General features: G+C 44.4%; 5 protein-coding genes across 6 annotated transcripts in view; 3 read left to right on the forward strand and 2 right to left on the reverse strand.

Annotated features, from left to right (window-relative positions):
* Positions 1-1,580: 1,580 nt before the first annotated feature.
* kif20a (kinesin family member 20A) lies at positions 1,581-16,446 on the reverse strand. Its single transcript, XM_060056775.1, has 19 exons — positions 16,247-16,446; positions 15,357-15,525; positions 15,001-15,120; positions 14,429-14,548; positions 13,882-14,020; positions 11,308-11,483; positions 10,898-10,991; positions 10,242-10,454; positions 9,691-9,802; positions 9,498-9,572; positions 9,259-9,402; positions 8,314-8,482; positions 7,786-7,950; positions 7,541-7,680; positions 7,095-7,197; positions 6,475-6,751; positions 4,927-5,018; positions 3,353-3,490; positions 1,581-2,180 (listed from the first exon to the last, which is right to left on the reverse strand). The coding sequence occupies exons 2-19, from the start codon at positions 15,522-15,524 to the stop codon at positions 1,833-1,835; spliced, it is 2,793 nt and encodes a 930-aa protein (XP_059912758.1). The 5' UTR covers position 15,525; positions 16,247-16,446; the 3' UTR covers positions 1,581-1,832.
* A 435-nt stretch (positions 16,447-16,881) lies between these two features.
* Positions 16,882-24,290, reverse strand: zgc:175280 (cationic amino acid transporter 2 family protein). Its single transcript, XM_060056776.1, has 12 exons — positions 24,131-24,290; positions 22,112-22,482; positions 21,851-22,006; positions 21,366-21,528; positions 20,877-21,007; positions 20,183-20,405; positions 19,586-19,722; positions 19,217-19,319; positions 18,670-18,803; positions 18,092-18,258; positions 17,523-17,631; positions 16,882-17,440 (listed from the first exon to the last, which is right to left on the reverse strand). The coding sequence occupies exons 2-12, from the start codon at positions 22,479-22,481 to the stop codon at positions 17,331-17,333; spliced, it is 1,803 nt and encodes a 600-aa protein (XP_059912759.1). The 5' UTR covers position 22,482; positions 24,131-24,290; the 3' UTR covers positions 16,882-17,330.
* Positions 24,244-33,524, forward strand: casr (calcium-sensing receptor). 2 transcript variants are annotated; one of them, XM_060056773.1, is made up of 7 exons: positions 24,244-25,609; positions 26,768-27,078; positions 27,429-27,735; positions 29,561-30,400; positions 30,887-31,117; positions 31,661-31,784; positions 32,043-33,524. In XM_060056773.1, exons 2-7 carry the CDS (start codon positions 26,891-26,893, stop codon positions 33,185-33,187), a joined length of 2,835 nt encoding a protein of 944 aa, XP_059912756.1. In that variant the 5' UTR covers positions 24,244-25,609; positions 26,768-26,890; the 3' UTR covers positions 33,188-33,524. The 2 variants fall into 2 exon arrangements, with proteins under 2 accessions (XP_059912756.1, XP_059912757.1); XM_060056774.1 differs by having other exon boundaries at positions 24,244-27,078.
* Positions 33,525-35,086: 1,562 nt separating this feature from the next.
* b4galt4 (UDP-Gal:betaGlcNAc beta 1,4- galactosyltransferase, polypeptide 4) lies at positions 35,087-56,524 on the forward strand. Its single transcript, XM_060056777.1, has 7 exons — positions 35,087-35,238; positions 40,618-41,105; positions 47,483-47,715; positions 48,910-49,097; positions 50,076-50,198; positions 51,076-51,180; positions 53,860-56,524. The coding sequence occupies exons 2-7, from the start codon at positions 40,844-40,846 to the stop codon at positions 53,996-53,998; spliced, it is 1,050 nt and encodes a 349-aa protein (XP_059912760.1). The 5' UTR covers positions 35,087-35,238; positions 40,618-40,843; the 3' UTR covers positions 53,999-56,524.
* A 3,790-nt stretch (positions 56,525-60,314) lies between these two features.
* arhgap31 (Rho GTPase activating protein 31) overlaps positions 60,315-70,557 on the forward strand; it is a 15,718-nt gene continuing 5,475 nt past the window's right edge. Inside the window, exons 1-10 of the mRNA XM_060056778.1 lie at positions 60,315-60,915; positions 64,172-64,274; positions 65,157-65,301; positions 66,279-66,361; positions 66,606-66,713; positions 67,150-67,292; positions 67,670-67,883; positions 68,316-68,437; positions 69,203-69,259; positions 69,488-70,147. Coding sequence (XP_059912761.1) covers positions 60,816-60,915; positions 64,172-64,274; positions 65,157-65,301; positions 66,279-66,361; positions 66,606-66,713; positions 67,150-67,292; positions 67,670-67,883; positions 68,316-68,437; positions 69,203-69,259; positions 69,488-70,147 — 1,735 coding nt within the window. The 5' untranslated portion in view covers positions 60,315-60,815. The remainder of the gene's footprint in view (positions 60,916-64,171; positions 64,275-65,156; positions 65,302-66,278; positions 66,362-66,605; positions 66,714-67,149; positions 67,293-67,669; positions 67,884-68,315; positions 68,438-69,202; positions 69,260-69,487; positions 70,148-70,557) is intronic.

Consider the following 70,557-nt stretch of genomic DNA (forward strand, 5'->3'; position numbering starts at 1 on the left):
AGGGCGTTTAGTACGGTCCGTCACCGTTGCTTTTTTACCCATAAAAAGCTACAGTCAGTGATAAATTACCCATCCAACCATTTTGCACGTAGAAACAAAAGACAGTCAAAGAGAGCAACCAGCTAGGATGCAACTCAGACGCATCCATGTCCAGTGCCTTGATTTCCCTGAATGCTGGTAGCCACACTGGGGCCGGTATAAGAGAGAGTGCACTCTCAATATTCCCAGTAAAGGTGAAATTGGACAAGGGAATAAAAACTGTGCAAACATGCCTTTTTGGATGGAGGAACCACTGCAACATATTGCAGAGTTGATGCAACAGCTAAATGCTAATGGAAGGAAGCAGGACATTTTGCTCAGGACAATGGGTCAAGAGAAGCCAGTGTCTAGCTACAAAATCTCTGGATTGGAAGTTGCTGCTTTGAAGGGAAATGGATACCTTAAACTGCCTGATGTCTACACACAAATCCATCCGTCACCCAAGAAAATATCCCAAAATGATATTAGAAAATGGCCTTACCTGGATGAAGTTGACTTGACACCCATTGATGCCAGCATTGGGCTGCTTATAGGTGTCAATGCCCCAAAGGCCATGGAGAGTAATTAATAGTGAGGGTATTGGGCCCTACGCTGTGAAGTAGGGATCGACCGATATATCGGTCGGCCGATATTATCGGCCGATATTCGCGGTTTTTACGTGTATCGGTATCGGCCGATACGCGGCTGATTTTTGCAGATTTTTATTTATTTTTTTACTTGTTCTACCTCACCCGTTTTTAATATTTGTTCAATATTGTTCATCTACTTGTTCTTACTTGTTCTACTTCACCTGTTTTTACTATTTGTTAAATATTGTTTTTTATATTGAAGTTCAATAAAAAGAAAATCGGTATCGGCGTATCGGCTAAGGCTGATGAAAAAATATCGGTATCGTATCGGCCCTAAAAAATCGGTATCGGTCGATCCCTACTGTGAAGACTCGACTTGGTTGGGTTGTCAATGGCCCACTCAACATGACTGGTGATGGAAGTGCAGCTGCAGGTACCGGTACAGTGCAGGTTAATCGCATATCTGTTGAAGATCTGTTGGTCCAGCAATATAATCAAGACTTTGTTGAGCCGCACTTGAGGGCAAGAAAGTGATGTCTGTGGAAGACCAACAGTTTATGGACAAAGTGTCAAGCTCAGCTGTGCTGGAAAATGGCCATTACAGCTTAAAGCTCCCCTTTCGTAAGGATAATGTGAATCTTCCCAACAACAAAGCTGCAGTCCAGCAAAGAGCACAGCATCTGTTAAAGTGCTGTGCTCTTTTACAGGTTCTGTGGAGACGGTTCTTCCTGGTCAGGGGTCACTCATGAAACATACAGCATCAGCGCATCACAACCTGTCTGCAGTCGAGAACTCTCACAAACACACACACAATGGGGAACAATCAACCTTTATGCAGGTGGGAATCTAACCTTCATCTCTAGAGCTCTGGAGCTCTTCTCAGTGGGACTGTGCTTCCCTCAAAAACAAAAAGGCCATTCATTCTGGTTTAACATTAAAAAAAAAAAATGGAGATAAATAAGAAGCACTCAATTTTAACATTAAAACAAGCAATTTTATTGGATCCCAAGCCATTATAAAAGTCGCATGGGCGACTTCATACACTCGTGGTACAACGCAAAATATAAAAGGATATTTCTAATCTGCAGAGAAGATTTACTACTGACCAAGACGGCATATGCATGCATGAGGGTACGCATTTATATACTGTGTAGCAAAAACAACAACAAACGTGTACATCAATTGTAAAGCCCTGATAACCGCAGTGGGGGTGAAAGTTAAACTTCAGTATTTCCCCCTAAAGGAGCGCGGTGTGGGGGCGGGGCTCGGGGGCGGGGACTGCTGCCGCGACCGCAGGATGCGGGCGGACGGCGTGTTGGGCTGGGCGGCAGCGCCGTATTTGGGCATTGCCATGCGCGCGGGGAACAGTGAGTTGAAGAAGGTGCGCTTCTCCGGCGGATGGTTCTCCGTGTTGCCGCAGCCCCTCTTCTTGCAGGAAGTGGGCGTGGTCATGTAGGCGGAGCCTGAGGGAGGGGGTCGGGAGGCCTGGAGCGCAGCCAGGCTCTCGTCCTTTCTCCTCAGGTCGGCCTTGATCAGCCGCAGGCCGTTCTGGAGCTCCGATAGGATCTGGTCCTGGGGACGACGCAGCCAATAGGGTTAGGAGAAGTGCGGGGGGGCGGGGTTTAAGAGTGAGAGCCAGGTGAGAGGTATAGCAGGGGGAAGCAGTGATCGATAAGGCAGCCGGTGACGCTTGAGTCTTAAATCGTAACGTTAGTTTAGGTTAAGTTTAGGAAACGGCAGAGGGAGAGAAGGAGTAGGAGTTGGTTACATCGGGAAATATACACAACATACAATAAACGCACTCCATTCTTTATAAGATACTATACAACAGGCCTATTCAACTAGCGGCCCGCGGGCCGAATACGGCCCTTCTTATTTATTTTATGGCCCGCAAGAGGTTGCCTGCAGACCAAAAAAAATTACAAATTAAAAATAAATAAATAATAATAATTGGAAAATTGTTGCCTGCAAATCAGGTTTGCGTGTAATATAATATATATGACCAGCCAATAAACGCAAAGTATGCTACGGCAACAGGATTACACCCGCTCTGTCTACACCTGCCATTGCCTCAATCAAGCTCACTTTGCATTTTATGCTTGCGGACCACGGAGAAACTCACTTTAGCAAGGCTAACAAAAGCTCCAAGATGTCTCTTTCCAAGCCAAAAAACGTAAGGTTGATGTTGAAAAACGCCAATTCAAAACGATTTGGACTGAAAAATATTTATTTACTTTGCCATCCGCCACAAGTAGTAAACCGGTGTGTTTAGTGTGCAACAAAGCCATTTCCATGATGAAGGAATACAAGGTGAAGAGGCACTACAACTCAAATCACGGCTTGTTTGCTGCCAGTTTTCTCATATGAAAAAACAAGGGTACGTTGCTCCATGACCAGTGAGAAGCTGCATGAGTGTCTCAGGATTGGCCTTACAACGTATGAACTAGGGATGGGCGTGAGGTATCGATTACTTGATCGATTAATTTACATTATAAGTTTTGTATGTGTGGCCCATGAACCACCAGCGGTTTTCCTTTTTGGCCCACTTGTTAAGGAGGTTGAATAGCCCTGCTATACAAGCATAACCTGGGAACCAGACAAATCTGCAAGCCCAGGTTCTATTTTCTCTGGCAGAGCGATTTTCTCAGGCAAACAGCTCTGTAACACACAGAAGTCCTCACGCACCTTTTATGCAAAGAAAAATAAGAGCCCTCTACAAGTGCTATGATGTGGACTTTATGTACCTGTCTGACCAGCGTCTCGTCGGCGCTGGACAGGCCCTGGCGCAGGCGCTCCCCGTCCGTGTTGCGGCAGCAGGCGCGCTCCCCGGACTGCAGGTTCCCCACCAGCCTCTGTAGACTCAGCCTCAGCTGCCGCAGGTTCTGATGGGACGAGCAGAACCAGGGAGGTCAGGAGGGCCGCATCAGCAGGGCCGGCGGCACGTCGGCACCGCCGGCAGCAAGGGACTCGACGGACGGCTTCAGAGGGCCAGCTCCCTCGACCCAGTGAGAGAACGATGGCGTGAAGAGACCCCCCACCGGATACCGCCGGTCGACCCTTCCTGCTGCGGTCACGCTTCACCACCGACCCCTCTTCCAGTAGACCACGACCACTAACACCGACGTATTCACTCGTATGCCATTTCTATTCATACCCACCAATATCACTATTCCCTGTAGTACATTTTTTTTTATTATTCAATCTATGACAAGAGTCAGTATTTATTGTATCTAACTTTATTATTTTAACTGCATTAATATTATATATTGCTTATTGTTTTACTGATGCCTTGTGGCATCTTGTGTTTCAGCGAGCTCCTGCTCCATGGTTTTACACATCAGGACAAAGCTGAGAGAACCGGTTCTCAACACAGGTGTTTATTGCAGTGTGTCATCAGTACAGTACAGTAGTACAGTACAGTACAATACTGTTCTCTCCCAGGTCAAACACAATATATGATATAAATCAGTACGGTATATATAGATAGTAGAACAATAGGTACAAATCCGTTGCGATTGATAAGCATTTGGGGTGGGGGGAGGTTATGGGAGTTCAGAAGGCACTTCATGGTGGCTTAAGATTTTATGTTATTCAACTATTTTCTATAATAATTTAGATCAAACAAATAATTTTGCCCGCAGAAGCCATTTCTATAAAAATTAACCTCCTTTATAGCACACTTGAGTTACTGATGCTTACAATGCATCAGTATTTCTATTGCGGTTTGCTTCACTACGTTCGATAGCAACGAAATGAAGAAAGCTTTCAACACCAGAAGACCTGGCTGCTGAAGACTTCATACAGGAAGTTGTATAACTTTATAGAGGTAGTCGTTAACGTATCACATGCACGTAGCTAGTAGTGCCTGGCTTTTATTCCTATTAAAGCAATAAAGTGTGTACTTTTGTTAAATAAACAATATAATAATGATTTGTCAATAAATAGCGATGCAGTCCTTTATGTGTAGCTTTTCCCACTAGGTTATATTTAATTCATTGTAGACCTTACTTTAGGGTTAGGAGTGGCCTGTGAAGCCTGTTGAGTCTTAACGTTATGATCTTGGCTATAATACATATGCCATAAATCCACACGAATATACCTTGCATATCCCGATACATAAAATCATAAAACTTGATTATACAGCCAACTGTGCAACACAATATAAAATAGCATTTGTTCTCTTGATTAGGCAGCATAAGCAATGGCCCACTCCCTTTTCCCCCAGTGCAAATCGGAAAAACACATCAATGAGCTGCAGGCAGAGCTCTTAAAAGCAGGCAGTGAACTCTTTAAGCTGTAGGTCAAGATAGCGTCTAACCCTCTGGCCTTCCTCCAGCTTGCGGTCTGCGGACCCCGTCAGCGCCCTGGTGGGTCCTGGTACGGCCATCTGCACCTCAGCACGCCTCAGCTCTGGGGGGGGAGACGGGCAAGAGGTCAGTGCTACTGGTGACCACTCACAGGCACTCTGTGTCCTTGGCTTGACGATGGACATGCTTAGTGTCAACTGTAGGCATCCTTTAGCGCCTCGTATAGCCTAGTGAAGACGAGCATGTTATGCCAAATATATATATTTTTTAAAGGATTCAGTTAGTTTCACACTTTGGAAAGTGTAAAATAGTGTAGTTAATGGCAGTTCGAGGATGGCAATTATGATGATTGGTTGTGCAATCTTTAATACACCCATGTTTTGGGGACGTTAGTTCTGGATGTGGTTTCCCTGTTTAATAGCTTAAAGTAGGCGATCACGCATCTTGGAGAAATTGGTGTCCAAAAGTGTCACCATACAACTGCCTGCCGTAATTATCAGAAGCAACACGTAGTCACGTTCCGCAGTGCAACATTGACACTGTACAAACATGTACAGTGTCCATGGCGACTGTGACAAAGATACCCAATTGGGATTTTTGTACTGATTTCCATCACAGGCTTAAGCTGCCAAAAACGTATGTTGCCTTTTTTCAAAAACGCAAATCGATGCTTCAGTTGGTTGCAGATTGCAACCAACTGACCAACGGATTTGCGTAGAAGCCTCACTGCCAGAGGTTACTACATTCTACACACTGGACCTTTAAGAACTACACACAGTGGATTTTGAAGGTTATGAATCTCACTCTCTAAACAACGAACACTGTCACCGAGTGAAGTTAGGGACCAAGCCTTGGAAGGCTGCCCAACGCTCCGGCAGCACAACACCCTACAGAGTAGGGCCCGACCGATATTGATTTTTGAGTGCCGATGCCGACTATTTTCAGAGAAAAATTACGATTACATCAGCCGATTAAAAACAGAACCAAAAAAAAGCATATAAAACGTATTTTTTGATACCTTAAATATACTTTAAACACTTTTGACGAATATGTGAATTGAATGCAGAACCTTCGAGTGTTTTAGAATACATTTACAGTCAAAAATTAGTGTAATGTAAAATAAATAACTAACTCCCAATGTGCTGCGCTCGTGAGCAGTGACTAACACGTGCGCGCTGAGCAGTATGGTCTCACCGTTAGAGTCTAGAGTATAACAAATTAACATGGCCGGGGACCTAAAGAAAAACAGGCACAACATGCTCAAACAACGCGTCTTGTGTACATTGGCGAGGTGAGCGCGCAGCTGCCTGAGCGAGCGTGCTTTCATGTTGTACGGTAAAATTCAATCTCCTCTTTTTTACTCCAGCTAAAGTTGTTAGTTAGCAAGGCGAGTAGGAGCGCACTCTGCAGGATACTAAGCGCAATAACATTTCTAAAAAAAATAAATAAATAAAAATAATCGGTTGTAATCGGCGTCTTTTTGGCCGATGAATCGGTCGGGCCCGACTACAGAGTGATGGTTCTGCCCCCTTCTGGTCAGCCGGTCTCAGCAGGCCTACCTTGTGTTCTGGAGGCCAGCTCGGCGCGGCATTGGTCCAGCTCGGCGCGGCATTGGTCCAGCTCGGCGCGGCTGTGGTCCAGCTCGGCGCGGCTGTGGTCCAGCTGGGCGGCGCCCCCGGCGGCCTGGCGTGCTGAGCGGCGCGGGCCGGCCACGGGGGTGCGGGGCAGCGGGGGCTCGGAGGACGAGGGCAGGGGGAGGGTGGAGGGCGCCGGCTGGGCCGCGTCCTCCTTCCGCTCCAGGGCCGCGGTCAGAGCGGCGATCTCCTGGTCGCGCTCCTGGAGACACGCGGGTCACGAGGATTGATTGACGCCATTTGATTCAATGGTCGTACAAAAAACTAAAATATCAACATAAGACACTTTTATTTACAGAACGTTCTTCTAAGAACACCACGGTTACCAATAATGTAATTAAGAATGAATAAATAAAATAAATCTCCAGTGTGTCTTTTCAGAAGGCATTGCTGCAGAATCGCCTTTTTAAAATCAGCGGAATTTTTTATTATTTCTAAAGCGCTTAAATTCTTTAACTAATGTGGCACGCAATATAGGCTCAATGTGATCATTCACTAGGCTTCGTGCATTCATTAGTCCGATTGGTGAATGTGAAGGGACTTACGTCCAGCTCCTGACTGTAATATCGCTTCAGGTTCTTCTGCAGGTTGGCTATATTGGTTTCATACTTCTCCTCCATCAGATTCCTCTGCGCCTCCATAGAAGCGCTGTGTGGAGAAAGAGAAGGAGTGAATATCTCCTGCGCAGTGTGAACCCACAACACCTCCGCTACCTACTATGGGTGGGTGGCGGTTACAACTGCATTCCTCTCATTTCAAACGGAATGGATCAATATCGTCCTTCGTGTTTTATTTGAACGATAAAAATGTATTCAAGTATCAAATAGTAAACACAGCAAGGTTAGCGTGGGATAATGAATGAGCTTTCAAACTCCCGTAAGAACACCAATATATGGTGATGTACAGTGTGGATGTCCGTCATCTCCATGCCACAGACTGGTAGTGCCCTTCCCCCGGCCCACCGACAGCCGCCCCACCAGGGCCACCCCACCTGAAGTCGTTCTGCATGCTGGTGAAGACCTCCATCGTCTCGGACACCACCTGCTCCCGGACCTCCGCCTCCAGCGTCTCCTTCTCCTGGCGCAGGCGGAACACGCCCCGCTTCAGCACCTCGATGGCCCTCAGCAGGGACTGGGGGGGGGGGGGGGGGGGGGAGAGACGGTGAGCATCGAGGGACCCCACTGGACGGGCTGGGCCGTGACACACAGCGGGTGGGAGGGAGTCAGGGAGTGGTACCTCGGTGTTCAACATGGTCATGTCTCCCTCCTCCTCGTCGCTCTCCTCTTCGTCCTCGTCCTCGTCCTCGTAGGTGCTGTCGAGGGCGGCGGCGGCGGCGGCGGGCTCGTTCAGCAGGGACAGGATGTACGCCACCCGGGACTTGGTGGACGGCCCGTGGAGCAACTGGGGAAAGACACACGATCAACGATAGTACTAACACAACATTTGTGCTCATTATAAATTAGCTCCTTAATCATTGGAAATTGTGGGTCTTGAGAACCACTATTTAAATTAATTTATGAGCATTAGTGCGTGTCCGGCTGTGAACCCTTATTCCGACCGCTGGCTGAGCAACTGTCGTGAGCGTCGGGTTAGCGCACGCGACGCCGGAGGTCGGAGTGTTGCGCGGCTGCTACGAGACCACGAAGCGCAGGCCTCTAGAACAGTCGCCTCTCTTCCATCTCCCATCTCTCGACACAATGTACAGTGCGTGTCAAGACCTCGCGTTGATACACACAACACACGGGGGGGGGGCGTGTCTCTCACCTGGGTGGCGATGGCCGAGAACTTGAGGGCCTGCAGGGTCTCGTCGTAGACGCCGGCGCAGGGGTTGATGTTGACCACCATGCTGGAGCTGCCGCGGCCGCTGAAGTAGCCCTGCAGCACGCGGGTCAGCTTGCTCTCCCTGAAGGGCACCACCTGGGGGGGCCGCGACCTGCGGGAGGGGAGGGGGTGGAGGCCGTTAGCCACGCTAGCAACTTAGGCCCCGTTCACACGAAGCCGAAAAGAGCGAAACCGTTACGGTTTCGATCTATCCGGTTTCGAAGTATCTCCGTAAAGACGAAGCCAAGCGAAACCGGGTAGATCTGTAGAAACGCTGTAGTACAGATTCCAGGCCCATAAGGGGCGCTGCTTCTGGTACAGAAATCCAGAAGAAATGAAATAACAAGAGGCGAGCATGCGCAGAAAGGCTGCCCTTATGCGCATGCTCGCATGTGATTTCTGAGACTCCGCGGGCTTAAGAGCCATTGGCTAGGAGGTCGAGGGGTGGGGCGATGACGTCATGGTTTGCGGTTTCAGGCGTACACACGAATCCAAAACGAAACCGGGTAGATTTGAAACCACCTCCGAGGGTGGTTTCAGAAGTTTGCGGTTTCGGTCAGCGGATTCGCCGGCTTCGTGTGTACGGAAGGCCGAACCGTACAAGACCTTTGCGGTTTCGCCATGAAATCGGCTTCGTGTGAACGGGGCCTTAGGCGAGACCTGACCTGCCAAAAGGTAAACTGAACATTTGTTTGGGTTCAGCCACAGGGTGTGAGAGTGGATGAATCCAAACCTATGGAAGAACTACTGAGGGAACCAATATCTAGTAGTACATGACCAGTATGAGCAAACCACTGGTTCTGGGGGTCCCAGTGGACCAGTACCTGTTGTTCTGGTGGTCCCAGTGGACCAGTACCACTTGTTCTGGTGGTCCCAGAGGACCAGTACCTGTTGTTCTGGTTGTGTCTCAGAGCAGCGATGCAGCGTCCCAGCGTGTGAAGGGAGGTGTTGATGTTGTTGGCCTCCTTCATCCTCTCCCCGTTCCTCTGGTCCTTGCAACGCTCCGAGCCGGCCAGGTCACACACCGTCAGCCTGCAAGGACACACACATCATTAGCACACATGTATAATGGCACACACACACACACACGCACGCACACACACGCATCTCCAAGCCGTGGTACGTACTCGCTGATGTGCGCTGCCTTGCTGGCCTCAGCCCCCTGGTGGATGTGCAGCAGGCGCATGGAGAAGATGCTGTGGCTGGAGGGTGGAGCACAGATTTACAGATCAGACACAAACAGACCCATGGCTGACAAGCAGAGCACAGATTAACCCAAAGAGAGGAACACACAAAGGGAGACCGGGTGGGGGGGGTCACCTGCGGCTGGAGTTCTCGTTGAGGTGGGTGCTGGCAAAGCTCTGGTTGCGATGGCCGGCCCGCAGCACGCGCCACGCCTCCTCCGCACTGCGCACCTGGATCCAGGTGAGGTCTGCGGGGAAACAGAGCCCAGAGTCAGGTGACTGTAGGGAGATGGTGGACCAGGAGGCAGGAAGTGCAGTACAGATGGGCGTGTTTATACGGGGGTATCTGCCCTGGCGTTTAAACAAGACTGGACTCCTTTACTCCACATTAAACCCTGCTACACTTTACCGTTTTATTATTACCATTTGATAGTAGTATTCATTAATTGCATTATCTTGGCATCATTAAATGGTATTGCACTGTGCAGCACTTTGACCTGCCAATTCTGTATGAAGTTAGGTTACCATCATTACCAAAATACATCATCCACACGTGCACGTCATGTGATGAAACTTAACAATACAGACTTGGGTATGTAACACAAAGCTGTCAAGCGTGCGTTAGCGAGAGAGGCAGAGAGCTGAATGACACAAGGACTATCCTTTGCATGCGTCAGCAGCCCTTACCTTTGACGTAGGGGTTGCCCTGCCTGTCGTCGCTGAGCTTCAGGTTGGACCTCTTCTTGAGCATGCTGGTGGGCGCGGCCTCCAGCAGATCGTACAGGAACTCATTATAGATCTCGTAGTAGGACACCCACACAGAGTACTGCACGCCCTCCCCCAGACCCTCCCCCCCGCTTTGGGACAGGCTGTCTGGATCCAGGCACACGTTGTCCGAGTCTGGGTGGGGAGAAGGGAGGCGCCCGACCAGAGTTAATTGGCAGTACGACCTGGTTTGAAACGGCATCAGGATATTGTAGTGGATAGGGTGCTGGATCTTAATGGAGGAGAATGGTGCTTGAATAGGTTATATGATATTCATTTGTAATGTATAGCGTGTCATTATCAAGGTCCACTTTGGAAACAAGCACTTGACCCTTTCAAGTGCCAACTCAGACGAAGTTTTATGTACCGTAACCCCAAAAAAGCTTCCTCCGCCAAAGGTTACTGGGTTCGATCCCCATGTTGACAGTCTACCCATAACTGAATCATTCCTATCTGGCCCTAAATGAAAATTCCAATTGTAATTTATTCCAATTGACTCTATGCATAGCTTTGGCTAATGACATGCTGCTGACGGTGTATTGGAGCAACAGGCCGGTGGCGGGGGAGAGGGCTGGTACCTTCCAGCTGGGTGTTGATGCTGGTGGAGAGCCCTGCGATGCCGCTGTCCCACGTCGTGCTAGTCCCGCCTCTACGGGAACTCATGCTCTGGTCCTATTGGAAGACATGGATGTTAGCGTTGAGAAGCATCACCACTTAATGTGGTGAAATGAGTCTGTGTCTGATACAGTAGAGACCAATGCCAGGGGGGGCAACAAAGGCACGCTTTGAAAGTATAACCATAGATCAAACATAGCGGTGATGGTGAAACAAACTTTCAATAACAAGCTAACAATTGTCCCATCCCGTCTCTTCCTCACATCCCCCCCCCCCCCTTCCCTGGAATGAATACATCCATATGAATCTTCTTTGACTTCTTAATTTTGCAGTAATTTTAGCACCAACAAGCGGCATGGCGTCGCGGTCTCACCTCCTGCAGCAGGGAGTCTCGGAGCTGCTCCTCGGCCCGCACCTCCCTGGGGTCCAGCTGCCGGACGTCCTGGTACATGGCCGGCTTCAGGTCCATGCCCGCGTACAGACGTCCCTGCAGCTTCCTGAAGGTGGAGGCCAAGGCCCTGGGCAGCAGGCCCGGCTCCCGTCCCACCCCTGGGGCAACAACACATGATGAGGGTTTTATATGTGAGGGAAAGAGGATACATACACACTAGGTTTATACCCTAAAAATAGGAAGTGGTCAAATGAGTCAGATCTTCGTTCAGAGAGCACCCAATCGACCCGATAGTGGGTAACTAGTAGTACGTCCGCGGTGGTTCTAGTGCCGCTAGATTAAAAGTGAATAGCCAAGTCTATTTTGTTAATACAGGGGGGGGAAAGGGGTGAAGTCCTGTCAGCCTCCAACAGTTAAAATCCACCTTTGTGACTTGGCCTCAGTGACCCTCAGACCCTCAGTGACTTGGACCGAATGGTCCAAGTCACTGAGGACCGAATGGTCCAAGTCACTGAGGACCGAATGGTCCAAGTCACTGAGGACCGAATGGTCCAAGTCACTGAGGACCGAATGGTCCAAGTCAGTGGATTTGAATGGCGTGTTAAGGTGGACATTTTTAAATTTCTATTTATGCATTTGAAACCACAAATTGTCAAATAATCGATTAACCGGATTACACATTTCCCCCCCCCCCCCCCCCCCCCCAGATGATTTACCATCGACCAAAAAAGTTGAATATGCTTCCCTTCAAGGATCTGGTTTGTACTCCAACAGCTATTGATGCGCTATCCCAGGGCTGGGTGATTTAATCGAATTTTGAACACGACTTCGATTTTAGCTTTAAACGATCTCAAAATTAGCATAAGAGTTTTTCGTTGTTGTTTTTTTACATGTTTTATAGAAAGGGCAGGACAGCTGGATACATATCTGTATATTATTTTAGATTGGAACATATTCTTGGACTTAAAATACCAAAAATTTGAGTGTACATACGATGTTCCCTACATGTTACTCCCGTATACCACAATGCAATGCAGTCGTGTTTTTCCGGAGGGGAAGAAATAGCTGAATAACCGCGAAAACGAATACATTTAAAGGTCCCATGACATGCTATTTTATGGATGCAACACTTGCGTTACAGTCCTGGAGCTCTATATCTAAATAATATCATATAATCTATATCATATAATACTTATTATCACGGCCAAAAGCTGTGTGCGCCTCCAGACGATATTATGAATCACAAACGACTTCGTCGGGTTCTCCGACGTCTCTGGTTCTTCGACTTCCACATCAATCTGAAGTAGACTGAACCGCGTGCTGCCTGCTGCCCGCTGCCGGGTGGTGGTGCTTCGCGGCGGTGGTGCCTCGGGGCAACCGGCGGCATGTCGCAGTTCATGTACTTCAGGGAGTCAAAGCCAAAGTTCCTTTCCCGCAAGGGTTAGGCAGCTAAATTGCACAGCCATCCAACTAACAGTGGATGGCCACTGTTAGTTGCTAATGTGTGGAGGGGGAGGGTCCTAGAGATTATCGAGGGAGCGTAAACGTCTGTGAGAAGGAGAAAGATTTCACAACAACCTGCTACATGCGTTTGAACAATGAGCAAGCGAACTATTGACTCGTTCTTCCGACCTGGACTCTGGACCGGCACTGGCACACTAGTGTGTGCCAGTGCCAGTCAGAGTCCTGCCCAGGTCTTATTTTGCAAGACCCGCACCCGCAATACTTAAAAGCGTGTTGCGACAGTAGCGCGAATTACATTCCGCACCCGACCAGACCCGCTATAAATTGGTATTGACGCCCGACCCACACCCGATGGAAAATTAGACATATTAGATGGAAAGCCGGGGAATGACACTATCTGGTGTTTGGCATGGTTGTTTGGATTGCTGTGCAAAAGAAACACATCATCCACTGTTGACGGTTGCAGGACTCTGCTTCAGGTGCCATTAAGGGCTTTTCACACGGGAGGCGTTTGGCGTGCCTGCTTATGCATTCTCAATGGAGAGGCGAGAGGGCAGAGAGGAGGCGTTTCCCCATAATGTCTTTCAAATTACTTATAACAGAGGTGAGCTCGCAAAGAGGATAGGCAGCAAGCCAGTCGGGTACCCAGTTTGTTTCAGCGCACAGGCGAGGTTCTTTCGAACAAACACCCCGTGACATCATTGATATCACTCAGGTCCTACTCACAACATAAAAATAAATCCAGTAATTTTAGGATAGGCCTGCACGCAAGTTACACAAATTGAAAAACTCATAGGCCTAGTTGGATGGGAGCACGAAAATGTAATACCTCGTCAGATGACGTTTAATACTTTTTAATGGCCTTAATTTGGGCTAATTTCATTTACTACCTTTTAATACCTTTAACAACCCAGCGGAAACCCTGGACATTGTGAAAGCTTCGGTGTTGCGGTCGTATGAATTAATTGCAGAGGCTTATCCTCAGCGCTTTAGGAATATGCGGAAACTGGTAACTGATTCCAACCCTACATCTCCAAGCTCAGATACAGGCCCTGTTAGTAAGCTCTTCGACCAAGCTGGCCAGATCCTTACCCTGAATGGTGTAGGTCTTCCCAGAGTTGGTCACTCCATACGTGTAGAGGAGTCGGTTCTCTCCGAGGAGAACGTCCTTCACCATGTGCTTCATGGTGTCCTCAAACAACTCCTGCTGTTTGGTCTCTGGACCAAAGATCTAGAAAGACCCAGGGCAATATTTAAATCATGAAACGCCTTGGGAGGGAGGAAATATGTAATATAATACTGATCACTGATATTTTTTACATTAATATTGAGGTATGGGAATGAACAGTCAGTTAATGCTTTATCAAAAGTATCTCATACAAATGGAGTTTATATTTTGTCTTTCATATTTTAGGGTACGATCTTACTTGGATCCACTTATTCAAAAGTGTAATATACAAGTTACACCTGTCCAACTCTTCTTAAAACTCTGCTAGACATTCGCAACACATTGATGTGGTATGATGTTCTTTAAAGGATCTGGTTTGTCTGCGACCCAATTCTTTGTCACGGTCAAGTTGATCCAACACTCATCTGTGAACTATGTAAAAAAAGCCAAACTCCAGGGCAACCGGCTGACCTTTGAAAATGAGAACTTGTGAATGCTCTGTGTTATGCCTCTCTCTGCACTCTTCATGGCCTGAGAATCCTTCGGTGCTTTGAGCAGGAGGGTGTCTTCATTCTGGATGGTCACACAACCCTTTGGAGAGCAGAGGGAGAAAACACCTATAATACAGTGCTGATTAGAGCACGACCGCTGATGTTATCCGCTAATCACAGATATATCAGTATCTCGTTTCTCTTTACATATATGTACACTTTCATTTATAATTCTTTATAAATCCTCTCCAGTCGTGGTTGAACCTCTAAATGCTTTAAGTGGGCACATCCATGCGAACCATCCATGTTGTACATCATGTTCTTGAAGGTGACGGTTCGTAGCTCCTTCCCATACAGATAATTGGTTCCTTTATCTCATGAATACTAAAATGCCAAGGTGCTATCCCTAAAATCCAGTATCTGTCAGGCTCAAGTGCTCATCTCTTTTGTGCTGTTCAGACAAGTAGAGACTCCACAGGACACATTAAAGCAATTACTCCCAGAGACTGCTTAGCTGTAGGGAGTTAAGTGGCGACTGGTGAACGGTCTTACCTGTTCCTCTGCCCGCTCTTTTTCTTCCTTGCTGAGTGGCCGAACGCGAACATAAACCTTGACTTTCTCTGGTATAGCATCATCCCTGCTGCCTTGTCTTTCAACTGCTGGTGCGGTTTTCTATTTGAATTAAAAAAGGTTAACACATTTCTATTGTTGCATGTTGAGCATTGAAACCACTGAACATAAAAACAACAACATGGGGTTTTAGTCTTCAGAAATCTGTTGATTCTGCTTGAAACAACCATCAGTCAACATTGGCATCATGTTGTCAACATCGCTTGACACCTTTATTAAAGGCGGGATTGTACAATGATCTAACATTATAAGGAATCAAAAGCGGGAATTGTAGTTACCGGTGCTGATATGGATGCTTTGGTCTCCAGCCCAGGGGAGATGATTGAGAGCTCTGGCAAACGAGGTCTGGTCACATTTCCCAGCTCGGCTGCTGTGGACTCAAACACGGGGGTTTCGCCCTCCTCATCTGAGACCAGTCCACAAGGTGAGGCCAAATACAACGCCATTCTAGTTATGAGAAATGGGAAGTTGCAATTCAAAAAGTTTAGTTTGGAAAGTGGGAACGCCTTTTCCTTGGAGCTTTTGGCATGTATCCAATGCCTGTAACGGCAGCTAGTCTCCTACGTTATGTAACTTACAAAAGGTGCATGCTCCATTCAACCACTGACAATTAAAACAACATTACCCTCTCGACTGGTAACGTTACAAAATATCGAGGGTTCAGCTACCCCAAGGAATAATACATGCTAAAACACTGACATTGTTATAACACGTCTTAACTCGATTTCCTATACATTCCAGGATATTTTTTTTAGGAGGCGTTTACTTGTCATTTGTCAGTAAACAAGAGTTTATCCACGACAAAGTGAAACACTACACTAAACTAAGTAATAAGACCTGGGTTGTACATAACCATGGACCCTATGTTAACGTGTTGGAGGCCGTAGTGCATCTGTAGTCCCAACACTTATACTGATTCAAACTGTAACAGCTACCCTCACGTCCTCCAGAGGAACACACACGAGAGCTGATCTGCTTGCAACGAAATACAACACATGTAGGTTGTAACAGTGTTGTACGCAAATAGTATTAACATGACTTGTTAATTAAATACACGTTAAATATAACCACAACCTGTGAGCACATGATTATATATCAGGTACATGATAGCCAGTGCCACGCTATCGATCTCAAAGGGTAAACGGATCCCCAGCATTTCATGACCTACCTGAAATATGAACCGCTGTTAGCTCTCCCAAAAACGAAACTAGCTACCTAAACTATTAATACAACTAATCTAGTTTTAGCTCATTTGACGACTCGTCGTCTAACAACAGCCGGGGTTAATCCAACACTGATCGACTTCACAATTTACTGCCTGCACCGATTTTTGAACCTCGCGCTCCTCGTACCTGGCCAATCACAGAAAACGTCGGTTAGCCAGGCTGTTTTCTCATTGGTCGAATCGTAATGTTTACACGGTAGTGAGTGCTACGTTAACAGATGAAAACAAAAGCTGCTTTATAAGTTCCTACCTCACATACTAGGTAGTCTGGGGCTGCGCGACATAGATTTTTTATATTTGTATATTAAATTACTGTGTTGAAGTATCCAATTGGTTTATTTCAAAATCAGACCTCTGTAATTTGTCATGTAAAAAAAAGTATTTAGCATTTTATAAAACAGCTGTTTCAAAACACTGATCATTCAAATGAACATTCCAACTGAAATCCAACATGTCAAGCTCATTCCATCCACTATGTCGTAGATAAAATAGGAATTATTCATTTGTGGATTCATATAATACAAAATGTTAATAGTTGTTACTCAATACATTTTAAATAGCAAATTAAAAGGAATCTATTTAACTTGATAAATATTGACTTCCAATTTATTTTAAAATCTAAACATATATCTTAATCAAATACATCTTTATCATAAACTCATAACTCAGAATTCTAAATGAAATGTTTTCCCTTTCTTTTGTATATTATCCCAAAACATTTTAATGCATTTAATACACTTCAAAAAACATGCAATTAGTTAAATGAATACAATTCCCAAACAATTCAATATTATTTTCTCTGAGAAATACTATTGTTAGCTAAAAAAAATATTACATAAAAAATGTAGGCTACTTCAAAAATATAAAAAGTTTGGGCCATGATAGTTAAAAATGGAGGAAGAATTCAACGATGTTGGTCCTGAAAAACATGCTGCCTCCACTTGCAAGTCAGTTGATACAACAAATAAAAAGCACACATGACGTCTCACATCTGCAATCCACTGAAGCCTGCTCAGACTGTAAATCATTACTCAAAGTTTCTAGGGAGGTTCTGAATATTGACTTCATTTTGTGTGCTTTCAAGCCTTCTTTTCTGCACACTGTGCTGCACACCGTAGCAGAAGTAGATCAGTAGACCTGTGGAAAAATAAACAACTCCCATCATTTTTCACACTAACACAGCCACTGTTGTGAGTTGTTAACGGTTCACTTCCCATACCGACTGCCATCCACACGGCGTAGCGGGCCCACGTGTCGGATCCCAACTGGATCATGAGGTAGACGTTGACGAAAATGCTGAGGACGGGAAGCACGGGCAGGAAGGGAACCTGGAGGGGTCGCAGAGGAGGTCACATGGAGCGTTATTCATTTATCACAACCAGCAGAACAGCTAGAGGCCGGGTTTTGTTTTAAGAGATATCCGAACATGCAGCAGTCCTCAACGAATAAAGAGAGTGTTCTAACAAAAGCCCTCTTAACACAGGTTATTAGACTCGAATAGAATACAGCAATGTAATGATGAATAGAGTTGAGTAATTAAGAGTAGCCTATTAAAGAAGTCAATTAGAGTAGAACTGTTGAGTAGATTATCCAATAGATTATACTAGAGTAGACTCAATTAGTTTATATCATAGTAAAACAGAGTAGATTCGGGTCAATTAGAGCAGAGTTAAACAGAGTACAATAAAACACAACAGAACCCAATAGATTATAGGAGAGCAGAGATGAACAGAAGAGAGTATAATAAAAACAACGTGCAGTACGGTGCAGTACAGGTTCGCCTCGCACCATGAAGGTAGCAGTGGTGGAGTTCTGCGGCTGTCTCCAGATGGCAGCGACCAGCAGCACCACGAGCACCAGGATCCCGGTCAGGGCCAGGAGGCTCCACCACTCCTGGCTCCGTAGGGAGTCCCCTCCCTTACTAACCAGCAGGCTCATACCGATGGCTATGAAGACTGGAGGAACAGAGATTCATGGATTTTGTGGATCCACAACGAAATGCAGCGGTTCCAGTACACACCACTTGATTCACATTATAAAAGAGAACCAATGATGCAACATAGTGTGAAATATATAAGAAACAGGGTAAAAGACATGTAGGGATTAGAGGTAAAATTAGAGGGAGGGTAAGGGGTAAAAATTTGAGCTATTATACATTTTAAATGCTAAACAATATCTTAACACTTTTGTAAGGTTAGTCTTCGGGAGTTTAACATCATCAATATTCCAATACGCATAATACCACCACGACTTATAAGAATAATTAAAGTGATGAGGATAATATGGAATAAAATATATGATTCATAATATGTAGTTAGAATAACAGATCAAAAATCCCAATACAAGGTGATGAGGAGGCAGATTACTGATGGAGACGGTGAACATTGACACAGTGCTGGAGGTGCGAGGGGTGGCATGTGAGGGCGGAGACAGCGTGCTCATCAGAGAGAAGGATTCTGGATGGATGGAACCCGAGCCCTCAGTGAGATCCGCCTGGTACCTGGGTGGATATCACACGCTTTATTCCGTCTGTGACGTCCAAATGCACCATGCTACCAAACTAGAACTTCTAACATAACTTCATGCTTCAGGCTGTTATAGGGCCATTTCTGTGTCGATGAAGTAGGGATCAATCTCACTTCTCATATAGATCAGACTTGAATAATGAATTACTTTAAATGCGGACAATGTACCGTACATATGTCACATGTGTCTATTTTTGCATGTATCTTCCAAATGTCATACATTCCATGTCCAAAAACATTAATCTAACAAATGATCTACTTCATGATAGGTTATAATGAAGCAAATAGTAGGTTATCATCGCTGATTTACCATTGACACAATTCAATATTCACATTCTTTTGAAGTGTTGATATTTCAGCTAGTGGAAGAGGTTTGGTTTGACAGTACCTTAGTATGAGGATACACACGGCTACAAGAGTGTAGGCAAAGAGAGTTCCAATGGACATCAAGTCCACCAAGGCCTTCAGGTCGAACACCAGGGCCATGAACGCTGCACAGACACACACACACACATGCTTGTAAGCACACACACGTACACACACACACACACACACACACACACACACACACATCAGCGCACAAGCACACAGATACACACGTGTGCATAAGCACACACAAATACACAATTCATGTTGCGGCGTTTCAATGTTATACCCAATGTTACAACAGACTTAACCACATCACATACATGCACAGATACTTACACATACACATGCACACACATGGACACACACACACACACACTATAAAGTGTACCTGCAACAGCACCGGATACCAGCGTAGCAATGACTGGGCTCTGCCTGTCGCTCAACTTGCTGAGCACCTTGAAGAGCAGGCCGTCCCGGGACATGGCGTACAGAACCCGGGGCATGGGGAACATGGACCCCAGGAGGCTGGGGACAACACAACAACAACACATTGAAACCTCTTCCACCAAACATGCTCATGAATACATTGCAGTATTATGATTGTGATGAACTGGCTGTTGGTGGCGACACTGGTTGTAGCCCTGGGGAAAATGGCCGCTTATGGCCAAAGGTGTGGTCAAACCTAAAGAAAATAGAAGGCTTCGAGATCGCCATTCTACTGAAAGCTTTGGATAAAATGCTTAATGATCATAAAATGTAATAAATATGATTGAATCAAATTAATATTGTTAAATAATAATGTCATACAATTAAATAAATAATGGAATGTATTTATAAATGCAATTATATATTTAATAAAATAAATAAATAAATAGGAAACATATCCATTTATAATGTATTTTCTCCACATAAACAACCCAAGGCTTATGTGTGTGTGTGTGTGTGTGTGTGTGTGTGTGTGTGTTCATCTCCCATCAGCCAGCACCTGGTGGACAGGGCGCACAGCGAGCCCACGGCCACGGCGTACTTGGCCGGCGCCCAGCCGATGTAGTCGAAGGCCACAGGGAGCGGGCTCTGGACGCTGATCAGGTAGTAGGGCATCAGCAGGGTCAACGCCGCCGACACGCCGAAGTACGCCAGGAAGCAGATGAGGAGCGACGCCACGATGCCCAGCGGGATGGACCTCTGGGGGTTCTGGACCTCCTCTCCTGGGGGGGTCAAGGGATTGGTTTGATTGTTGTTATGTTTGTGTTGTGGCTCATTAATATTATACCGCCTATCTCGTTTTATTCATGCACTATTTGGACTCCTTGTCAAATGCCGCACTGCACTTTGATGACTAGTACCTCCTTGTGCAATGACAATGAAGTTGAATCTAATCTTATTTACTCTTTGGTTATTTAGCAAACTCTTTTAACCAAGGAGCCTCTCAGTGAAGGAAAGATAGGATTTGATTTGAAATTAGGGTACACATAATCATTTTAAATATTAGATTCAGATGGAGTATGAAGGGGTCAGGGTAAATTTCTCAAGGATGTGTACAGAGTAATTGAAACTTTGGGGTTCATCCAAGAACCCCTGGGATTCTAACACATTAACCACTAGACTATCTGGCCCATCCTTTTTGCATTACCTATCCTGTTATTTTATTGTAGTACTTGACTTCTTAATGAACCGACCTGTTGTGGCAATGCAGTCGAATCCCACGAAGGCATAGAAGCAGGTCGCTGCCCCTGATATGGTTCCATTCAGGCCGAAGGGGAAGAACCCTCCTTTACCATAGCTACTGGTTTCATTCAACGCCAGGGTACTGAGGGGAACACAGAGGGAGGGAGGTCATTATTGGTTCATTGATGGATAGATTCCTGGATGCTTTCATTCAATCATCCATTGAGTTCAGCTTTCCTAACCAATAAATGAATTACCTTAACGACTACGTAAATCATTAATTGATTTATTATTTAGGTTCCAATAGTATTACAGAAATACTTGCATACTATTTTATACTATTGTACAATGTTATACAAAATACAGTGTATATTTGAATATATTATATTATAATGTGACCACAATTGCCTGCAATTGTAATTATATCATTGTATATTCTATAATATATATTGATAAATATTTCCACGTGTTTCATTCAGTAAAAAGGTTAAGTTCCAAACCCATATAGTGTTTCGTTGAGAATGGACTCCTCACTGGTGTACCAGTTATCAATGTCCCCCTTTATGAAGCCGCTGATAATCACAAACAGCAACACCAGGATGTTCAGCGCTGTGAAGATCTTATTGACAATAGCAGACTCTTTGGCTCCAAACGCAAGAATCCCTGAGAAGAAAGTTGGCAGAAAATGACCTTTGAATTGAATTATGGGAAAACAATTCCTAGATACACAGCACGTTGATTTTAACAGAAAACATATGTTTATTACATGTATATGCAGCATTTGATTTATTGAAAACATGTTCATAATTCCAAAAGATATATATGAAATCTGTTGAAAAGCCTGATTAGGATATACAGTATATTAGGTTATATATTCATTCATTCTCTCACCTTGATTACAAAAATGCATTTCTAAAGATGTAGTTCATCCTTAAATATATATGTTGTGATACTTATGTTTACAGCAGACTATGTATACAAATACCTGCTAGTAACATTATGAGGCCGGCCGCAAAGAAGTCTGGGTAAGGCGCCAGACCGGGAAGATCGATGGCGGCCATGTTTCTTAGCGATCCGGCGATAGCGTTCCCGATGAGGTCATCGAAGGTTCCACTCCAGGCCCGGGCCACGCTGGACGTTCCTGAGCAGCAGGTGAGTGCAGAGACACGGTGCTCACATTGCTTACGGGAATTCAGATATTAAAAGTAGGATTCAGATTCATAATCTATGTTAGATAGGTCTATACCGATGACGTAGGACAGCAGCAGGTTCCAGCCCGTCACGAAGGCCCATATCTCCCCGACCGTCACGTAGCTGTACAGGTAGGCCGAGCCCGTCTTGGGGACCCGCGCCCCGAACTCAGCGTAACACAGCCCCGCAAAGACAGACGCGACGGCGGCCACCAGGAAGGAGACGATGATGCTGGGCCCGGACACGGTCCTCGCCACCTCCCCCGACAGCACGTACACACCGGCCCCCAGGGTGCTGCCCACGCCCAGAGCCACCAGGTCCAGCGTGGTCAGGTTACGCCGGAAGTTGGACTCCTCACCCTCAGGCTCCAGGGGTTTGGTCCTGGACAGGCTCCTCAGGAACCGCAGTACCTGGGCCCCAGACATGCTGGCAGAAAACCATCTGTATTTAGCGTTCACGTTCATCTAAAGCAGCTCAAGTGGAATTCAGGTAGTTCTCGTTGAGATGCAGATAGGGCGTTAGGGCGTCTTGGTTGAGGGGGTATGTAGGTAGACTGCCGTTTAGACCGGGAGCCGAAAGGGGAAATAGCAAAATATATTTAAAAAATGTCATTAAAATAAATTAAACAACAAGAGAACCTAGCTTTTTGCCGTTCACATTGCCAGGGTATCCATTCTAATCAACAGTGAGGACACAGCTAACCCCCTGCAGAGTAGGACGTGGAACTCATGGCTCTGAACATAAGCCACGGTTCAGTCTGCTGCCTGGCCCCAAACATCCATCCAGTTGACACGTACTCGCAAGCAATGTAGAGATTGATCTCCAGAACACCCCAGTTATCATCCCAGTAGAACAGCCGACCACCAGACACTCTGATCAACTCATAAAAAGTCAGGTCAGCTGTCTCTTAATCAGCCTCCCGGATGCACAGTGTAAAACACGGTCAATATCTTCCTAGGAGTGGTACCATACACCCTGAAAGGAGGGATCCATAGTATTTCTCCCTAAGGTTTCTTCCTTGCTGGTATTTGAGTGGTACCTCTAAGGGTTAAGGCGCCAGTGAAGCCCTTTCAGTCTGTGATGACGTCTCAGGATATAAACCGGACAGATTGATGGACGGTTCAAACAAACCTGACCTCGGAGAAGAAACATTCCCAAGCGGACCAGGTAAATAATACATTTCTAAGGGTTTATGTTCACAACTCTTGTAAGTACACACATGCGTTACATAGTTCATATTCATTCAGATTTTACAGTAAGGGCAATAACTTGAGTAGTAACACAGAAGGAGAGAGGGAAGGGTAAAACGTTATAAAATGTATAATCCAGATTATTTGAATTAAACCTAGCACATTGTATGCAAGTAAATATATACAGGCAAAAATATAAACACATAAAAGTTACTTGGGCACTGCAGATACATATTGTCCAAGTTAGCATTGCCAAAATAAAAACATCACCCTAAATCTCAACCTTAAGGCTATTCATAAGGATATACGTGAATCTTAGTGCTCAACACTGTAACTAGGGTTTAAGGCTCATTACTTTCAAAGTTTTGTAGGTAAAGACAGAGTAGATTCACTGCATTTAAAGAGCTAAAAAAATATAGGCTAACTAAAATCGAACAGAAGTATGCAGTATGCATAACAAGATGGTATCTCAAGTAATATTGAGACAAGGACAAATATGCTTAAATCCCATTTGGGCACATGATAATATTGATTATATCAAATTATTATAAAATATAATATGAATGAAAATTTAATTAATGTGGAAAGACTTGTTAAATGTGAAAGTCCAAATCACCAAAGCATTATAACATCAAAAACTAAACAAAACATCATCATTAGAAACTGATTTCAATGTTTTAGTTTAATCTGAATTAAGTGCCCCGAAACCTCTTTCCCCAATGTTTCCCCAATTTCTTTCATTACCGCTGAAAAGAGCTTTCTCCTCTCTGAGTCTGATCTTTTTAAACAATGAAAGAAAAATATTATTTGATGATAAAGTATCACAATTCAAATGGGAGGTTTTTGAATTAAAGAATTGTTCCATCGAAGCAGTTTACACTTACCTTTGAGCTGTTGGATGATGCTGTAAGTCGCCAAGTTTCTAAACTAGACTATTTTAGAGTAAATCTCTTCCATTTATCTGCCTTCTTCGAAAATCCCACATCTTGAGGTACCCACATTTTTGACACATTATGTTACATTTCAGGTGTACATGCCATTTCTGGAAAAAGACAGATTGGATTCATTTGACAGGTTGTTTATGAACTTGGTTTAAACAAAATCCTATGTAAGTAATTTTCTACTTTTTGCCACTTTTGATTCACCATTCACTCAGTGATTAATTTACAGTATGTAGATGTGTTTTACTTTTTTTAAACAATATCCCACAGGCCTTGTCATAATTTCCACATTACATCAAATTAAAGTGTTTACATTTCCTGCAATAAGGTGATCTCTTACTAACCAGATACTGGAAGTCCACATCATGATTGGATTTTATTAGGATGGGGACATCTGCTTAGCAACAAATTGATGACTTGCTCATTAGAGTGTGAGAAGAACGCTAAGAGCAATCCATTTGTCCCTGGAAATGTGCCGGTACCATGAATTAATGCTAGCAGCAGGAGAGTGTCCAGCAGTGATTGTAGACCAACACACAGGCAGAGAGTGCAGTGAGAGTGAGAGTGAGTATGAGAGTGAAAAAGAAAAACATTAATAGCTAAATGATAAAAGGATAGATAGATTGATAGAGAGATGGACAGACAGACAGGCAGACAGACAGGCAGGCAGGCAGACAGACAGACAGACAGACAGACAGACAGACAGACAGACAGACAGACAGACAGACAGACAGACAGGCAGACAGACAGACAGACAGACAGACAGACAGACAGACAGACACACACACAGACACACAGACACACAGACACACAGACACACAGACACACAGACACACAGACACACAGACACACAGTTAGGTAGATAGATATGGAGGCAAGTGGGTATGGTAGATTGGTGGCAATAGTTATGCAACTCCCAGCTGTGAAAAGTTTCTGAGTTCGAGTCCTAATCTCGGCACACTACCTTTACGCACCCTAGAGCAAGAAGTGTATGCTTATTAATGACATATCCAAAAACGATAATCACTGCTAGCTGCTGTTTGATAACTTTCCTCCTGCTATGGCTGTCTCGTTGTGTTAGTTGTTGCCCTATAGGCTGCTGTAGCCTGAGCTTTTAGCTTGCTTACTTTAAACCTAGTAAATTGCTAAATAAAAGACGTTAAATAAACATGTGACCCAATTTGTAAATAGCCTGCCCCTCTTTGGTGCCATGTCGCTCATGGAGTCAGGAGCTGGGATTGGTTAATGACTTCATTAGCTGAAGGGAATGTACTGGCGCTCTCCCAGTTAATGATTCATCTAACGGAACAGGTCCAGTCTTCCCTTTGTCTGAGAAACTCACACAGGACACATCAGACACGGGCCTCCTGAGATGTGCTGAACTTCATACAGCTGTATTTAAATTAACATTCAAGAATTCTGGTAAGGAAACTATTTTATTTAAAACTAAAGCAAGTGGAATTTGGGGACTTTTGGTGACTTTGGCGATTGTACTATTCTGGTTACGCATACAATTATATTCTGTCTAGTATTAATGAAGTAATTGCTGTTGATTGTTGGACCTTGAAAATAATAGCAATGTTATGATAGAGATTCAAAAGCTCTTTATAATATTCATAATCATACGATTTCATTTTGTTGGGAAAATACAATTGGCTTTTGATGATGCTAGAATTGGGCTTTTAGGTGTTTTTTCTATTTGTCCATGTGGGCCTACAGGAAAGTTGGAGTGCCTACATCACATTGATGGATATCTCTCGATTATGAAATCCACCACACAAATTGGACACTATTATATCTGGAGAGGCTTACCAACAGAAAACCAATGTGCATCATCATCTCCATAACGGTTCTACTTTGTTCAGCATACCATTATAGAAAGTGGTTGTGTAAAATGGAATCCTTCCACAAAAACATCTCTCTGTAATGTTTATGTTTGTAGTAAGTGGCCCTCCAGATATTCTCTTAATGGCCGCTGCCATCGTACGGCGGCACAGCGTTTTTTTTTTTCTTCCAGGATTAGAAGCCAGATGGAGGGCCCGGCCATCACACTTTTCCATGGTGACCGCTTTTTACAAGCCAGCGCGTTCTAGACCCCATCGCTCGCAGGAAGCCTGCTCACTCAAGCGTGACTCTCTCCCTCTCTCGACGTGCGAGCTGAGGCACTTCAAGCAGCGTCCGTATAATCTGCTGCCCTGGGTGACGACGGGAATATAAACACCGGCTAATGCTCATACTTCCAGGGGGAGACATAACTATAAAATGATGCAGAAAAGGACAGGAACCGATAAGATATTTTGAAAACAATTCGTACAATACTTTGGTGGTAACCACTGGGTTGGAGGAAGCTCTGTATGCCATTCACTGGGCATTCCTACAGGTTCCCTTAGGAATTGTACATATTCATACAACACAATAGTGTTAATTTTATATTAATATTTCCATTATTGCATATGCATAGTAATGGTATAAAGTCATTGATGCTAAATTGAATTGTTGTTTCAGCGAAGTGTAAAGAAAAGTGCATTTTCCCATGTTAGACACTTAATGGAAACGTGTAATGTTTTCTTGTTCCTGCAGGCGTTTTTTAAACCGTACAACCATGAGCGGGACCAAACCAGATCGCAGGCAGACCTATGGACCACAATGAGGCCATCAGGGAGCTTCTGAAGGAATACAATCTTTGTTTGACCAAAGGAAGGGATGGCGTTTTTACTGGGCTATTATCTGCTGCTCCTGGGGTCCGTCCAGCTGACCTCAACCTACGGGCCCTATCAGAGAGCACAGAAGACCGGGGATATTCTCCTTGGGGGTCTCTTCCCCATACACTTTGGAGTCGCTTCTAAAGACCAGGACCTGGCGGCCAGGCCAGAGTCCACTCAGTGTGTGAGGTAACGTGTCCCTCGTTGGTTTAAAATCCATCTGTGGATCAATCTATCAATCAGCAATTGAATTGATATGGTTTCATGTGGATGTCAAATAAAATAATCCACACTTTTGACCATGCTTTTGGGGACAGGATAGTGTTGTCAGGGGGTGAGGGTGTTAAACTCCCAGCAAAAATGTACTTTGATGGCCGTGGCCCTCAAAGTACCCTGTGGTGGGCGCCCTCGAGCAAGATGCCCTGCCTAATACCTGACCTGCTGCTATCTGAATTCACAGGGAGTCGCTCGGAATGAAAGCATCTGAAAAAAAAACAACACAAACTAGTAACCAGTGGCCCCAAATGTCCCTCTGGCAGGTACAACTTCAGGGGCTTCCGCTGGCTGCAGGCCATGATCTTCGCCATCGATGAGATCAACAACAGCAGCTCCCTCCTGCCCAACATCACCCTGGGCTACAGGATCTACGACACCTGCAACACCGTGTCCAAGGCGCTCGAGGCCACGCTGAGCTTCGTGGCACAGAACAAGATGGACTCCATCAACCTGGACGAGTTCTGCAACTGCACCGACCACATCCCCTCCACCATCGCCGTGGTGGGGGCGTCAGGCTCCGCCGTCTCCACCGCCGTGGCCAACCTCCTGAGTCTGTTTTACATCCCTCAGGTGAGCCCTGCCCGGTCACTCCCCCTGGATGCTGTCAGCCTCTCTATAGGGGCTGACTCCCTCCGATTTGGTAACCAAATCTGAGCATTGGGAAACGGCTCATACTGACAGACACGCCCCCGCTTGATGACCGGGACGTCTAGATAAGGGGAAAACATCTCTTCTGCTGCTGTGTGCTTGTGAACATGATTGAATAAATAAATTCCATCTGCAAGATCATGTTTTGGCCCTAAAATATTGGCCAAAATTTATATAACTAGACAATATACACAGATAAATTACACACACATATGCATATATATGCATACATACATACATGCATACATACATACATACATACATACATACATACATACATACATACATACATACATACATACATACATACATACATACATACATACATACATACATACACACATACATACACACATACATACATGCATACATACATACATACATACATACATACATACATACATACATACATACATACATACATATGTATGTATGTATGTATGTATGTATTCTATGTATGTATCGTAAATACATACATACATAGAATTAATGTTTTTTCCTATAATAATAATCTTCATATCAACATGTTATGGTTGAGTGCTGTGGCACGACAGAGGTAGAAACAGAGGATCTGTGTGTTAATATTGGACAGAACAACCACAAACGTCACCCACACAAAGATGTCACAGACCCATTGTGAATGTTATGGACACACACACTCCCTGTGTTTACTGTTACTTACCAAGGCTTTCCCTTTGGCAGCTCCTAGTTTTGTCATGATGACCCCTTTTAAGTCAGATGACCCTCGCCAGAATGACAGCAGTGGGCCAGGCAATCAACGTCAAATTCTAGTAGTTCCATATTATCTTGTTATCACAAGCACACTTCTGCGTGTGCCAATTATCTATAGTACACCCATTTGACCTTCATAATCCCTCTGTAGAACATAAACAATTGATGACCCATCTCTTCAGAAACCTTCAATTTACTACAACTTCTCTGTTGTGTTCAGGACATCTCCTACGTTGAGCACCAGCTCCTTTTACACACTTGACCACAGTCTTGTGACACCTTTGTGTTCTTGAGTCATAGAGCTGCTCTACACTGTGTCCAGTTGGTTTGTTTAGAAATGTTCTTACACTTTCACACTTGCTTCAACATTGTTGGTCTGCCTTGATTGTTCGCAAAGTCATTTTAGATAGAGTTGTCTGCTGAACGATTATGTTATGTGATGTAAATATGATGTCATTGTAAACGTGAATGTATGTGAATGTGATGCAATATGAATGTGTGTGAACGTGCAACCCAGTCTGAAAATTCTTGAATAGTTTTTTTGGACTATTAGGTCTGGGAAGAACTTCAGTTGAAGCATATGCTAAGGCTTTATGAGTCACTTCTTTTAGGGTTGGAGCCCCTAGATTGATAATTGTTCTTGTCCATTAGACCCACTTTGATATAAAAGAGAATCCAGGACAGTCGGGTACATCATACATAAATAGGAAGCACATTTCAAAATTGTTATTTTAATGTCTAATCTATATCCAAATATTGCTTTTTACACCTTCAGCCATCTTGTTTGTTGTCAAAGACAGAAACTCACATCTCGTGACGTGGAAGCAGACTTATAGAAAAGGAAGGAATTTCACATTATTTTGAGGCATTATTGTGAAATTACTATGTTTTCCGCTTTGGACCAACATAACTATACTACATTGTGGTGTGAGACTGGGATGAAATGTGATGTAATGTGAATGTTTGCGATTGTGAATGTGATGTAAATGTAGCTTAATCTGAATGCATTCTATAGATCAGTTATGCTTCCTCCAGCCGGTTGCTGAGCAACAAGAACCAGTACAAGTCCTTCATGAGAACCATCCCCACTGACGAGTACCAGGCCACTGCCATGGCCGACATCATCGCCTACTTCCAGTGGAACTGGGTCATCGCCGTGGCCTCGGACGACGAGTACGGACGCCCGGGCATCGAGAAGTTTGAGAAGGAGATGGAGGAGCGGGACATCTGCATTCACCTAAACGAATTCATCTCACAGTACTTTGAAGACCACGAGATCCAAGCCTTGGTGGACCGCATTGAGAACTCCACGGCCAAAGTGATCGTGGTTTTCGCCAGTGGTCCCGACGTGGAGCCCTTGATCAAGGAGATGGCCAGGAGAAACATCACCGACCGCCTCTGGCTGGCCAGCGAGGCGTGGGCCAGCTCCTCGCTGATCGCCAAACCAGAGTACCTTGACGTCATGGCCGGCACTATCGGCTTCGCCCTGAGGCCTGGCCATATTCCGGGGTTCAAGGAGTTCCTCCAGCAGGTGCAGCCCAAGAAGGTCAGCCACAACGAGTTCATCCGGGAGTTCTGGGAGGAAACCTTCAACTGCTACCTGGAGGACAGCTTGAGGCTGCAGGAGAGCGAGAACGGCACAGAGAGCTCGCGGCCGCTGTGCTCGGGCGATGAGGACATCACCAGCGCTGAGACGCCGTATCTGGACTACACGCACCTCCGTATCTCCTACAACGTGTACGTGGCCGTCTACTCCATCGCCCAGGCCCTGCAGGACATACTCACCTGCACCCCTGGCAGAGGGCTTTTCGCTAACAGCTCCTGCGCAGATACGAAAGATATGGAGGCGTGGCAGGTAAGGAGACGCAGTGATGAGAGAGCAAGTGGATAGACTGATGGGTCATCAAGGAACATTTAGGATTAGAGAGTATATGTATTTGACAGGGGGTTACAAAAGGGTTACAGATTGAATACAGAGACAGGTTATGAAGGAGCAGGAATGGGTTAAACAATGAATGCAGACATGGACATATCATCACAGAGCAAGAAGGTGTTAGAATGTACATTTATGGAGCTGGTAAGAGTTGGGCTCTTGCTCAATTATGCACAATTATTCAGGTAAACTGAGGCAATCTAATCCATTACGTTTCAGATGGCAGTCGAACTCAACATACTCACTGCCTGCCACCACACTATCCTGCACCCTATCAAAATCTATCAACCATTTTAATGTTCAGTGCACTTACTTAGTTGTAATCTTAAAACAGGCGACGCAGCTAAATATGTGAGGGCTTCATCATTTGAAGTTTCCATCCATTGCACACTGCTCTCTGCTCCACAGGTCCTGAAGCAGCTGAGACATTTGGATTACATCGACAGCATTGGGGAGAAGGTACACTTTGATGAGAACGCTGAGATGTGGGGGAACTACACCATCATCAACTGGCATAGGTCAACAGAAGATGCGTCCGTGGTGTTTGAGGAGATCGGCTTCTACAACATGCACATCAAAAAGGGATCCAAGCTCTACATCGACAATGCCAAGATACTGTGGAATGGATACAGCACAGAGGTTATTCACCTACTTAGGGAAATATTTTCCATTACACTCTCTCTCCCTCTCTCTCTCTCTCTCTCTCTCTCTCTCTCTCTCTCTCTCTCTCTCTCTCTCTCTCTCTCTCTCTCTCTCTCTCTCTCTCTATCTATCTCTCTCTCTCTCTCTCTCTCTCTCTCTCTCTCTCTCTCTCTCTCTCTCTCTCTCTCTCTCTCTCTCTCATCCATAATGTGATGTAAGTCAACAATTAAACACATTTTTTCCATTACACTCTCTCTCCCTCTTCCTCTCTCCCTCTTCCTCTCTCTCTCTCTCTCTCTCTCTCTCTCTCTCTCTCTCTCTCTCTCTCTCTCTCTCTCTCTCTCTCTCTCTCTCTCTCTCTCTCTCTCTCTCTCTCTCTCTCATCCAGAATGTGATGTAAGTCAACAATTAAACAAATTAATAACTATAATTTTTTACAATAATGATCCTCTAAGGAAGATTTTCAGTGTTTGATAGTGTTGTGACTGCAGGTATACTAATTTCTATACTCACATGCTCTTCTGCTATCATACACTCCAGCTGCCGTTTTCAAACTGCAGTGAGGACTGCGACCCAGGCACCAGAAAGGGCATCATAGACAGCGAGCCCACTTGCTGTTTTGAATGCAAAGAGTGCTCTGATGGAGAATACAGTAACCATAAAGGTATGAATTCATGAAATACCTAAACTCCCATTGTTTCACACTCACTTGTAGTTGAAGAGAATACACCGTTGCTGCTGCATTTAAGTGCCTTTATAACTAGATATTCATTGTTTGTTTTGTTGTTTGCACATTTCTGTCTGCTGGTTTATTTTATTTGATTTATTACAACCAGTCAAAGTTTTGAATCTTGGATAACAACTTGTTACTGTGGCAGTGTGAAGGCGGGCATGTGATTTTGTTTGTTTATCCATCATGCAGATGCCAGTGTTTGCACCAAATGTCCAAACAACTCGTGGTCCAACGGGAATCACACGTTCTGCTTTCTGAAAGAGATCGAGTTCCTCGCATGGACGGAGCCCTTCGGCATAGCCCTGACAATATTCGCAGTGCTGGGAGTCTTGCTGACGGCCTTCGTCCTAGGGGTGTTTGCCCGATTCCGCAACACTCCCATCGTGAAGGCCACCAACCGGGAGCTGTCCTACCTCCTCCTCTTCTCCCTGGTCTGCTGCTTCTCCAGCTCTCTTATGTTCATCGGCGAACCCCAGGACTGGACGTGCCGCCTGCGCCAGCCGGCCTTCGGGATCAGCTTCGTCCTCTGCATCTCCTGCATCCTGGTCAAGACCAACCGCGTGCTGCTCGTCTTCGAGGCCAAGATCCCCACCAGTCTCCACCGCAAGTGGTGGGGCCTGAACCTGCAGTTCTTGCTGGTGTTCCTGTGCACCTTCGTCCAGGTGATGATTTGCGTGGTCTGGCTCTACAACGCCCCGCCGGCCAGCTCCAAGAACCACGACATCGATGAGATCATCTTCATCACCTGCAACGAGGGCTCCATGATGGCCCTGGGCTTTCTGATCGGCTACACCTGTCTCCTTGCCGCCATTTGCTTCTTCTTCGCGTTCAAATCGCGCAAACTCCCGGAGAACTTCACAGAGGCGAAGTTCATCACGTTCAGCATGCTGATATTCTTCATCGTTTGGATCTCATTCATCCCGGCGTACTTCAGCACCTACGGCAAGTTTGTGTCGGCGGTGGAGGTGATCGCTATACTGGCGTCCAGCTTCGGCCTTTTGGCTTGCCTCTTCTTCCACAAGGTGTACATCATCCTCTTCAAGCCCTCCAGGAACACCATTGAGGAAGTCCGCTGCAGCACCGCGGCGCACGCCTTCAAAGTGGCTGCCAAAGCCACCCTCAAGCACAACACGGCGTCCAGGAAGAGATCAGGCAGCAACGGCGGGTCTTCAGGCTCATCCCCCTCCTCGTCCATAAGCCTCAAGACCAACGGTAACGACTGTGAGCCCAGCGCAGGCCAGCCCAGGATCCACAGGCCCAGGGTGAGCTTCGGGAGTGGAACAGTCACTCTGTCCCTGAGCTTCGACGAGTCGAGAAGGAGTTCAGTCATGTGATGTAACCTCACGCTTGGGAACATTGCAAGCCCATTGCGAATCCATTGGCCATTCCCTTATTTGAAGTCCATAACCATTAAAATGTCTGTCTGATATGATGACAAAGATGGCATACTGTAGATGTTGAAACTTGGTGATTCAGAATTGTAAATAATTTTCACATCAACATCAACTTGGAATATTTATTGAAATGATTTGGACTGTACAGTAAATCTTTACATTTCATTTGACTATGTAATAGATGCAATTTGTTTCAATTAGTCAACTTATTCAATATTCCGTACATTGTATTCTCGTTTTCTCAATAATTATAACAACATGGTAAATAATTAATTATTACAATAAAAGTAAAGCAGTTCAATTCAAATCAAAGAATGAGTATTTGTATTTATTCATTGCTTAATTTTATACTTGTTCATCAAGTGGATTGCAGAGATTAGTAAACAATTTAATTTGATTGACTGTATAAAACCTCTATAAAAGTATATGTCATAGGCCTACTAGAGTATCTACTTTAATACTACTTTTGGATATAATATTGGATAATAAGTTAAAAGTTTCTTAAGTAAATTTCTCACGTTGTTGATTTACATGGCATGTTTGGATAGGTTTTCAGACTGACATTTTTAGTCTAGGTGCTGGGAAAGTTTTGTATGCGCTTCATTTAGCGGAGAATATCTCAACTGTTAGACTAATATAACCCCAGTGAACAACATGGGATGTGTGACAAAATCTCTATCCGGGACGAAAGTCCTGAAAATGACCACAACAGGTGACACTAGTATCACACTACGTGGTGAATGGGACTTTTTTTTTCCTTTATAGATATTCTCATACTTTTTTACAAGATGAATCTTCATATTAAGAGAAATACTTTTTGTATTACACTTTGTCTAAAAAATGTAAAAAAATATGCAAATGAGGCAATATCTCATTCAATATGCGTAGCCTACATAAATCCTAGAGGTCCTGGATACGATTTGTATGCACTTCATTTAGCGAAGATTATCTCAACTGTTATAGACTAATATGACCCCAGTGAACAACGTGGGATGTGTGAAAAAATCTCTATCCGGGGCGAAAGGCCTGATATTGACCACAATAGGTGACACTAGTATCACACAAGGGAATGGGACTTTTTTTTCCTTTAAAAATAAAATATGCAAATGAGGCACTACTCATTAGGTATGCGCAGCCAAATACTAGCAATTTACAGGAATTGCCAATTGAATTGCTAGTTGTACTGTAATAGGTTGACTATTTTTTAGCCATTTACTTTGTATCAAATCAGTATGCTTAAACCCTTCTCTGACCTTATACATTGTCAATGTAAACATTGTGATCATCCCAGAAAATCTGTAGCTTCAAGGGTTTATTTATGGCTGCATACCTAATGAGATATTGCCTCATTTATTTATTTTTTTGACAAAGTTAATGCAAAAATTATTTCTGTTAGTATGAAGATTAATCTGGTAGAAATGTATGAAGATAGCTATAAAGGAAAAAAAAGTCCCATTCCCTTGTGTGATACTAGTGTCACCTATTGTGGTCAATATCGGGCCTTTCGTCCCGGATAGAGATTTTGTCACACATCCCATGTTGTTCACTGGGGTCATATATTAGTCTATAACAGTTGAGATATTCTCCGCTAAATGAAGCGCATACAAAACTTTCTCAGCACCTAGACTAAACGTCCACAACCACCGATCACACACTTTTTGACACTTGGCTTTCATCGGCGAACATCACACAGCGGGCACAGGAGGGCAAACAAACAGAAGCAATGTTTATGAAAAGGAAAGACTATGAATATTGTTAATGGCCAAGTAGTGGGTCTGGCAAAGTACGAAGAAGTCCAACGGTAATTAACGGATTGCAAACGTTAATTACGTGTGTTTATAGGCTTTATTGCGTCTATGGGCTTTTATTGTGAAACAGACACCCCGGAAGTCATTTTCTGTTTTGGTTTTCCTCCACTGTCAATTCTTGAACTGAATCCATGTCGTGGCGCTGTGGTGTCACTCACTACTGCAGCAGCTTGAAGAAATTAGGTAAAGTAACTTTACTACACTCATCAACGTAGATCGACTAAGAAAGCACCGTAACTGTAGCCATTCTAGCCTAGTCTATGCAACTTTGTCAACATATATTTAAATAGCAATCGTCCATCAACGATGTCAATGACTGTGTTAGGTCTGTAGCTAATGGTACGTCTTAATTAACCCTAGTGGTTATTGGTTATTTACATATTTCCGAAGGCTTAGATAAGGCTATGAGATGTTAAATGACAGCACACCTTTGGACGCACCATGGACCATCACCAGACGTTTGCACCTCCCAGGGATTGGCGGTGTGTGAGGGGTGGGTTACCTTGAAACAAACGTGTTGTTAAATCGGTTCCTTATGTGTTTCTAAGGTTATTAATTTGGTCGATTGCAACATTCTCCATGTGGATTCCTTGGTTATCGTTTTTTTTCACCTTTTAATGTTAATTGGTAAGTAAGATTGTCATGAATGTAGGTTCAGACCCTCCCCCCGAGACGATGTTTGGTCAGCTGAGCTGTAACTTCATGTCTGAAGAGCCCAGGGTGGGGTACAGGCGAACTGGGTATTAACCTAGAGATGTAGAGTTAAAGAGCAATGCCTGGTTTTGTAACTGGACATGGTGAATGCGAGGAGAGAGGTATCTTAGACTCGAGCTTTGCTCAAGATGCTTCTCTATAGAACAAAACCTTGTTAGCTGTAGCTGTTGTTGAAGGGGGAGATGGGCTAGTGAAGATCAGTTCATTTTATTGCATATTCTCGAAGAAAGTTGTCCAATCCCGGGTTGCTTTAAACTCACTTCATTTATTATAAAGTCGTCGGCATGTTTCGGCATGGTAAGTGAAGCTATACGGAGGGAATTGTAGCTAAAGAGTGGAACACGTGTGAGAGATAATAACTCTGGCTACTATGGGCCACGGGCAAAGGCCCGTGACCCTTCGCGGGTGTCGCTGAAAATCTCTCTGGTCTCTTCACACTGGGTGCACAGGTAAGAGACCGTTAAGTGGGCGTGGCCTAGTGGGCGTGGCCGGGGTGCCGTACTGGCTTCGGCTTCTTCGTATATATAAAAGCGCTGCTATCTGTGGCTGGAGCAGCCTCCAATAAGGTCTTGCTCCCCTTGTGGCTATGTATGGTATTTACGGCTAATATGTTTGGTCCTGCATCATTGGGTCTATGTGTGGGTAGCTTAGATTCTTAAAATACGTAACAATCCCTCCTTGGTCATCTTAGATGACCATACAATAATATTTTAAATCATAAACACCATTTACCACACCGAAAACATAGTCAAATTAGGATCAATCATCAACACCATCAACTGTGTGGAAAACTCTTGAATAGAGGAAAAAACCACAATGCGCTCATAATACTGAGACGTCATTCACCTTGTGGGTCTCATTGGGAATACAGGTCATTATTTAACAATACAACAATGAACATAAATCTTGTTATCATACAATCGCATGGCCAAACAGCACACAAACAAAACCATCCATAGAAATCCTGAGCTAATACTTTTGGTCATGTGCTACAAGGTCATACAATTTTCATCATGTGCAAAAGTAAAGTAAAAATTGGTAGTCATAATACAATTAAAAAAATTCAAGATTATTGATAGCCTAGCATGGATTCGGGTGGTTCATGTGATCTTCGTGCATTGGTTCGCTGTTGCATGTGGGTGGTTTTGGGCGTTGTTATTATCGTAGCCATTGTTTCTTCTGACGTCGTCGGGCCTGTAATTCATGAACCCAAGACTCGTCCCTCCTTGTCAAGGGCTCAACTCAGAGAGGTTACTCCTACATCATGGGAGCCTCCAAACAGGTTCTCCGTCGTCGTCGTGTCAGTAACAGGTGGCCTGTAAAACAACCGTCTCAAGGAAGATCAACAGTACCATTATCAATGCAGCGATTCAGAAATAACGGGTTGCACTGGCAACCAAGCAACACTACACAATAACAAACATAGTCTGGTATGGTTGTTTTAAAATGTGTTATTCAAGTAAATCCGGGATATTGATTATCTTAAATACAGTTGATTCTACTAGAATAGTATAGGTGTGACTATTCTAGATATTACAGCTGGATAGGGTCGGGCCCCTCAGGTAATGTAAGCCTGATCTGAGGGATTGTAATTGTTCTACAGTATCTACTTTGATTTAATTTCACACTACATCCCTCCTTGCGCATTGCTTCAGCCATGCGCATTGAAAGATGTAAAAGGGAAATAACAATGTTAAAATTTGCATGTGCAACATCACTTCTGTGTTAACCGTATCTCATACTAACAGTTACCTTCATCATACTACCCGATTGTCCTACACTAACTATGTATATTGGATGACCTAATCTTCATTTATTCTACCTATTGCTCGCATTTGATGTTGTCCACACTTTGATTCACTCCTATGTACATCGCATACCACATCAAACGTGAATACGCCTTATTAAATCGCCACTTTCTGCATACCACATCAAACGTGAATATGTCTTAGCAAAGTGACTTATTTTATAGCTATACATGTCCCGGACACGTTCATTACTATTTCCAAAACAGTTTTTTTAGCTACGCAGGTCCCAGACCTAACTATACCATTACATGAACAGTATTTATTATTATAATTATCTAGTTTTTTGTTGGTCAACATCAAATCGATACATTAATTAAACCTTCTGACTTACCGACCTACCCGATTTCTCCCTGTGTGAGCCCGCGAATGACAACTCTCCCGGGGCCTCCCCATGAGCCCCACCGTTACCACCTCAGAACACTGCAGGAACGATTAGTCGATTAACGTGTGGCCCGGAGGCTCCCAGGAAGTGCCACAATCCTACGTCTTGACACCTGGTGAACCTTCAGCTAGGTCAATCAAAACCGTCTAAACTAGTTAGAATAAAGAGTCATTCAAACTTACAACAATTATGCACATCTGGGTATTAAATATATGGTGATATTCTACAAACTAAACAAAAACTGAACCTAAAAGAAAAATTCAGAAGTTATCGGTTGAAACAAATGTTATTGTAATTGAACTACAGCAGTTGAGCTAACTCCCGCCTTGTGCACCGGTTAAAACCATGAATGCCGGGCATCCATCACTGCTTGGGTTGCAAAGGCCTGAAGAGGAAGAACAAATTTAGTACAAATGTGAACATTTACAGATCGTTTAAACTATTAATGTTGGTGAATCAAAAAACATTGATTACAATCTACACAAATATTTGCGTGTTTTGCCGATATCAACTAGGGAGTGGCTCTCTGCATTTCAGCATCCAGACACACAGACCCTCAAATATACAAACACTTAACTAAATTTACATGTTGGTTTCAACACATGGCTAGGTGTGAGGGTGGGAGGGGGCAAGGGGAAGCAAGAACAATAAGACAAGAACCTCAACCCAACCAACAACAGCGAGGCCACTTGCCTCTCTATTGTTAGTTAAATCGAAGCCCCCGTCCCACCGCTCCCGATCTTCTCTAAGCAATATGAATAAGGAAGGGTAGGGGGAGAGAATGTTTGCAGGGACAAAGGGTGGGGAGGGGGGGATCTGACGACTGGACCTGTGGACAGGGGGATGGGGGGGGGGGGGTCTGACTACCGGACCTGGAAGACTGGGGCAAGGGGAGTGGGGGGGTTTCATGATAGGATCTTCTGGGGAGGGGGGGGTGGAGGGGGAGAGAGAGAGAGAGGGGGGGGGTGGAGAGGGAGAGAGAAGGGGGGGGGGGGGGGAGAGGAGAGAGAGAGAGAGAGGGGGGGGGGAGAGAGGGAGAGAATGTAACACTGTAGTTGGGCTCCCCGCTGCTCTTGGTCTCTGCAAGACCCAAGATGGCGGACGTCTGGACAAAGGAAACCCACGTCACGAAGACGTGCCGTCTCTTTAACACCACGTGGTTACACTCTACGGCTGCGTTCTATACTAATCAAAATTGCACATTAGACTTAACTGAACCGGGAGGAATCAATCCAATTTGGCCAAGCCTCCGTTTTAATATGCAACTAAGCTAGATTAACGTTAAAAACCTGACCTTTCCTCCCCCCACCGTAAAGAGTTTGGAAGTTTATGGTCGGTAATAAATAAACCTTATAGTGGCCCGGCTTAACTTCGGCGCTTTCACTATTTACCTTAAAAACACAGGTACAGACACAGAGACAGAGACAGACAGAGACAGAGACAGAGACAGACAGAGAGACATAACACACCGGGGGTCCCTTTGTGCAGGCTACCATTGCCTTATCAAACAGCCAGGAGAGCCCAGGTAAACAGGGGGGGTGGGGAGAGGGGGGGTAGAAGAGGGAGAGAGAGAGAGAGAGAGAGGGTGGGGGGGGGGGTGGGGACTTCACGTGTGTAGGGGGTCAGGGGGGCTTTTAACAATTCATCGTCTTTAATAACAAAATACCAACAGACTTGAATGTAAAATGTTTTGTTAAGTCGAGGTCTAAGCCTCTGGAGCAGCATGACCGGACGGTGGCTAAAACAAACTTACACCTAAATGTTCTTATAACCAATCCTATTTCAGATTAAATCTTTAAGACAAAGAGTTCTACTTACCTCAGACGTGCGGGCCTGTTGAAGTTGTTTTAGTGTCGCGGCCGCCGGGATTTCTCGGGACTTCCTTCCAAACGTCGGGGTCACCATCTATTGCATATTCTCGAAGAAAGTTGTCCAATCCCGGGTTGCTTTAAACTCACTTCATTTATTATAAAGTCGTCGGCATGTTTCGGCATGGTAAGTGAAGCTATACGGAGGGAATTGTAGCTAAAGAGTGGAACACGTGTGAGAGATAATAACTCTGGCTACTATGGGCCACGGGCAAAGGCCCGTGACCCTTCGCGGGTGTCGCTGAAAATCTCTCTGGTCTCTTCACACTGGGTGCACAGGTAAGAGACCGTTAAGTGGGCGTGGCCTAGTGGGCGTGGCCGGGGTGCCGTACTGGCTTCGGCTTCTTCGTATATATAAAAGCGCTGCTATCTGTGGCTGGAGCAGCCTCCAATAAGGTCTTGCTCCCCTTGTGGCTATGTATGGTATTTACGGCTAATATGTTTGGTCCTGCATCATTGGGTCTATGTGTGGGTAGCTTAGATTCTTAAAATACGTAACAATTTCATGTTTGAAATGAAAAGCAGTGAAATACTTGAAGGATATTGACTAGAAATTGCACCAAAAATGTCCACATCATTCTTCCCCGTCCAATGGGAATAAAGCGTTCGGTTTCGTGGAAGAGATCAGGTTGCTTCATGGACAGAACAGTTTTTATTAAAGGACGGGGCCATGCAGTAAAAACATTTGAAAACAACCGACATTGTCGTGGTCTGTGGCACACCCTGGTTGTTTGCCATCCAATCTGTTGAGCTTAAATTTACTAACCATTCCTTCTCTCTTTCTCAACAGTTTCTGAGGGCGCTGCATCAGAGTTGTGTGTTGAACAGACCCTTTCTGATGTAAGGAGAACAATGGATACTCAAACCTGACAAACAACATGGTTAAATCCATTGCCATGAGCAGATTATCTCGGATCCTTGGTTTTTTTTCATCACATTGCCCTGCACACGGCACAAAAACAAAAGCTGAGAAGACTACTCAACACCAAAACAAATAGTTAATCGAGGGGGTGGCCATGGGGTTCTGTCCTTCTATGCTCACGGTCTCCAGGAGAGGAAAGTACGTCATCGTCCTCTTGCTGTGTCTCTCTGCGTTGGCGTGGATTTCCACCTTCAAGGGGGACACAGTGAAGGCCTTGCAGTGGTCCCCCGTGACGTTGAGGGTCCCACTCACAGGGGACGGCTCACGGGTGGATCTGAGACCAGAGGGAGCGTCACCAGAGGTGTCGAGTGTCCGCACGTCCACGGCCCTGTGCCCGGAAACTTCTCCCCTGCTCCGTGAGTAAACGACGTCACCAGTGAACATCGTTGGGTGTTAAAGGGATTGACAACTTGATCTAAAAAAATACCATTGCACAATTACTGAAGATGTTAAAAAGTATATTAATATGCATTTCAAAGTCAGCCGAGTCTTGGAAAGACGTAAAGACTGTAGGGAGTGTGGTCTGCCTCTGAATATCCCCCCGCCCAGTTTGTACTCAAAGTCTGAAACGATGTCAATGAGCGATGTCGCTGTTATGCCATTGGCCTGGCTTGAGTGTACAGTAATCGGCTTCATTGCATTTTATGCCACATCATTTTTTGATGCACACCTCAATAACCCTCAATAACATAGTAACAAGTCATTTACGGATTTTAATCACGTGTATATATGTATTATTAACAGGTTAATGGAATAACGAGAACATAGATACTGCATAACGAAAATAATGAGCACACCAATTCTTAATAAGCCTTCATGTTCACACAACTTTAATAGTTTCTCTTAGAATGACTTACTGTTAGTGGAATGTTTTTTTAAATCACACACTAACCTTTATGGAGGTTTCAGTGCAGCCACTGTATCAGGCAGCGTACATTAATTGGCAGAAGACCCAGTTCTGGGCCGTCCTACAGCAATCTAAGGTCTCCTGATTATGCAAGGCAAGGCAACTTTATTCATATAGCACTTTTCATACACAAGGCAGACTCAAAGTGCTTCACATATAAACATTGTCATACAATAAAATAAAAAAATAGATAAGTAAAAGAAAAACATATGCAAAGAAATGGGTAAAATAGAAAGTTAAAAAGGCATTTTAGTAAAAATAAAGGCAAAGTTAAAAAAGCTTTTTAGAAAGTGCAATGTATTTAAGATTTAGCAGAAAGCTATAGCAAACATAAAAGTCTTGCTTGCTCAGAGTTGGGGCAAGTCTTAAATCCTCTGGGAGTTTATTCCAGCTATTTGTTGCATAGTAACTAAATCCTGCTTTCCCATGTTTTGTGTTTACTCTGGGGATAATTAACAGATTGGTCTCAGAGGATCTTAGTGGTCTAGAAGGCTGATGTGGTGGAAGCATATCAGTTAAATATTTTGGGCCTAAACCATGTGGGGATTTATAGGTTAGTAACATGATTTTAAAATCAATTCTCTGACCTACAGGAATCCAATGTAACGATTTCAGAATTGGTGTAATATGATCAAATTTTTTGGTCTTTGCTAGAACTCTAGCAGCAGCATTCTGAACAAGCTGAAGCTTCCTCAGAGTTTGTTTTGGGAGACCTGTTAGGAGACCATTGCAGTAATCAAGCTTACTAGTGATAAAGGCATGTACAAGTTTTTGTAAGTCTTCGGTGGACATGAGCCCTCTAAGTCTTGCTACATTTTTAAGGTGATAATATGCCGATTTTGTAACTGATTTGATGTGATTGGCTTTGATTGAGGTTTTCAGGGACAGAGAGTGAAGGTGTTGGGTTACTTTAAGCCTTTCCGTTTTAGAACCAAATACAATTATCTCTGTTTTGTCCTCATTTAGTTGAAGGAAATTTCGGCACATCCATTCTTTCACTTGCTCAATGCACTGGCACAGCAGATCTATGGGCCGATAGTCATTTGGTGATAGCGATACATAGATTTGCGTGTCATCAGCATAGCAATGATGGTCAATATTGTTATTTTGCATGATTTGCCCTAGTGGGAGCATGTAGATGTTGAATAAAGAGGGTCCTAAGATCGAACCTTGTGGGACTCCACATGTCACGTTGGTTGATTCTGATACAAAATCGCCAATGGAAACAAAGTAGTTCCTATTTTGTAGGTAGGACCTGAACCAATTTAAGACGGTGCCCGAAAGCCCCACCCAGTTTTCTAACCTGTCCAGAAGTAATGTATGGTCTACAGTGTCGAATGCAGCACTGAGGTAAAGTAGCATTAGTATTGAGGTTTTGCCAGAGTCTGTGTTAAGACGGATGTCGTTTACAACTTTAATAAGGGCGGTCTCAGTGCTGTGCAGGGGTCGAAATCCTGATTGGAAGGTGTCATAGCAACCAGTTGATGCCAGGAAGTGATTAAGTTGCTGGAGGACAACTTTCTCAATGATTTTACTTATGAAGGGTAGATTTGATATTGGTCTGTAGTTGTTAATAATAGAGGCATCTAGGCTCCGCTTTTTTAAAAGGGGTTTAATAACTGCAGTTTTCAAAGCTTTTGGGAAATTGCCTGACTGGAGAGAGTTGTTAACTATCTGCAATATGTCTACTGCTAGGCAGTCGAAAACATTCTTAAAGAGGTTGGTAGGTATAGTATCAAGGCAACAGGTGGATGGCTTTAGTTGTGTCACAGTTTCCACAAGATTTTGTGAGTCTATAACATTAAAGCATGCCATCCTTGCCACGTTATTTTTGCCTGAACAGGGTGGTAGTCCAACATTTTTGTTTGAAGTGGAGATATTGATGGCGCGTCTGATACCTTCAATTTTATCAGTATAAAAAGCTGCAAACTCATTGCATTTCTGCGTGGAATGGAGATCAGGTGGAATTTGTGTTGGGGGGTTGGTCAGTCTGTCAACAGTTGCAAATAGGGTTTTTGCATTAGTGTTGGTTTTAAATATATTGGAGAAAAATGTTTCTCTAGCATTTTTTAAGTCTAAATTGTAGGCACGGAGGCTCTCTTTATAGATATCATGGTGAATATGAAGTTTTGTTTTACGCCAGATGCGTTCAACCTTCCTGCATTCTTTTTTCTGTGCTGTTACAGAAGCAGCTTTTCTCCAGGGTGTCTTTTGCTTTCCAGAAATCGTTTTAACCTTAAGGTGCAATGACATCTATGACTTTCCAAATGTTCAAATTAAAGTTTTCTACAAGATTATCAGCAGAACATGGGTTTAGAGGTGGTAGCAAGGAGATGGCCTTTTTAAAAAGTACATTAGAATCTTCATTGATATACCGTTTTTTGACAGTGTTTGATTTTGTCTGTATGTCGGGAATAAAAGATATGTTAAAGAAAACACAAAAGTGGTCAGAGGAAGGATCAGTCACAGAGAGATCAGAAACATTGAGTCCCTTTGTGATAACCAGGTCTAGAGTGTGTCCCTTACAATGAGTAGCCTCTTTCACATGTTGAGACAGTTCAAATGTGTCCAAAATGGAAAAAAGTTTTTTTTGCACACTTGTCATTCAAATCATCAGTATGAAAATTGAAGTCACCAGTTATAACTAGATAGTCAAATTATGTGGAGATGCTAGACAATAATTCTGTGAAGTCATCGAAAAAATTTGCAGAATATGTGGGTGGCCTGTAAATAATTAATAGGAGAACTCTGGGGGAGCATTTCAATACAGCACTAAGGTATTCGAACGATGGAAAATCACCAAATAACATCTGTTTCTCCTGAAATACATTTTTAAATATAGCAGCAACCCCTCCACCTCTTTTTCCAGATCTACATGCATCAAAAAAGTTATAGTTGGGAGGAGCTGTCTCTATCAGAACGGTTGCACTGTTAATTTGTTCCAGCCATGTTTCAGTTAAAAACATAAAATCCAGTTTAGAAGTGGTAATAAAATCATTAACTAAAAATGATTTGTTATTAAGAGACCTCACATTAAGTAGAGCCATCCTGATGGTGCTGTTGATAGGCTTTAAGGTTGTTTTTGGTTTGGAGGCAATAGATATGAGATTTGTGAGGTTAGCAGTGTGTCTAAGTTTCCCTTTGTTTACTCTCTTAGTGGTTACAGCATGAATGCGAAAGTTGCCCTGCTTTGACTTAGGCAACCTTGGGTTCAGCCGATTATGTGAAACTTCCTTTATACTGTGTCTACGGCTGAACCCTATTTTGTTTCAGTAATACTCAGGACTACTATCAGTACAGTGGGGGGGCTGGGGCGCCCTCCGCTTGGGTGTCATCAGCCTGTGGCCATGACGTGGCGATGCTATCATTGACACAGATGCAAGTTTGATGCCAACATATTCCAGTTTCTTAAATTCGGCTGGAAAATCGCAAAGGGAGGAGACATTGGGGCTGGAGTTGTTGTTGTGGCTATGGGAGAGATGAGGCTGGAGGTCATTGTCGATGGGGGAGTGCAGAGGAGGGGGGTGGCCGTTCCTCGCCAAGCCAGCATCAGCGATGGGGGAAGGCACAGTGTTGATGGCGTCGGGCGGGCTGTTGTCTCTCTTCAAGGTCTGTGGGCTGTCTGCTATCTGTGTGTCAGATAGTGGCAGAGTAGATGTGTGGGGGAGGCTGTAGTCTCGCTTCTTCTCAACCTGTGCTCTGACTGTGGCCTGTGTGTCAGACCATGGCAGGGTAGATTTGTGGGAGAGCGAGAAGAGAAGATTGTCCCTCAACAGTTTTGAGCCTAACCTGTTTGGGTGTAGGCCATCTGCTCTGAAAAGATATTTGCGCCCCCAGAATAAGTTGAAATTGTCAATAAAGCCCCTTCCTCTTTCATTGCAGACTCTGGAAAGCCATGTATTCAGTGCAAGTAGACGACTGAATCTGTTTATTCCCCTGTCAACTGCTGGTATGGGTCCACTGATGAATGACTTGATGTGTATTTTGTCCAGTGTATCCAATAGATCAGTGTAATCCCTCTTCAGAAATTCTGACTGTTCTCTTTGAATATCATTAAATCCTGCATGCACAATAATCTGTGAGATTTTGGGGTTTTCCAATATGATTTTGGCTAGTTTATGGTTGATATCACTAACCATTCCATATGGGAAGTTGCATGTTTTGATCTTCTTACCGGTTATATCCTTGATGGTTGAGTCTCCTATAATCAGAGTGTCTGGTTCATCTGCTTTCTCTGAGATGGGCCCTTGTTGGACGGTGGCAGACACATGCGCAGCCCGCCTCCGTGGCGACTGGTTGTTCCATCTCTGTCCGTACCGTCTGTCCGGACACATTTCAGGGGTCAGGGGTGCACTGGTGGCCGAGGCATGCGCAGCTCGCCTCCATGGCGACTGGTTCTTGTTCCGTCTCTGTCCACACTGTCCGTCCGGACGCATCTCGGGGCTCAGGGGTGCATGGGTGGCAGGCGCATTCGTGGACTCTTGAAGTGGCAGGAACCGGTTCTTCAGTGGCAGGGTTAATTTCAGTGACGGGCTAATCCGGCTGATACATGTAACTTTAGCTTTGGGTAGCTTAGCATTTGGCGTTGAGTGAACTTGTTGATTCACTTTGGTATGTTGTTTTGGCTTTCCGCCGACTCTGTGCCAGTGAGACGCAGCTGGAACTGTCTCTCTTTTGTCCAGCTTCGGGAAGGATACAGTGTAGCTTTGATCATCTTGCTGTATCTGAGTGAGCTCAGCAAACTCACACATCGGCACTGTATCCTGGAGGAGTCCTTTGCATTTTTCTAATGCTGCTAGTCTCGTTTCAAATAAAGCCACTGTCTGTTGCAGTTTGGTGCAGTCTGTGTATTTCCCAGTCTCCGTGCCTGAGATATCCGAGTACAGAGGCATGTTGGCGATAGGAAAGTCCAAGGCTTTTTCTGCGGTCTGATCCGGGAGTCATAAAAAGTGCCAAAATGTATTGTTGAATCGAGCGATGGAGGACGACGGAAACAAACTATATATTGTTAGGTATTATGATCATGAAATAAAATAAGATAAAGTTGATGTGAACGATGAATGAAGTAGTTTTTTCCAATGCCTAGCTGAGCTTCAGGAAACATGACCTCTCTCTAAGCAGAGAGAGGTCATGTCTCTGCAGAGTTGTGGACAGGGTTGCACGCTTATGGAACAAAAGTTGTGATGCTAAAAGGTAATTTCTCAGCATGTTGGACTGTATACTGTTGTCCCTGGGCAAGATCTTAGTCCATAATATCAGCGAGTACTGTAGATGTAGAGGACTTCTACGATTCGGAATTGACTCGCAACTTTGTAATTGTTGCCTTAAGTTTGCTTTGGTAGGTTTACTTTATTGTGATCAGCTGATACAACTTATTCAACCATACCAACTACATCTCACTTTACTGCTTCCATGCCATCATTTGGATGTAAAGTGCGAGAGCGACAATATGTATGTGTTTTTCCGAAATCAGTAATGTTTCTAATGTTCTGTTTGATCAGAAATACCAGAGACACAAATAAATGTTTTTGTCTGTGTGTGCTTTATAATCGCACATTTTAATACTGCATTTCAGTATATATTTCAATATTCTGTGTCCTAAGGACATTTTACACCTAGTTGTCGTCTTGATACTGAATGCTAGCTGAGTGGGGGAATTCTGCAATCAGTTCCCCCACCGAGCTGGCCTTCAGGACAGAGATTGGGGAGTTGGGCCCAAATCCTGTTGACAAGGAGAGAGGGCTGTCCTACATCCCATGTTCTACCTAATAACACAGACCTCATCTGACTCGTTCTTTCAAAGCCTATTATTTTTGCCCCTCCAAGATGGCACCCTGAAGCTGTCCTTCGAGCCTTCGCTGACGATGAAGGAAGTGGTAGATGAGAACAGCGTGGTAGCCGGGGGTCAGTACCAGCCCCCAGAATGCCAGGCGAGACAAAGCGTGGCCATCCTCGTCCCTCAGCGTAGCCGCGAGAAGCACCTCCTCTACCTCCTGCATCACCTGCACCCTTTTCTGCAGAGGCAGCAGCTCCACTACGCCATCTACGTCATACAGCAGGTACGGACAGGAAGTGACATCATCCCTCAGACTACAGAGGCTTCTGTTCTTTCTTTCAGACGGGAAGTGTACCACAGGCACATGATCAGAACTCTTTCGGACAGGAAGTGATGTCATCCAACAGATAATGGATTAAGGCGCGTTCACGGTCCTGGTGATAACGAGACGGCTCGTCAGTGATGACGCTCCGCTTGCGCGTGTTCCCGACAGCGACCGTTCATGTGCGCTGCGTTCGGAATCTTAAAGTTTTTCACAGCAGGGTTTGATAGGCTACAAGAAAAATAAAAAGGCATGTGAACTTGAAACTGACCTTTGTGAACTTGAATCCTTTTTCTTTTATTTATTAGAAGCACATTGTAATGCCGCTGTATGGAAGGCAACACTTGACCTTATACACCTGGTTTACCAGTACACAACGTTTAACACTGAGCAAAGTCGATGCCAACAGACGGTTTCAACGTCAATCAATAATAAAGGGATATGATATGATGGTTGATTCTTTAATATTGAGTAAAACTTTCATGTTCGGCCATGTTCATGCGCGTCACTAGTAAACAATACGTCACGATTCGATGAAATCCAACAAGAAATATCAACGGTAAACCCCAGCCCCCACCCGTACCGGAATTTGTTCACAGGCCATTATTCAAGGATTGAGTTAAGATCTAAATGCAGAGCAAGGTCAGGGGAATGCACACTGCGAGCATTCACCAAGCATCTTCCATGAGACAATGGGAGATTCTTATCGGGAAACGTTCACATTGTGGGCAGTAAAAACAAAGGTGAGGGGAGTTTCCATCGGAAATAGCCTTGGCAGGAGAGACCAAGAGAGTTTGAAATACACTACTCGGGGTAGGGGGCAAGTCTGCAAGGATGAAGACAACCAGAGGAAGATACACATTAAACAGAGGAGATTGGAGCCGCCTCATAACAGACTTTGTGGCTACAGTGGCAATGTAAATGCTCACTGATATCTCAAATATCAGTGAGCATTCACACTCAAATTGAACACCTTTCAATTTGAGAGGAAAGGCGCTATCTCTAGGTGCAAGCAGAATTACAGACGCATTTAAATGAACTTCTTGTGAAATCAAGTATATATCATTTCATAATTTATTATTAGGAACCATTGTGAGCTTGTGGTAAAATGTGTTAGGGTGTATTTATCGTTTGTTTGTTTGCATGTTGTCGAAGGCAGGCGACGCAACGTTCAACCGTGCCAAATTGCTGAACGTGGGTTACCTGGAGGCCCTGAAGGACCACGCCTGGGACTGCTTCATCTTCCACGACGTGGACCTGGTGCCCGAGAACGACCACAACCTGTACACGTGCGACAGCCAGCCCAAACACATGGTGGTGGGCCGCAACGCCACGGGCTACAAGTAGGTGTGGCGGCGGGTCAGAGTGAAGTCACACTGAGGCTAGCCCGAGTGAGGCTAGCCCGAGTGAGGCTAGCCCGAGTGAGGCTAGCCCGAGTGAGGCTAGCCCGAGTGAGGCTAGTCACACTGAGGCTAGTCACACTGAGGCTAGTCACACTGAGGCTAGTCACACTGAGGCTAGTCCGAGTGAGGCTAGTCCGAGTGAGGCTAGCCCGAGTGAGGCTAGCCCGAGTGAGGCTAGCCCGAGTGAGGCTAGCCCGAGTGAGGCTAGCCCGAGTGAGGCTAGCCCGAGTGAGGCTAGTCCGAGTGAGGCTAGTAAGGCTAGTCACATGGACTTGAGACACCACAAAATGTCTTCCATGAAACTAACTTGCATTTACAGATTAACAATACAAATAACTGTGTGTTTTAATTATTGTGATGGGAATATTTCTTCCTCATTGCCCTGGGGCAAAACAATTGGTTTATGTGCGTGCGTCCTTTATGTAAATGGTATTGATGGTAAATGCATTCACATACCAACGGTGGCGTCAACCATGCAAGGCGACAACCAGCTCGTCGGGAGCAGATTGGGTTAGGTGTATTGCTCAGGGACACCTCAACACTCAGCGAGGAGAGGAGGCGAGGATCGAACTAGGAACTTTTAAGGTTACAAGTTAACCCGCTCTACCACCAAGTCAATGCCGCTCTAACTGATGCATGTGTTCTTGTGTCGGACACACATGGCCATACCTGCAGAGTGGAGTTCTCATGTGCAGTGGATTAATGTCATTTTTGGGATAGGCTATGATAAAGAAATGAATTGTGTGTTGTGTTGGAAACACATTACCATACGGACAGGGTTGAGTTCTCAACTGCTTGAATCAGCAACACCACATGACCGACAGTTCTCGGCGTTACTGATGGCCCTTGTGACTTAATAAATACACTGGGACTAGATCAGGATCTGAACGATAGTTTTGCATTTCTACTTGTTTCTAGATTGCGCTACAAAGGCTACTTTGGAGGAGTCACGGCGCTGACCAAAGAGCAGTTTAAAAGAGTGAACGGTTTCCCCAACAACTACTGGGGCTGGGGAGGCGAGGACGACGACCTCCGCATCAGGTCTGACCCCACCGCCTCAGGACATGAACACCAGACCTGTTACCACTATGTTACCACTGTGTTACCACTGTGTTCCTGTGTCTTGTTAGCAATACGTTGTGGATGTTATTTTATTCCTCTGCCACATCCACCAGGTGAGGGTGTTCTTCGAAATGTCTCAGTACTAATATTAACTTTTCACATTCCACTTGAAAAAAACCTTTGATTGAGGGATAACAAGTCATTTCTGCCGCTAGTGGTCCCTCAATCAAAACACTAACAATATGAGTAATGACATGGAGTAAAGTTGTATCATGGGACTTGTTGCCTGCACTACCGTCGTGGATGAAAATCTATCCAAGGTCACTCGAGTTAATGGGTTTCAATCATTACCAGACACAACAAAAGGTTAACTTGCTAACACCCTGTTAGACGAGTCGCCTACCCAGACAGAAATGTTGTGTGGGGAATTAAATTTTGTTTTGTTTTTTGTTGGGGAGATATAACTTAGAAATAAAGACTTGATCGACGGTACGATTCCTGTGTGTCTAGTGGTGTATACAGGCGAATTTCAGAGAGCTCTTCCCTAGACAATAGCTGAACTAAATGGCAGTCGAACCGGAGACCTCTCACGTTTCCAAATATTCCCAATGGATTCAAATCTAGTATTACCATCAGCCTTATCAGAGGTATTAATGAGTATAACTGGTTATGTAACAATGGTCGAAAGGGGGACACATTACAATTATTATCGTTATAATGTGTGTGTGTGTGTGTGTGTGTGTGTGTGTGTGTGTGTGTGTGTGTGTGTGTGTGTGTGTGTGTGTGTGTGTGTGTGTGTGTGTGTGTGTGTGTGTGTGTGTGTGTGTGTGTGTGTGTGTGTGTGTGTGTGTGTCAGGGTGGAGCTGCAGGGCATGAAGATCGTGCGTCCTCCGCCCGAGGTGGCGCGCTACACCATGGTGCTCCACAAGCGGGACAGCGGCAACAAGGTCAACACCGACCGGTAGGTGGTGAGAGGGTCAAAGGTCCTGCGTTAGAACATTAGCGCTGCGTCCCTGTGTATGCCTGTCAGGCCGATGACGTAATCCACTTATTGTATGACGTCAAAGTCAAAGTCATCTTTAATGTCAAATACTTCACGTGTAAACACACAAAGCGAGCGAGATGACGTTTCTCACTATCCCACGGTGAACAGATAGAGTGCACATGCACAACAGATAAGACAACACTAGAAGGAAACATTGAAGTGCACAAGAGATGAGGACATTACTAATATTACAGAGATAGAGTAATGATATAATGAAATCTAAGAGCAGCATAAGTTCCTTAATAAGTTCATTTGAGTTAGTGGCAGTGCAAAAAAAGTGTCAGTAATGGCAGCAATTTCAGTCTGTTTTGGGGGGGAGGGGTAGAAAGGAGGGGGGGGGTTCAGCTTTCTGACAGCTGGTGGATGTCACTGAGGGGAGAGAATTTAGCTTCCTGACAGCCTGGTGGATGAGGCTGTTTGTGAGTCTGGTGGAGCGGGCACGGAGGCTCCGATACCCTCTCCCAGAGGAGGCTGAGCAGACTGCGCCGGGTGGTTGAAGCTGTTTGTGAGTCTGGTGGACGCGGACGCTCCGATACCTTCCCCCAGAGGGCAAGAGGCTGAACAGACTGCCCCGGGTGGTTGGCGTCGCGCACCATCATGGTCCCTCTTTGGGTGAGGCGGGGGATGTATGTCTTTCAAGGAAGGGAGTTGGGCACCAATGATCCTTCCAGCTGTGTTGGCTATGCGTTGCAGAAGAAAGCATAGTCCGGTATGTATGGACGTGACCTCAATATTGGCCATCGTGTTCTATGCGTGTTTGTTTGCATAAAGGTCCTTCAACATTGACGTCCATACAAGAATTTAAAAGAACCATGGAGCCAAACTGGACATGTATGACTAAATTTCTGTTTGAAGAAAAATCTGAATCGCACCAGGGGTTAGATATATATATTTAATCTTCTTAATCCTCTGAATTAATCAGTTAACCCAATCCTAACCGGGTATCTTTGTCATAGTCACCATTGAGACTGTAAATGTTGTACGACATGATCGAGCTCATTATGTACTATTAACGTTTCTTTAAGTTTCTCAACACACAATCCCCTTATAGGGTTAAACTACATTCATAGACCTTTAGTCAACACTATCTGTTCTATATATTCTTCATTCATATAGATAGCAGTCGTCGCTACAGGCTAATGTTTACTTGCAGTGCGCTACATGAAAACATCTAGAAAACTTAACTCCCACAAACACTGATGTGTTTAAGAATCGAGACCCATTTATCGTCATCACCCTCATTGGTGAAACTGCCATTTGCTCCACTATCTTTGCACTTGGATTAGAAAGTCTAACTCCATTAAAATGTGATCCTCTACACAGAGTTCGGCATGCTTCTCGGAAAGTGTAGCGAGCTAAGATAACAGTTACTCTAAATTAAAGGAAGCTCACCACACAGAAGCTGGTAATTTATTGCCATCTCAAGTGATCAATATACTGTATATCGTCAAGTCAAACAGATACTCAGGTAAAAAATGTCAGTCCAATGGTTTATCACATAATTTATTAAACAATAACCTAGACCACATGCCCGATTGAACCATACCATGCCAGATTTACAGGTGTTCACAGGATTTGAAAGATCACAAGTCTGTCATAAACCGAGCAAGTTCACCTCGGAACAAAAACTACCCATATTTGCGTCTTCTGCGCTGCTTCTATTCTGTGTGAAAGCATTTCACATTCAATTCCGATGTCTGATCATTCTTAAGGAAGAAAGAAAAATTACTCTTTGAAAGGGTGTACTTGCATTATTATTAGAGCTGTCAGTTAAACGCGTTATTAACGGCGTTAACGCAAACCAATTTTAACGGCGTTAAAAAATGTATTGAGCGATTAACGCAATTTTTTTTTTCTTTGGCTCAAAACAAAGAAGCAGTAGCCTGACTGCTATGTTTAAATGACATTTGTTCAAAGCAGTCGTTTAATTGCACTATAGGCTCTTTTTTTGTATCGTCCTGTTTTGATCAGTATATGCCAATGTTGTTATCAATAAAAAATCATTTGCACAAGGCAAGCCGATGCACTTCACCATGTTGATAAGAGAATTAAAATGAGAAGAATTATGGGACAAAAAAATCAAGGGATATTTAGCATAGAAAAAGAATTTGCGATTAATCGCGATTAATCGTGAGTTAACTATGACATTAATGCGATTAATCACGATTAAATATTTTAATCGCTTGACAGCTCTAATTATTATGCTATTATATTGTCATAATATCAGTGGCATCAATGCTACTGATATGAGGCTTTTCTTGCCTTGTCTTCGACATTGACTGCGCTAATATTGAATGCGCTAATATTGAATGCGCTAATATTGACTGCGATAATATTCACAGCGCTAGGTGAATATTCTGCAAGAAGCAGATTTTTTTTTTTAAACAAGCGAGATGGAAAAGGTTTGTCTCCCAATTCTATTCATTGCTCTCTGACTTGTTTCTATTTACGGCCAGCAGGAAATCGCCCAAAACTAGTAGGTACTTTTGAACTGGTCTACAGGGAGCTCACCACTGTAGAAGCCTGCGAGGCCACGGGCGATATCAAGGCCCCTAGTCTAATCTTACCATCACTCCTCCCTCCCTGTTGCTCAAGGATGCGGTTGCTGGGACGAACGCCCCAGGTGTGGCGCAAGGACGGTCTGAACAGCTGCTCCTACAAGACTCTGTCGGTGGAAAGACAGTCTCTCTACGTCAACATCACGGCGGACATCGGCACCCCACCCCGACACTGAGCGCCGGCAAGCTGGCTCCGGTGGCACAGCGGGTTTCCCCGAAAACCGTCCTTGAGGTTCGATCCCCGGGTTGTGTTCTGGTTGAGGTGCCCCAATGAGCAAGGCACCTTAACACAGCTAAGGGCTCCCGGTGAACCGGTGGCGGCCCTGTGCGGTGGACCGCCTCGCTGGTGTGTGAAAGTGTGTGTGAACCAGTCGGAATGTTACAGTGGAAACGTTAAGGGCGACCGCCGAGAGTAGAGAAGCGCTTTATTGAGAACTTTTGCATTCCCACCACATCCTTCAGAATACCCTCAGGGATGTGTACCTGTTACTTAGTGTAAATTGACTTTCTGGAAAAACTGGAATGGAAACCGCTCTTTGCCCCCCCCCAGGGGGACACTTATCTTTCATTAGTTTGATATCCTGAATTGTATTCTTATTACCAAAGCCTTTTACTTAATGTTGAACAGCCTCAAACATGAGGTGATTATGTGTGTCATCTCTGTTTGTCTCTGCACTTTTCATGTACAGGCCTAGCTTCGTATGTAGCCTAGCACTAGCTACGTCGGCGGCTATTAGTCTGTGTGTTAGCTGGGCTAATCTAAATGCTAACTGGATGCATAGATTTGGCTAAACTTGATCAAAACATAGAATGGCTTGCAACATCCTTTTTAGTTAATTTTTTTGCTTGTGCATAACTTATTCCCCATACACATTTCATATATTAACCAGATATAATAATTATCGCCAGGCTTGCAGAAAGCCAACAACAATAAGGGTTCAAGTCATCTAGTGGAAGCTATTCAATATTTTAGACACTTAAACTCTTTATTGATAAATGACTGATATGAGCGGTATTCTGGGAGCAATAATGTCAGATATTTGTAATTTGGGCCAAAACTTATTGGTAACTATTTTAAATCAGACATTGAGTCTAAGATGTAGATTCATGCAACATGCTAATCTTACTTTATCCATACCAATTTTATATCACATAGCATAACACAACATAGGCTCAACTATCAGATGCTAATGACCAATCATTTTAAAATACCTAATGAATAGAGAATCTCTTAACATCCAAATCCTTTTTTGTAATCCTTTTTGAAGATCTATTTTCAAGGATTGGTAAAGAATTTGGGCTTACTGGGTAATGGTATTCATTTAAAATTAAATTTAGCATTAACAACTGTGTTAATAGCCATTAACAAAAGGCTATTAATTATATACATTTTATTACTTTATTTTTACACTGTGATCTTTTTGTAACTTCCTTCAATCCTCAACAACTTTCTGATAATTATGTCAAAGTAAAGAACCAACATGCCTTATTTAATCATTGCATGGCGTATCAGCCTAATTGATACATGCATATCCACAAATTTTTAATATGACGGAATTATGCATTACTGTCTGTTGTTTGTTGAACTAAGTAGTCCCATCCTACCACATCATAGTGACAGATATACTGACTAATTATTTTGCTATAATGACTTATTCCCAAAGCATACCACTGTTCGGGATGGACACAAAATCATATTTTCACATTTCCATTTACAAAATCAATAATGTAAAACGAGCAACACTGTGTTCCGTCAAACTCTGTGTGCTTTGCTCTTTTAAAAAATGTGATTCTCATTCTTTTTTGGGCACGTTGCAAATATGAACTGAAATGTGCACTCCTTCGGCTTTGGGCTTTTACTTAATCCCCTGATTTGTAAATCAATGATTAACTACTGAACAGGTGTGTCATTAGAGATATACTACATGTCCTATTCATGAATAGTCCTGGTGGTGTATTTTGAAAGCTTTGTCACCTGTCTCAACGATTGTTTGGTTCATTCTCAGTTGCCTAAATCTTTTACAACTGGACATTGATCTGATTTTGGGCTTTAATCAATTTTGAATTGAATTGAGGATTAATCTGTGATTGATTTTTCTGATTAATCACACAGGTTTGGACATTTCTTAAATAATGGCCATCACAAGTAAGCTTTCTTTGTCTGATGATCAGCCAACCAAAACACAATGTTGTTTTAATCTGAAAACCAAACGCATGCATTTCCTGAGCTATTAGCGGCAGCAAATATTTGGGATATTTACTCAATGAGCGTAGAGACAAACTAATTGTCACGTTTCCTCTTGATTTTTGCCTTGTCCGGCTTAACTCTCTTATTATCCACTAAGAACCAGGGAGGGTTTATGTTTTCTGGCGTTAAGAAAATCGTATTGAGAGCTAAGTAGCCTCCACTCTCTCTACTTCATGTTCTCATTGCCATAAATAGCAGATTCCATTATCGTACCATTCTAACTGTAGAAAACATGTAGCATTGTTTACCCTCTGGAGTTTATTTTGTATTTTATTTTCATATATATCTGGAATCAATGTGAAAGAAAAATAAGTGTATGAAAAAGATTTGTATGAGTGAAACTGTGTGGGTATTTGGGTATGTTTGGGTGTTTCTTTTTGTTTATTGTTCTGAAGTTTTAAAAAAGGGTCCTTGTGCATTCAAATACAAATGAAATATATACTTGATTTCAAAACTCTTGTGTTGTCTCGTTCAACTGATTTTGAGATTTCATTCAATGCTACAAATACATGCATCAGGAAATGCTTCTTTGATTACATAGTTGTAAACTTAATTCATGGACCTATAGTTATCACTATCTGTTATGTGTGTGTATGTATGTATGTATGTATGTATGTATGTATGTATGTATGTATGTATGTATGCATATATATACATCTATATATATATATATATGCATACATACATGCTATGTTCAAATTACATTAGTTCAAAGCAGTCGTTTAATTGCACTATAGGCTCTTTTTTTGTATCGTCCTGTTTTGATCAGTATATGCCAATGTTGCCAATGTTGTTATCAATAAAGGCACGGCTTGCCTTGTGTATATATACATATATATATATACATATATATATACACATATATATATATTAGAGCTGTCAAGCGATTAAAATATTTAATCGTGATTAATCGCATTAATGTCATAGTTAACTCACGATTAATCGCAAATTCTTTTTCTATGCTAAATATCCCTTGATTTTTTTGTCCCATAATTCTTCTCATTTTAATTCTCTTATCAACATGGTGAAGTGCATCGGCTTGCCTTGTGCAAATGATTTTTTATTGATAACATTGGCATATACTGATCAAAACAGGATGATACAAAAAAAGAGCCTATAGTGCAATTAAACGACTGCATTGAACAAATGTCACTTGAACATAGCAGTCAGGCTACTGCTTCTTTGTTTTGAAGCAGTATTCAAAGTATTCAAAGTATTATTTTTTTTATAAAATAATTGCGTTAATCGCGCGTTACATTTTTTGACGCCGTTAAATTTGGTTTGCGTTAACGCCGTTAATAACGCGTTTAACTGACAGCTCTAATATATATACACATATATATATCCACATATATATACACATATATATATATACATATTCATATATACATATATTTATATATATATACATATATATATATATGTGTGTCTGTGTGTATATATATGTGTGTGTGTGTGTGTGTATATATATATATATGTGTTATTCTTATCAATAGTACTTGCACTGCAGTTCTTGAATATTAGGTTTCTTTTGATAATGCCTGTTGAAAGTTGTAGCGCAAAAGTTTCGTTTTGGATACCAACTTCATGCCAAATGGTGATACTTTTGGTTATGGAAACAACCTCAAAAACAAACATCCCCAATGCATGGATGTATTAGAGAACGCACAGCCATTTAATGTAACGCAATGGTGGGTGGTTCTCCTTCTGAAAAGGCAGTTGATTTTGATGGCTGCGTCTGAGAGATGGTTGAGCTTCAAGGAAACAAATGGGATAACGCCAAGGTGTGTGGGGATATTTCATATCCAACATCGTTCATAATAATTATATAATATATAAAATAACATATTGTTATCCGAATAACGGATAACACCTACACAACGATGATACGAAAAAAGAATTACAAATGGATCGTAGCCATGGGGATAACCCCCTCCCGAAGACTCTTGGCCCATTTATTTTTTAAATTAAAAGTAAATCTCTAGAGCCTTTTGTCTGTTATGAGCTAGTGCAGAAACATGATGTAGCAATATGGTGGCCCCCATGGAAGAGGACCGTGCTCCCTTTGTTAATGCAGAGGGTTTAATCTCAGGTAATGACAACACAGTTCTTATTTTCATGGGATTATATACAAATTAAATCACATATGATTATTATATTACATTTCTGCCAAGTCTGATATGCTAGATGCCATGGAATTCTATACACTACACCTTTAAACCTCAACCGCATCCACTTCAGTGTGCGGTTAATGGAAAACAAGAACAATGTTGATTCTTGGATTGGGGAAAACAGTTCCCACTAGTGGCTCAGTTGAGCATGGCTGGTGACTGATGTGGTCCCAAGCGTCTGTGCATGGCCACCGAGTTGCATAGCAACTTCCATCACCAGCGTTACATTACATCTGGTAGGACTTGGCCAATTCAATAAAAAAAAAAATACAACTTAAAGACAGGACTGAGAACTGGGATAGAAGCTTGACCAAGGTCGTTAATCATTCTCTTATGTATAACATATATGTGATGACGATTATATTTCTCTAAAGCAATTAAATATACATTATTATGATCGTAGTACAATCTGAGTATATCAACGTAACTCTTCCCTAATGTTGTAATGATTTCGGATAACATGTTTTTGTAACATCACCATCCTACTTCACCCTATTTGATAAGCTGCAGATTTACTAATACCATCCCAAGTCTATTTACTATTTATGGTTACATTACACATGGGTTATGCATCACCATTTGCTTGATAATTGTATGAGCGCAGCAGATGTAGGGCGCCTAACCATCAAAACGCATCAAATACAAGCAAACCCACAACACACAAACATATTCTCAATTACCGATTGACTTTCTCAACCGTAGCAGGGGGGTGATATTTGGACCTTTGTATGGACAAGATGATGTCATGTCCTTTTCCGATTGGTGGAGAATGAGAGCTTTGTCTCGCCGGGGCCAGGATGGGTCATCATGCTCACTTGTGACTTGAAAAAAAAAAAGGGGGGACCAAAAACTGCCTGGCTGTAGAACAGCAGAAACACGCCATGTTCTGTACCGGCCACGTCTGAAATGGGCTGAGACAAAGAAAAGTATTTTAAAAGAAAAGGGAGGAACAAAAGCACATGTTGCAATGATTCTGCTTGCTTCCTGCTAAACGTGCGCTCCTACATAGCGGCCTGTCTCGCGTATGCTGACACTGAACACAGGATTATGGGATTATAAAGGGAGTCAGGGAGACAATGTTCAGCTAAATGGAAAAATGGTCCCTTATAAACGAAGAGCTATGTTAGAGAACCACAAATGTTGAGCTCTAAAGTACTCCTTTTGTCCAGTGACTATTGTATGAAACCATTCTGACTAATCTACAATAGACAGTCACATGCCTTCTTCTGCTTTTTTATGACACCGTACTGAGATGTAGCGCATCCAAACAATAAGCCAGTCATTTTTGTTTCTATTTCTTAGAATAGTCTTAACTTCACATAAGAAGGAAGTATTTCCCTCCCTGCCAGCAAACGTGCTAAAAAATTACCCATCATCATTCTAATTCCTCGCTTCAACAGCTGATGGGGGATTGCCACTTTGCTCGCCCACCGACAGGGAGGCCAGACACAAGCGCTAAACGTTGCATTCCAGTGTGAAAGAGAAAAGATTGAAACTACACAGCAGTGTATCTAACAAGAACCATGTGCGAAACCCCCCCACCCTCCCCTCTTTTTCCCGTCCGTGCCCTTCAGCTCCTCGATGCCGCCTCCTCCCACTTCCTCCTCCCCCCTGAGCCACAGCGGCTGTGTTGTTGTTGTCCAGACTCGGGCTCCAGTCTCTGGACAGGAAGCTGTGTACTTTGGGAGCATTCAGGAAGGCCAAGCAACCTTCCCGTCAGGGGTCGAACTCTGGGAGTGAAATAAAAAAGGGGAGAGGTAATGGATGGAAGGAAATAAAGAAGACAATTTCTTCTTCTTTTTCTTCTTCTTCTTCTTTATTTCCTTCTTCGCTGACCCACTTCTCTCCCTCCCCTTAACCCTGGCGGTAATGTCATTCTGAAAAACCATGTCTCCATGAACACAGAAACATCGGGGTGTGAAAGCAACATTTTTCAACTAACCTAAAATGTGTGTGTGTGCATGTGTGTGTGTGTCCAGTGCCTGGGTGAGCGAGGAGGCTGTGAGAAAGAGAAGGAGGTCTGTGTGGAGTGAGGGCAGAAGGAGGAGGAGATAACCAGGCCCAGGCTGGAAGGGGGGGGGGGGGGGGGAGAGAAGAAAAAACAACAGGAAACCAAGTCCAACGCTGTTCACTGCAAAGGAGAAAAGACCCTCCTCTCAGCTTTCCAACATAGCGCTGAAACCCACCAGGGCACCGACTCTGTAGACTCTTTTTTTATACAAACAAACAGAGATTACGACTTGTGTCTTTTCCCTCTGGTATTCCTTGTCGAGGCTGAGGAGCCGGAGCAGAGAGGTGACGTCACATCTGGGAGAGGGCAGCGAGGGGAGAGAGCTTGTCATCCCACGACGGCGAGGATGGTCAAGATGTGAACGGATGCAGACGCTGGCGGACTCTGAACACTGGAAACCGTGGGGCTCTTCTCATCGACCTCTTCGTGGTGGGAGAACCTTGTTTTTTGCGTCTGCGACCTCTCCTTCTCTTCCCGGGGAGATCTTATGGATGTGAAGGCGCTGAAGCGCGTCCACAGACATTTCTCTGTTTAGGTCTTCTGGACATCTGAGGAGGATCCACATGAAGAACAAGGGGTCGAAGCTGAAGTCTAAGAAGAAAGGAAGCGACAATGTGTTTGGCTGCGACCTGATCGAACATCTGCAGAGCTCAGCAGAAGATGGTAAAGTCTTATTTTTTTTTAAAGTTGTCGCTGTGTGAATCGGCTGTATTGAAGTGAGCACAATCGTACGGGGCAGGGGTGAAAGCGTTGATTGTACACATACAGGCCTCGCTAGGGAGAACAGTAGGACTTTGTTTTATATATACTGTGGCGTTGTGCAGCTTGTTGCGTTCCCACAGAGAATATGAAGTCAGAAGTCAGACTTGCTTAACATTCGTTGAGCTGACACTTTTGTCCGAAGAGACTTACAATTTGACAATAAAGATATAGCTCAAGTAGGGCTAGAATCACTCAAGTACATAAAAGGCATGAGTCATATATTGTGGATATATCGTTGGTAACATTAAATGGACTGGGGGTATTCTTAGTGGAAGTTTCCGTACCGAGCAAGAAACTTTGGCAAAGCTGTCGTGTTTGAATGACAACTCATTCAAGAATCATTGAGCGAATAAAATGAGGGATTTGTCATGCAGGGCGTGGCTCAGAGTCTGTGGTATTTTCTTTTTTTTGGGTCAGCTTCCTCCGGGCACTGAGGAGCCAGTGTGTGTGTCCAGGGGTCTGCCGAGCTAGAAATAAACGGGGCAGAAATAAACATAAGAAGAAGGAGAAGCCCTGGAGAAACTTTCCCCATCATCCCAGTTTCATTGAGAAACAAAACGTTTCAACTTTGATATGACTCTAAAGTGCTGGGTTTACAAGTGTAACTATAACTTGTGCTCTCCCTCTCTCGCCCTGACCTATGTATTTAACATGGTCTGTGCTGTTTCTGTTGTGCTGTTTAGTGGGCTGAGGCGTAGACTGAAACTCTGTAATTGCGTCAGGGATGAATGGAGCAAAGTGTTTAATTGGGAGTGTGTTACAGTTACGAGCCAGGGCGTGAAAATACAGAAACTAGTCAGAATAACAGGACTTTCATCGTCTCCTCTGCCGCAAATTACTTTTTCTACGGAGAGCACCCTGGAACTAGACATGTGACTCAACACTGTGTCTGGCCCCAAAATAACTAATTTGTTGTTGCATCAGGGGAAGACAGATAGTGTCGATAAACTTAAGCACAGGACTGCTACAACTTTATTCTGGTTAAAAAAAGATGAGTCATTGGAGAATGTACAACACTTGTTCTACAGATTACTGGAAAACCTGAGGAGCCACGAAATTACACTTCAATTTAAAAGCACTAAGCTGAGAACCACAGAATACCTTACAATTATTTGGTCTGCTTCTGTGCGCAGGGCCCAGTGCTTGACCTTAGCTCCACCTTGCCATGTGTACAGATTTAGCCTTTGAATAAGTACTACTTTTGCCCCAAAATGGCAGCTTTAGGCCCTGGTTTACAAATCACTGGCCACAAAGTCTTTAGTCTGTCTCCTCTGTCTAACTAAATGAGAACAAAACTTGTTGCCCACACAGAACTTATAAATAGGGTGTCATAAGGCATACAATAAGTCATGTGACATGTTATTTTGACTCCAATTGTATCAATCCGTTCATTGTGGATTGCAGTGCTTAGAAGCCGCCAGGCTTTGTCGAGCACAACCTACAACTACCATTTTGATTACAATTTTGTCTTAATATTTACTTGTGTTGTGCAACCCCCAAGAGGGATTTTAAGTTAAGATCTGCGATAAGATCTACCATAGGATTTAATGAGTAACACTTTTCAATCCACATGAGCACCGCTCCACACATCGATCTCACATGGCGCTAAATCTGGCAAAACAATTAGCGTTCTCCCAACGTTTCCTGTCATTGTGATGGTTCCAGCCACCCCAGTGGTTTCCTTCTACTGTCACAGCACAGCGAGGTTTTGACAGGCCAGTGGAAACCAGAGCTCCAATCTCGTAGAGCAGCAGAGATAAGGGCTTCTCCACCGGGTCCAGTGGTTAGAGCTTGTGCTCCATCCAGCGTTTCATGCGCACAGCACCGCCTAAAATTAGCAATTTAGCATAAAGGTTTCTTAAAATGTTTGATTTGATGTTGCCCCAGCCTCCAAATTTGGATGAGAGAAAAAGCATGATTCTGCATAATACAACTAATATTTGTGGAAAAGCCACTATTGGGACTCAAAGTGGCTAGGTTCACTAAAAAAATACTAAGAAATTATAAATTATAAATAGACATGGCCCTCTTTCCTTTGTTCACAACGTTGTTGGACAGCAATCCATGCTACATACATCCAAAACCACTTTAACCAGCGTACTTATAGGTGTATGTATAGGCTTTGTGTACATTTAATCCAACTAAGGCCCTTTGCTTAATGCGCTAGAAATGCAAATATCACCTTATAGAGATGACTGGTGCCCTTTGGCTTTGAAATTAACATGGTTTAGCAAGCTGCATGCACGATGGTAAACAATGATTACCCACATCAATTCTAGACCGCATTCTCAATCATGAACCACTGGTGATTTGTAATGTGTACAATCATAAAGGCTACAGCATGGGGTTGGTGGTAACTTTTCAAAAGTCTGTTTCTATTAGAGGAAATGTCGCAAGTATTACCAGCTACAAGGGCTGGGTGGGACAGGCTTCCTTTGAAACAAACAAACCATTTTTTAACTTCCTGTGGAGGTCCACCTTCTTCTCTGCAGCCCAACAGTGTTGGAGCACGCAGCACAGCCTTTGCTGTTCACACTGTCCCCTACAAAGCATGTATTTAGTGCTGAGTTTACCTTAGCTTCTGCTTTGTTTGTGTGCTCCCGTTATATTTCTGCCCTTTCGGTTAATATGGCCTGTTGCACTCCTCACCGTCGCTCGGAGGAGAGATCCCTCGTGTGTGTTCCTTCTCAGGGTTTCTTCCCACTGGGTTTAGGGACTTTTTCCATGTCCTCCAATGAAGGGTTTAGGGTGAAGAGGTGCTGTATTATGTGCAGGATGTGAAGCCCCTTGAGAGTGTGACTTGGATTATGGGCTATACTGAAACTGTTGACGTTATCCGACTTCTTATTTTCAATATTGACCCTGCTGTACTTTCCCAGTTTTTATTTTTGGAGGAACTTTACAGTATATAGTCACTCCACTACCTTCCTTTGACTTGACTGTGGCTCATAATCTTAAATGTGCTATGAAATCTTTATTTTGGTGAAATAATTATGCAGTTCCTGAATTTGTTGTATAAATGGAAGGAAATTAGGATTCAACTATTTGCTATGGAAGGTAACGGAAATAATAGCTTCCCGAAAAATAATCCAAGTACAGACCAATGTTGTATACGTTTAAACGGTCTTTCCTGATCCTGTGTGTGTTGTGCTCTCAGTCCCCCAGGTTCTGAAGAAATGTGCAGAGTTTATTGAGCATCATGGAGTGGTGGACGGGATCTACCGGCTGTCCGGGGTCACCTCCAACATCCAGCGTCTCAGGTAGGAAGGAGGAATGGATAAGAAAGCTAGGTGTAGCGTTCTCTAGCTACCCTCTAGAGGTGTTTCTCAGGAACCACTGACTTAATGGAGAAGCTGTACCTACCCTAGCTATCCTCTAGATAAGAGGTTCCCTCAGGAAAAAACAGACTGAATGGAAAGCTAAGCCTACCCTAGCTATCTTCTAGATCAGAGGTTCCTCAGAATCTTCTGACTGAATGGGCAAGCTACACTTCTAGCTACCCAAGCTCCATTCTAAATCAGGGGTCCTTAGGAACAACAGAGAGAGAGAGAGAGAGAGAGAGAGAGAGAGAGAGGGGGAGGGAGAGGGAGAGGGAGAGGGAGAGGGAGAGGGAGAGGGAGAGGGAGAGGGAGAGGGAGAGGGAGAGGGAGAGGGATATGGGACAGGGTTGGGGTTATAAGAAAATGTTACTTCTGATGAAATAATCTCCAGTCAATAACAAGGGGAGTTTTTCCTCCTTCTCATAACTTTGATGTGACTTATTGCTGATTTATGAGGACCTGTGGGGGTCTCTGAGGTTGTTGCAGTGAAGGTGGACAAAATGTTTACTTGTCTGATGATAACGCTCGTAACGTTGAAGCTACATCGAGGTTCATATTTTTAGATAATGTTTATTTCTTAAATGAAAAATGTTGATACACTGAACGATGCATCAAAAAGTTCACAGTAAATATTTACTTTATATGTATGTTTGTGTGTGTGTATGCGTGTGTATGTGCGTCTGTGTGTGTGTGTGTGTGTGTGTGTGTGTGTGTGTGTGTGTGTGTGTGTGTGTGTGTGTGTGTGTGTGTGTGTGTGTGTGTGTGTGCGTGTGTGTGTGTGTGTGTGTGTGCGTGCCTGTGCGTTCCCTTGTGTGTACCCAGGCAGGAGTTCAGCAGTGATTCCTGCCCTGACCTCACTAAGGAGGTGTACCTCCAGGACATCCACTGTGTGGGCTCCTTATGCAAGCTCTACTTCAGGGAGCTGCCCAACCCCCTGCTCACCTATGAGCTCTACAGCCGGTTCACCGTAGGTCCTCACTGTCACCTCCCATCAAACACCTTCACCTGTACACCTATGAGCTCTACAGCCGATTCACCGTAGGTCACTTTATGATGACACACAATCAGCTGATGTTCTCTTCCTAGACATATCTTTATTTGTCTACTGTAAAATTTATATTTTTGTGCTGAGGTGTGTTGTTGTTAGTATCTCTCTCTCTCTCTCTCTCTCTCTCTCTCTCTCTCTCTCTCTCTCTCTCTCTCTCTCGCTCTCTCTCTCTCTCTCTCTCTCTCGCTCTCTCTCTCTCTCTCTCTCTCTCTCTCTCTCTCTCTCTCTCGCTCTCTCTTCCTCTCGCTCTTTAGTGTGATCCATTGATCGATTACTTTTATCCAGAGGAGCATCTCACAATACCATGTATGCACACCTTCTTATCATGGGTGGTCCCAGTGAGAACTGAACCCCTAACCCCCACAGCTCTACCCCTGTCCCACCACGGGACCCCTGAATGTAACACAGTGATACTCTACCCCTGTCCCACCACGGGACCCCTGAATGTAACACAGTGATACTCTACCCCTGTCCCACCACGGGACCCCTGAATGTAACACAGTGATACTCTACCCCTGTCCCACCACGGGACCCCTGAATGTAACACAGTGATACTCTACCCCTGTCCCACCACGGGACCCCTGAATGTAACACAGTGATACTCTACCCCTGTCCCACCACGGGACCCCTGAATGTAACACAGTGATACTCTACCCCTGTCCCACCACGGGACCCCTGAATGTAACACAGTGATACTCTACCCCTGTCCCACCACGGGACCCCTGAATGTAACACAGTGATACTCTACCCCTGTCCCACCACGGGACCCCTGAATGTAACACAGTGATACTCTACCCCTGTCCCACCACGGGACCCCTGAATGTAACACAGTGATACTCTACCCCTGTCCCACCACGGGACCCCTGAATGTAACACAGTGATACTCTTCCCAATAGGAGGCGGCTCGCATCCAGGAGCCGCAGGAGAAGCTGGAGCACATTCAGCAGGTCATCAAGGAGCTGCCCGTCTCCCACTTCAGGTGAGCGCAACCAGGACGTGGCCCGCTAGCCCCAGCCGCCAGGGCTTCATAATAAGGCAACACACCTTGTGTCGATCCAGGTTAGATTCCGTCCTGTGGTCCCTAGGCTAGACCTCAGAGCTCAGACCTTACCTGGCTACTTCACTGCCATCCGATCAGAAGACCGCCTTTCTTTGAAAGGGCCAGTACCAGCAACATGTGCATAACATGCATAAAACACACTTTGTTTGCCTCTCCCTATCAGGACCCTGGAGTTCCTGACCAAACACCTGTCGTTCCTGGCCACTCTGAGCGGCCAGACCAACATGCACGCCCGCAACCTGGCGTTGGTTTGGGCCCCCAACCTCCTCAGGTGAGAGTGGTGTCGGAGGCTGGCACTTGGAGTTATTTTTCTTTGTTCCTGAACCTGTGACTCTGTCCGCTAGTATAGCTAGGCTATACTAACGGACTTGGAAGGACATGGCATTACGACCAATGTTAGGAGATTAAATTCCCTTGATTTGCATGGGCCAAACGATGCTAAGTGTATATGTGTGCATGGATATTGCATCCACTAAAGATTTAGTCCTTTGGTCGTCCTTTTGTATTTAAACAAAGGACTTTGTCCTTTGTTTATCCTTAATATCAATGGATGTTAATAGACCCCAATCCAACAGAACTATCCGGGATGGATTTCAGACCAAATCCATCCGTGATAGGTTTTCACCCACTGGCGATCATTTCAGTACTTCCCTTGGTTACTTATGTGACAACTCAAGACCCCCCCCCCGCCGCCGCCCATCCCCCAGGTGTAAAGACATCGACGCGTCGGCATGCAGCGGGGACAAGGCCTTCCAGGAGGTGCGCGTGCAGCAGGCAGTGGTGGAGTTCATCCTCAACCACACAGAGCAGATCTTCAACCGCGGCACCGGCCTCTGCAAGGCGAAAGAAGGTAGGCCTCCGCAGACTCTACGCACACAGAGTCAGCCACGGCCCAAAGGTACTGCTGTCGACCCCCGAACTGTATTGGCAATTAAATAGTACAGGGGACGATTATCGGACCCCTCCCTGCTTCCTGATGACGTGTATCTTTAAAGATCCCTGTAAGTCTCTTGGGATGAAAGCATCGGCTAAATGACCAAAACTGACATCGTAAAAAGTAAGTCAGAGTGAGTTAAGTGTCATGGCTAGGGTTCTGAGTAAAGGTTCTGAGTTCGATCCCTGCTGTATGCAGTCATCCGAGAGCAAGACGCAAGAAAAATGCTAAGATGTTTCGGGGCCTCCTATTGGTGACATGAGGCTCACCCTGTGCCCCCTCCCTCCACCCAGCGCCGAGCTATGCGTGCGGGGAGCGCTACGCAACGCTGCCGCTGAGCGCGGGCCACGGCCACGGGCCCATGAAGCTGATGAGCCTGGAGGAGGCCCAGGCCCGCTCGCTGGGGCCCAACCACCCGGTCCACCGCGAGCGCCAGCGGGAGAACAGCCTGCCCGACGCCAGCACCGCCACGCTCTACCACACCGTGCTGGACATCTCCGACAGCAAGTAGGCACCCAGGGGGGCGAGGAGGGGCCGCGTGGGATCCCAGACGGGTTGCTCTGTGTTTGAATCCCGATGTATTCTGTCTACCTTTAGCCTTTTTTCAGGCAGCTTACCTAAGTTGTAGTCACTGGTTGTAGCAACGGTACCAGAAGCGAACAAACACAGGGCTTGTTTGGGTGGATATGGGTCATGATGTATGAGCGGCTTGGATTGAGTTGATGGCGTGCTGCTGGACGTAGTTTTATTGAAGGTATCTAATGAGCCTCTAATGGTCCCTGGACTGTACAGTTGCTCCAAGGTGTTTCCCTCTTTTCTGGGAGGTTATATTCCTTAGGAGGTGTTGCTAATAACTTAGAGACTGTAACTAGGATTCAGGGCTAAACAAATACATTCACATACATTCAGCGCTAAAAGTGCTGAACGTCTGTTCTTTAGGAGAAAATTCTCTGGGAAATCTAAGAAGTGGAAGTCCATCTTCAACCTGGGGAGGTCTGTGAACGAATCCAAAGGCAAACTGAGCCGGAACGGCAGCGTGTTCATCAGAGGACCAAACACAGGTAACTTCTCAACCTATCCAGTGTTACAACATCCAACTGTTTAGATACGACGTCCTCCGGCTAAGGGGGGCCGGCCACCATAGTGGCTTGCTGCTTGAGGAAGAAGCTACCCGCCCCTTATTGACATATACAGTATATATTATCTGAGTTCACTGCAGGTGTCTGTTGAATGAATGACTACGTAAACATCAGGGTTAAGCCTATCATATTGCGATAGAAATCTGTGGAGTTTGTTGCTAATCAACCAAAGTTTGGGACTGACATGCAAGAGTGCCAGGTCCTTGTTAAAGAACACTCCATTCTGAAAGGCCCGTACTAAATATACTGTGTGTTTTATGGGAGCATGGCCGTGGGAACTTGGGAAGATGCACAGCAATACACTCATAGGGGACAACCAAGAATCCTTTAAGAGCAAGGCTAAACCACAAGTAGTAGTTACATTTTAAAGATAGAAAAACACCCACAGTGATGAAACGGTAGAACAAAGAACCATGTAGGCAAGGGGCTGAGGTTGTTGTCTGTACAATAGGACTGCAGCCACTGGTTTACAAGCTGCCAGGAATACAAGCATATCATGATAGGAATAGACAAAGAGTGAATGAAGACAAAGGCCATAAAGCTGAAATGTGATACAGATTTAGACTTATTCAATTAAGATCATACCTTAATAATTTAACCAATCATATATTCTAAAGATATCTCCTAGAGCAGAGACAGAGTATCGTTTTGTGTTGTGTGATGAAGTGTGATTGTTTTATTTCACAGACAAGGCAGCTCTCCGCCCAGCCAGGAGCATGGACTCGTTGTGCTCTCTTCAAATAGGTAACCTACTCGGCATAATCAAATCATATACTGTCCAATACACTCGTACAACGCTTTACTGCTACTGTACTTTTTTGCCTTCAACATTGTGCAAATGGACCTTGTGCATTACAATGTATACAGATTGTATTTTTTCGTGTTGACTTCTTCCTGGCAGGGCGGAGGCATGCGTTTGTTTGATTAAACCTCATTTGCATTTTAACTGAGAGTCCTTTCCTCACGCCCTAGATGACGACCGAACAGGGAGCCAGCCCGGCGGATCCAACGGCGCCGCGACCCCGGAGCCCAAGTCCCGGACGCTGGGCTCGGACTCCCTGTACGACCTGAGGGAGGAGGACCAGCGGTGGGAGTTCAAAGGGAAGACCCCCCCGACGACCAATCAGAGAGAGGCGGCCGGCTCCTCCTCCTCCTCCTCCTCCTCCTCCTCCTCGCCGCCTCAGAAGGCGCTCCCGGAGCAGCTGAAGGTGTTCAAGGGCGACGACCTCCCCGGGTTCAAACCCACGTCTCCTAAGAACCGGAGGATGTTGTACTCAGGCTCCACCCACCACCACCCCCACGGCGCGTCCAAACCCTCCTTCCCGGGCAGCCTGTTCCCTCTGGAGTCCTCGTCGCCGCGGCACCAGCGCAAGGCCGTCAACATCTCGGAGCCCTTCTCCGTGTCGGTGCCGCTGCGCGTCTCGGCGGTCATCAGCTCCAACAGCACGCCGTGCCGCTCCCACGTCAAGGACAGGACGGCGGGCGGCATCAGGCCCCTCCTGGGGGAGGGCGGCAGCAGCAGCAGCAGCTCCAGCTGCTCCTCGTCACTGCTGCAGCTGGAGACGGACGGGGGACGGGGGAGACCAGCGGGGGACGTCCCGGAGCGGGCGACCTCAGACCTCAGCTCAACTGGTAGGGGAGGCTAGCGTTCGACCAGTAGGATACTGCTGCTGCCGTTGATTGTGTCTGACTGCGACCAACGTCAGGGTAGTACCAGTTTACACCAGTAGGTGGTGCTCCAGACACTGTAAGTCAGTCTGGCGTTACGGTCGACACATTCTGTGGCTGTGAGACGTTGTACTGATATTTCTGGTGATTATTCCCATGATGCATCGTTTATGCGCAGATCCTCACCTTAACTACATCACTTCTTAACATAAACCTAGCCATCTCTAATGTTTTCATGAATTTATGTACCCGCATCTTTCATCGCTTTGGACAAAAGCAATAGGTAAAATAGTTGTAATTTAATTTAATACCTAAGCGCAACAACTCCCGTAGCATACTTATATCTTAACGTTATGCTATTTAGTCAATATAGT

This window comes from Gadus macrocephalus, chromosome 7 (genome assembly GCF_031168955.1).
Source record: "Gadus macrocephalus chromosome 7, ASM3116895v1".
In the NCBI taxonomy this organism is placed as follows: domain Eukaryota; kingdom Metazoa; phylum Chordata; class Actinopteri; order Gadiformes; family Gadidae; genus Gadus; species Gadus macrocephalus.

Bases quoted from the DNA above. Each gene is read 5' to 3' on its own strand.
- kif20a (XM_060056775.1), bottom strand. From the start codon at position 15,524: ATGGCGTTGTATTTGGCCTCACCTTGTGGACTGGTCTCAGATGAGGAG. The intron at 7,951-8,313 runs GTGAGAGACACG...GTCTTTCCCCAG, and splicing joins TCTCGGCCATCGCCACCCAG to TTGCTCCACGGGCCGTCCAC. The intron at 6,752-7,094 runs GTAAGTCCCTTC...GCGTGTCTCCAG, and splicing joins ATTACAGTCAGGAGCTGGAC to GAGCGCGACCAGGAGATCGC.
- zgc:175280 (XM_060056776.1), bottom strand. From the start codon at position 22,481: ATGTCTGGGGCCCAGGTACTGCGGTTCCTGAGGAGCCTGTCCAGGACC. The intron at 21,529-21,850 runs GTATTTGTATAC...CTTTCTTCTCAG, and splicing joins CCTCATAATGTTACTAGCAG to GGATTCTTGCGTTTGGAGCC. The intron at 18,804-19,216 runs GTACTGTCAAAC...ATATCCACCCAG, and splicing joins GTGTGTATCCTCATACTAAG to GTACCAGGCGGATCTCACTG.
- casr (XM_060056774.1), top strand. From the start codon at position 26,891: ATGGCGTTTTTACTGGGCTATTATCTGCTGCTCCTGGGGTCCGTCCAG. The intron at 30,401-30,886 runs GTAAGGAGACGC...TCTGCTCCACAG, and splicing joins AAGATATGGAGGCGTGGCAG to GTCCTGAAGCAGCTGAGACA. The intron at 31,785-32,042 runs GTATGAATTCAT...TCCATCATGCAG, and splicing joins AGAATACAGTAACCATAAAG to ATGCCAGTGTTTGCACCAAA.
- b4galt4 (XM_060056777.1), top strand. From the start codon at position 40,844: ATGGGGTTCTGTCCTTCTATGCTCACGGTCTCCAGGAGAGGAAAGTAC. The intron at 47,716-48,909 runs GTACGGACAGGA...ATGTTGTCGAAG, and splicing joins CCATCTACGTCATACAGCAG to GCAGGCGACGCAACGTTCAA. The intron at 49,098-50,075 runs GTAGGTGTGGCG...ACTTGTTTCTAG, and splicing joins CGCAACGCCACGGGCTACAA to ATTGCGCTACAAAGGCTACT.